Source organism: Lissotriton helveticus, chromosome 6, assembly GCF_964261635.1.
Source record: "Lissotriton helveticus chromosome 6, aLisHel1.1, whole genome shotgun sequence".
Classification (NCBI taxonomy): Eukaryota; Metazoa; Chordata; class Amphibia; order Caudata; family Salamandridae; genus Lissotriton; species Lissotriton helveticus.
The window spans coordinates 1,058,399,246-1,058,471,334 of record NC_136067.1 but is presented as its reverse complement, the minus strand read 5'-3'; the positions used below and the strand labels follow the sequence as shown (position 1 = coordinate 1,058,471,334).

At 44.4% G+C, this 72,089-nt stretch overlaps 1 protein-coding gene across 1 annotated transcript; it reads left to right on the top strand.

Moving 5' to 3' along the window:
• The first annotated feature begins 15,872 nt into the window (after window positions 1–15,872).
• On the top strand, window positions 15,873–50,899 carry LOC144762612 (uncharacterized). The gene is made up of 3 exons (XM_078647839.1): window positions 15,873–17,019; window positions 17,771–18,700; window positions 50,877–50,899. The coding sequence occupies exons 1-3, from the start codon at window positions 16,710–16,712 to the stop codon at window positions 50,897–50,899; spliced, it is 1,263 nt and encodes a 420-aa protein (XP_078503965.1). The 5' UTR covers window positions 15,873–16,709.
• The last annotated feature ends 21,190 nt before the right edge of the window (window positions 50,900–72,089 follow it).

The following is a 72,089-nucleotide window of genomic DNA, read 5'->3' as shown; positions in this document are numbered from 1 at the left end:
CCTACCCCCACTTTATAAAATGCCTGGATTTAACAGTGACAGAGGAGGAAGTTCTAAGCAATTTTTCCACAATTCTAGCCATCATCAAGGGCCTCCTTACAGCAAAGCCAAAAGCAGAAACTTCAATTAAGAAAGGCTGGTTTAACCATAGCTGTACCTTGGCACACTCTAAGCTAAAAGTGGCCTTGAATAACGATGCTAGAGATCCACAGTTAATTGCCAGACTTAGAAAAGAATACCTGTCTGTGCGGAACCAGAGAAAGGCCGAACTAAAACAGGCTTTGTGGGACGAATTACATAAAAGTGCCCAAGATAAAAATAGCGAGGCGTTTTGGAGAATAGTAAAGTCCCCATTCCTAGCTGATGATAACCTTCCTAAAATCGAAGTGGCCATAGAAGAAGGAGCTTGGGTATCCCATTTCTCAAAAATCTTTCAGAAAGAATTACATATAGGAAGCGAAGATGTAACCCACCCAGCCGCCGTATACCCTATTTCCATAGAATTTGACATCTCTGAGGTCCTTCTGGCCCTAAAACTAAGCAAAAATGGAAACGCTCCGGGGCCCGACGGAGTCCCGGTGGACATCTTTAAATATAACGTGGACCTCTGGGCCCCCATACTTACCTGGGCATGTACGGCAGCCGCAAAAGAAGGGCTGCTGGGGTCTTAGACCAAGTCCATCATGATCCCAATTTTTAAAAAGGGAGACCGCCAGGAGCCTACTTGCTATCGCCCTATTTCACTGCTGGACTCGCTGGGCAAGGTAGCAGGCAGGGTCATCCTTGAGCGACTCCATCAGTGGGTAGAGGAAAGGGGCGCTCTGTCTGATCTACGATTCGGCTTCCGGGAAGGTTTTGGCACAGTAGAACAGGCCCTAAATTTATCCCTGATCCTGGGTAAATATATTCACGCAAAACAGGACAAGCTCTACATGGTGTATTTGGACCTGTCTGCAGCTTTTGATTGCGTGTCCCATTCAAAGCTCTGGTCAGTATTGTCACAAATGGGAGTGGATCCCCCACTTTTAGATTTTTTGAGGGAATTATATTCCAAGGCTTCCGCGAGAGTCCGCTTCGTTTGAAGGGCGAGTTGTCTGCACCCTTTAGAGTAGAGCGTGGAGTTAGGCAAGGATGTGTCCTGGCTCCCTTTTTATTCTCCTTGTATACAAACAGTTTGGAGGTAGAGCTTTTAAGGGGGGCCCAGGACCTCCCGCAAGCAAAGCAACGCCTGATTCCCGCCTATGCAGACGACGCCGTCATACTGGCACGTACTCCGTGTGAACTACAGAAGGCGTTGACTAGGTATGCAGATTTCATGGGCAGTCTTGACCTCCACATTAATATTAAGAAGACCTTTGTAATGGTGGCAGGCAAAGGGAGAAAACGGCCCAAGGATATATTCCTTAATAAGCAAAAACTTGCAGTGACGACCCAGTATCCTTATCTTGGTAATACAATAGACGAAAAACTGAATTGGAAAGCGGCAGTCAAGGCTAGAGAGCACTGTTTTAAGAGGGCAATAGCTGCCCTGATGTCCTTTTCACAAAAATTGGGCAAACGGTCGCCTGTGGAACTACTGAAAATCTACAATGCTAAGTGTCAGACAACAGCACTGTACGGGGCTGGCGTCTGGGGGCATGTGGATGTTAGTGCTCTACAGGTGGCAGAAAACTCATTTTTAAGATTCCTCCTTGCAGCACCGAGACGGATTTCTACATACGCATGCCATATTGAACTAGGTTTACCACATATAGAGGGCCTGGCAAAAATCCAACCACTGCTACTGTGGCGGCGTATTTGGACCTCCGATAAAAACATGTTAACCAAAGGGATTGTGGCAGATTCAATGGCACTAGACCACTAGGTAACAATTAGATGGCTTATCTATATTAGAAATTTTCTCACTGACCTAGGCTTAGAGAGATATTATATCACACCAGCTAAGATCAGTGAGATATCTAAGTAGGATCTGAAAGCAATGGCTCTGAGCCATTTAGATGGACTAAGGCTTGTCAGCGAAATAGGGAAAGCCTCCGTCCACCATGCAATTATGGTTCAGACTACCGTCACAATCCAGCCTTATCTAACGCTCGAAATTGGTATTTTCGACCGATTTCTACTAACCAGATTCAGATTAAACCTTTTTCATCGGTTAGTAGCCTTTCCCACGAGGAATACTTGGGAGCCAATTTTAGGTCTATGTCCCTGCGATGATAAATCAGTCCAGACTTCTATACACACCGTACTGTTTTGCAAGTTTTACCATGCTCATCGCAAACTGTGGCTGTTATCATTGCTAAAATCGTGGGGTTTTAGACAGTGCCGCCCTGCCATGTTGCGTCTTCAGTTTTTAGAGTCTGAATTTACCTGTTACCATGTTGTAAATTTTCTGAAATGTATTTTTAAGCATAGAAAAAACTTGTGAGGAATATGCCCAAAACATAGAATAATGAATTTAATGAAATATGAAGCGATTCATTTTTAACCACTCTTGTCTAGTTTTACTGTATAACTGATCGTTTTTTTATTTCTGTAATAACATGGATAACATTGCTTTTATGGATTTTTATTACGAAACACCGAATAAAGAAATGTAATAATAATAATACAAAATATGCACATCCTAATACCAGTAGCGGGAACGCTGACAGCTAGTCAGGTGGTCTCATTCCAGACCGGATTGCAATCAAAATGAGGCCCTTAGAGACAAACGAAAAAGGGGAAATAAATCTCTATGCCTCCACCACCCTAGTACTGTAAAACTGTATAACAATGGTTATCAAAATATACTAGGCCTTTTTTATTCCTTTCTTCCAACGTTGGACATGCGCTGCATCCCTATGTTCTAGGGCCCCGGGAGCCCCCAAAAAAGCCAAGTCATTGAAAAGAAATAAGTTGTGTCTCCCCAACCATGAATTAATCAAACATAAATATCTTTTTTGATTTTCCTTAATAATGCAAAATCTGGTGCAGACAAATGATGAGTATCCAAATTCAAATTGACAAAGTAGTTAACGAACACCAGGAAGTCTGGAGGACAGAAAAAGGAAGTTACTACTCTATGTGCAATAGTATCTATTGCACTTTATTGGCAAAACACATGGAGGCCATATGCTAAAATTCCCCGGTCTGAGCCTTCTGGCTACAAATCCACTTGAAAATGATTTTTACTAAATATTACTGTACTGGAGATAAACAGATACACGCATCAATTCTTTTTCTGTGAGTAGCACTCACCCAGCTTCACATGTACTGCAAAACATTTCTACTCAAACTGAGGGCCTTATTTGGAGTTTGGCAGGTAGGATACTCTGTCACAAACGTGGCCGATATCCCACCCACCAAATTTCATGTGCATTACAGCCTATGGTACCTGTATTTTGATGGATGGGATATTTCCCACGTTCCTGATGGAGTAGTCTGCCCGCCAAACTGTAAATAAGGCAATTCGTCTTGCAAAAGCAGGAAAAAGCAGAAAATTATGTGTGACATGCGTACCCTAATAATCAGGCTCAGTCAAAGTCCTGTTTGGTGACACAGGACTTTGACTGAGCAAAGTGGCAAAGTGGTAGATGACTAATGTGGGGAAGAAATCTGAGAATTCATGACTTAAGTCCTTGTTCTGTCTGGGTAGCCTATATATGATATGCAAGGTGGAGGACCATGCTGCAGAAAGTGGAAAGTGTTACTTTTTCTCATTGTCAACAATGACATTTTTAGAAACTTTTTGATGGAAACTTTTTGGGGAGAATTCTGAGGGGACATTTGCTTTAATGGAAGGTTTAAAAACCTAAATGGTGATATATCTATTTCACTGGAGATGCATAAGCCAGCAAAGCAATAAGGAACTCTCAGCAGTCCTCTTGTGCAACAAGCATTCAAGGTCTGTTAGCACAACAGCGATAGAATATTCAACACACATTTTTGAGAATCACCTCGCAGACTGTGGGACACTGAGTAGCCTGTTCATATTTGGGCTACATCATTACAACGTTGGGCAGTACTCTAGAAAATCTGACCAACATCCACAATTTGTATCAGATGCACACCTTCATAATTGACACATACATGATGCCTACTTTAGCTGATACTGAAGTATTGGATGTTTCATGAGATCACCTTCATAACTGTAAATGCTCTAGACCTAATTCACAAACCCTTTCTAAATGTAGTTTTGTCTTCTGTCTATTTCAGGTGTGAGTTGCACATCAATTTTTATGTCTGATTCACAAAGCAGTTTCCTTGGGTAGTTTCTAGGAATAAAGCAGGCTTTCTCATGGAAACCATGAGTAAGCCTGTCTTACTCCTGGAAATGTGTATGCAAACCACACCTATGCATGGAACACGACACACCTATTCTTAGGAAAATCTTTGTGAATTTGTCCCTATGACGTTTTAGACAATGTTAAATATTTCATAAACACAGTATGGACCAGTCTATAGGTGGTTTGGTTTACTTACTCTTATCACATACTCAATGGCCTATCAGCCTCATTGTTTAAAAGTTCATAATTTCCTACTGCAAGTATGTGCACAGCCTGATCGAAGAGGTGTGGCGCCGTGGCCAGGGCGACTGACGCTGGAATCTGGGGATCAGGGTTCGATCCCCCGCTCCGGCGGCAGGTTAGCCCAGCACCATGTGACTCTGGGCAATAGCTTGCTTAATCTTCCCGACGGCCCCCAGCGCCTAGAGACCCTTACGGGTGATTGTGCGCTTTACAAATGTGGATTATTATTTATTTATTATCGTATTGTACTCATCACATAAATTGAGCACCGAAAATGCTAATTTAAGACAGGTCTCTGCCACAATTGTGTGTTGACTGGATTATGTATGTATTTATCTAATTATCTATGTATGTATCTCTGCATGTGGTACTTGACCTAGCTAAAAGCCAGTGGAGTGCCATACAAGGTGAAAGACAAGAATACATCCAACGAGTTATGGAAGAGGTAGATGGATCTGGGAGCAGAAGTGTACTGTTACTGCATTGTGATGTAACATAATGCGCATTTGTAAAGCGCACATTCACAAGGGTATCTTGGTGCTGAACAACCAATATTTATTGTTACCCAACTCAATGGTACTCATTTAATCGACCTCAGAAGGATGAAAGGCTGAGTGGACCTGTGACCATGAGGTTGAACGCAGGCCTCTACAGTGGATGCATTAGTCCACTAAGCCACGGGATTTAGCATGTAGTGTTTTTTAAAGTGCTGTGTCTTCAACTCTTACCGGAATTGGAGCACCATTGGGATGGTCTTGATGGATATGGGCTATTGTTACAGATCCTGGTTGAATAGATTTAAAAGTACTGGTGCCTTATTTTCTTCTTTTCTACAGTTCTTAGTCTTTCGTCTGATAGTTTCCTGGTTGTGTGTAGTGCAAGTACCACCAGAGAAGGTGCGCTTGTCGGCAAGATAAGCGGGGATAGTAATCATGAGGGCTTTGTAAATGATGTAGCTGATTTTGAAGATGGTTCAGGCTAGCAAGGGGAGCCAATCAAGTCCCATCAGCATGGGGTTGGTGTAATCATATTTATTTAGGCACTGAATGAGACATACTGTAGCATGTCGGCTTTTCTTAACAGAGGCAATTGTGGAGCCTGAGAGGCAATAGAACAGGGCATCATCACAATTCAGGTGAGAGTATACGGGCTTGAACAGTAGTGTTTAACTCATGTTCTGTAAGAAACTGTTGCACTCCAACACTGTGTTCATTGAGGGTGGTGTTGGTGTCCAGGGTGAATCCAAGTGACATGGCATTTGGTGAATGTTAGGGTTCTGTACTGTCAATGTTCATGTCATTGAGTAAGGTTTATGCTATTTATTGAATGTTGTTCCTAGCAAATACCAGGAGTTCTGTCTGTCTAGAGTTCAGCTCCAGTTAGGCACTGGACTTTAACACTGGGAGAGGTGCAGGCAGTGTTTGAGGTGTTGGTTGTCTCGAGCAGATTAGGTTTTCAAGTAAAGCTGTGACTCGTCAGCATATTTGTGAATTTTGATGATGTTATCTGTACGTAGAGCCCCAAGGGTCTCCATGTAGATGTTGAAAATTACAGAGAGGCAGTATGGAACACATGAGAGAATCCGTAAGATAGAGATCTTTTGGAACCTGGAGGTGCCCAAGTGAATAAAATGATGTTGGTCGGAAAGGTAGGAGGAGAACAAGTGAAGAAAACTGCCAGAGAATCCAATTTGAGATTTTACAATGGAGATGGTATGGTCAGCTCAGTTGAAGGCTGCTCAGAGTTCCCGTGATGGGAGGAAGGGGCCACCTTCTTCTTCTGTCATCAGGAGGGTGTTATCAATGATTTCTAATGTAGTGCCTTCCATGCTGCAGTGTTATCTGAACACAGATTGATAGTTGTATAGTTAGCATTGATTCTATCTTGAAGCTGAATGTAGACTGTTATTCCATGATCTTCCAGATGAAGGGTGGGAGACTAATAGATCCGTGAATGGCAAGGCCATCAGCATCATGTGCAGGTTTTGTTAGCAGTGATGGGATCTGGCTTGTCGTTAGAGCTCTGTATAGATGCCTGGAGTGAGGGAGTTGTTGACGGTGGCGACTAGGGATGAGAGAGCTTCCCTGGGGAGAAAGACAAGGATAAGACATTGCCCTGAAAGGAAGTAGCTTTGAGGCACCTGAGTAGGCTGGAAGGATCTGCAAGGGATGCGTCATTGAAGGATTACCACTGCAGGAGTCTATGAGTCTGTACAAAGGGGCAGGTGTAAGAGGAAAAGCAGACTTGATGCTGTGGAGGTGCTCTCAGATCCTATGCATTTTTTCACTAAGGAAGCAATTGATGAAATTGCACTTGTCTGTGAAACGTGTGCCTGGAGGGTGAAGCAGGGGGTTGATAGAGTATTTGATTGTCTTGAAGAGCTTATTGATTCTGCTGGTGGCTTCATTGACAGTGTTAGTACAATACTTTGCTCTGGATAATGTAATGTTGTGTGGAGGAACTTAAACATCACGAGGCCATGAGGAATTCTTTTTTTTACATTTTCTTTCATGCCTCTAAATAGTGTTCATTGTTAACAAGGTCTTTAGAGTACTGGGATGTGGAAGGATTTGGTTTGCACTTGCAGTTTTACTTGAAACATGGTTGTTTACATAGTTTCTCCAAAGAAAGCTGACATTATTTAGAAATAAGCTGGCATCAGACTTGGAGTTGTCAGAGACAGAGAGATGAGTTCATGATCAAATCATGTCAAAATGGTAGATGACTAATGTGGGGAAGAAATCTGAGAATTCATGAATTAAGTCCTTGTTCTGTCTGGGTAGCCTGTATATGAGATGCAAGGTGGTGGACCATGCTGCAGAAAGTGGAAAGTGTTAGTATTTCTATGGGTTTGAATGTTACTTTCTTGCCTAAAGTGTGGGACAATGAGGCCTTGTAGAAAAGAAGAAGCCATTCTTGCTTCTTATGTGTGCTGCTCACACATTAGAAGTTGTAGCCTGTGGAAAGAAGGGAATCTAGGATGTACAAATATGTGGGGGTGAACAGAGTTTCTTTGATAAAGAAGGCATTAAGCCAGTGATAGGTGAGGAGGTCTGTGATCTTTTCTGTAGTTTGAGGGTGTGCAGTAGCTAGTGGAATCTGTATAAGGCTAAGTTTATGGGTAGTGTTGTAGGATTCAGCGGACCTGTGGTTCTGGGCCAAGATCTTTCCTTGACTTAACAGGGCCAAACAGGCAATGCAATTGCTTGTATATACCCTTTGCTGGGGATGCATTGGTGGTGGGACCCACTGTGGATTTTAGGTAGAGAGACAGCAGAAAGTGATGCTACTTCCTGTACAGATGGATGATGGGGGCTACTGGGAGAGCAATAATGTTGCTTCCTGGGAAGATGGATGATGATGAATAAAGTCTACTTGCCTGGCTTCTTCTGTTAAAAATGACTTTAGCAGGAAAGCAGTGGTGTCACTTCCTGTACAGATGGATCCTGGGAAATACAATGATGCCTTTGCCTATGGAGATGGAGGATGGGTAAAAAAGTCAACTTGCAGGTCTACTACTTTTATAGCTGGTTTTGGGGGGGAAACAGTGACATTACTGTCTGTATTGATGGATGCTGGAAATTGCAGTACTGTCACTTTCTGTGGAGATCAATGATGGGAAATAAAGTCTGTTCGCCTGGCTTCTTTTATAGATGTTTTTTGTGGGGGAAACCAATGATGTCACTTTCTGTGGATATGTATAATGGGGGATGACGTCTGTTTGCCCCTGTTTCGTCCTGTAAAGCTGGTTTTGTCAGGAAACAGGGTGCGTCGTTTCCTGTGGAGATGGATAATAGGGAAACAATGGTGACATAAATAGCTGAAAAGCTGAGGGAAGTGGAATCTTGTCTTAGACAGTACTAAGGGCCCCATTAGGATAGCGGGCGGAAAACCACCCCGCCCGCCATGGATGCGGGAAACAACCGCCCGCCATGGAGGCGGTGCTACCGGCAGACAAATTAGGATCGACCGCCACTAGAGACCGACCGCGGCGGTAGCGGTGAAAATGAAACCGCCCGACGTGTGCGGTGATGACAAAACTCCGACCGCGGCGGTCGGAAAAGCAGCTGGAAATACAACACCGCCCACAGGGAAAGCGGAGACACCGCACAGGAAATTACGATATCCCCGAGGGTGGCGCGGGCGGACCGGCAGGCACCGACCGCCGCGGTCGAAGGCAGGATTGCATGGGAGAAATGACGGACAAGCACCAGCAAAGTCACCGCAGCGGACGAACACGAAATCCATCGCGGTCGATGTCAAAGCACCGCAGCGATGCAAAATACTGCATAAACAAAGTAGCCCAGCCACAAATACATACAACACACACACACAGATACAGAAATGGCAAAGATATACACAATACTACATAACCACACCCACTACACACCTGACAACCACTATCCAATTGGGCACACCCACACAGCTGAGTACAAATCCACACCCTCCACTCACCACAATCCTTTGCATCTTCCCAGAACAGAAGGCCACACACCACATCTGAGAGAGGCAAAATCGCACACAACACCCACCACCACCATCAACACCACCATCACACCATCACAATCAAACCCCCAGCACAGAACATACCTCATCACCACACCCTTGCACCCACACACCCCTGCACCCACAAACACCTCAACACCCCCACACCATGACCTCACAAAAAATGCCCAAATTCACAGAGAGTGAGTTGACAGTCATGGTCAACGAGATTGTGAGAGTAGAACCACAACTATTTGGGAACCTAGTCCAACAGACACCATTAGCCACCAGGACACAAATGTGGGAAAGGATTGTCCAAAGGGTGAATGCAGTTGGGGCCACCCCAAGATCCAAGAAGGAGATCATGAAGCGGTGGCATGATCTCAAGAGGGTTGTCAAGGAGAAGAGGAGCAAGAACTGGACTCTGGCAAACGTGACTGGCAGTGGCCCTCCCGTCCCACTGAAGACATTCACACCATGGGAGGAGAAGGTGCTTGCTATCCTGCTACCTGAGAGTTACACAGGAGTAGCCGGGGGAGCGGAGGCTGGTAAGTACAGACAACCACATTGACTTCTACCTCCTTGCAATACCCAACCACCAATACACTGTCCATCCCTAAACAAGATGTAGCCAGCCATTCTGCTGAGGAGGCCTGTATGGGGCCGGAATGTCAGTACAACAACTCCCACCATAGCCCCTGTCCCACAGCCCAGCATCATGGAGGCCTGCCCCACCCAGGAGCAAGTGTCAGCCATTGCACTGTGTAACAAACAAACTTACAGGTAGGTAGCCATCTTCACTTGGAGGGTGTTTGTGGGGGTGAGGCCTGTACCACTACTCCCAGCATGCCCCCTGTCCCACAGCCCAGCAGCATGGAGGCCACCCCCACCCAGGAGCAAGTGTCAGCCATTGCACAGTTTAACAAACAAACTTACAGGTAGGTAGCCATCTTCACTTGGAGGGTGTTTGTGGGGGTGAGGCCTGTACCACTACTCCCAGCATGCCCCCTGTCCCACAGCCCAGCAGCATGGAGGCTACCCCCACCCAGGAGCAAGTGTCAGCCATTGCACAGTTTAACAAACAAACTTACAGGTAGGTAGCCATCTTCACTTGGAGGGTGTTTGTGGGGGTGAGGCCTGTACCACTACTCCCAGCATGCCCCCTGTCCCACAGCCCAGCAGCATGGAGGCCACCCCCACCCAGGAGCAAGTGTCAGCCATTGCACAGTTTAACAAACAAACTTACAGGTAGGTAGCCATCTTCACTTGGAGGGTGTTTGTGGGGGTGAGGCCTGTACCACTACTCCCAGCATGCCCCCTGTCCCACAGCCCAGCAGCATGGAGGCTACCCCCACCCAGGAGCAAGTGTCAGCCATTGCACAGTTTAACAAACAAACTTACAGGTAGGTAGCCATCTTCACTTGGAGGGTGTTTGTGGGGGTGAGGCCTGTACCACTACTCCCAGCATGCCCCCTGTCCCACAGCCCAGCAGCATGGAGGCTACCCCCACCCAGGAGCAAGTGTCAGCCATTGCACAGTTTAACAAACAAACTTACAGGTAGGTAGCCATCTTCACTTGGAGGGTGTTTGTGGGGGTGAGGCCTGTACCACTACTCCCAGCATGCCCCCTGTCCCACAGCCCAGCAGCATGGAGGCCACCCCCACCCAGGAGCAAGTGTCAGCCATTGCACAGTTTAACAAACAAACTTACAGGTAGGTAGCCATCTTCACTTGGAGGGTGTTTGTGGGGGTGAGGCCTGTACCACTACTCCCAGCATGCCTCCTGTCCCACAGCCCAGCAGCATGGAGGCTACCCCCACCCAGGAGCAAGTGTCAGCCATTGCACAGTTTAACAAACAAACTTACAGGTAGGTAGCCATCTTCACTTGGAGGGTGTTTGTGGGGGTGAGGCCTGTACCACTACTCCCAGCATGCCCCCTGTCCCACAGCCCAGCAGCATGGAGGCTACCCCCACCCAGGAGCAAGTGTCAGCCATTATACCCTGCACGCTCACCTTACAGGTATGTAACTACCGTTTATCTTCATGAAGTGTGTGTGTATTAATCTATTTACTATTGTACAAAATGCATAGACAATCAACCTTTAGGACACCATGATCTAACTATCCACTATGTAATGTAACACGATGTTGCCATGATTTGTACAACTGATGACAGCACAATGCACTAGTGTACAGACAGCTGATGATACACAGATGACACAAACACTGACCACTCCCCATCTACTCCACAGGTGATGAAGAACTCACTGCTGGGGACAACACCAACGACCCGCAGAGCCAGTCTCCACCTCCGGCACATGGACTCACAGATGCAGACTCCCAGGACAGTATGGATGATGAGCTCCAGGCCGGCCCATCCGGTGTTCCACACACCCAGAGGTCCCAGGCCCCCATCCTCCCCACCACCACCTCTGCTGCAACGACAAGGCAGCAGACCCCTGCTGTCACAGCCTCTGCCTCCACCGCAACCACCACCGCAGCCACTGCCACCAACACCACCACGACCACCAGTACCACCTGCAGCACCCTCCCTGTCCCTAGGGATGACCAGCCCACACCAACAACTGTGGAGGGCAGGGAGCCAGTGCGTGGCGCACCAGTGGCGAGGGAAGAGGTTCGTGGCAGCAGAGCAGGTGGGAGGGCCAGGGCCAACACCAGACCTCGGGCGGAGTGGACACCATCCCTGGACCACTTCACCAGAGTTGTGGATGCCTATCAAGAGGTCCAGGGACAAAGTGGCCGGTCGGACGAATTTTTCAGGGAGCTCATCCTGCTGATGAGGTCCATCAATAACCACATGGGACAGATGGTGGACCTCATGGGCCAGCAAGTGGCGTTGCAGAGGGACAGGCCTGTGTCCCAACCATCACCGCCATCCCCTCCTGTTGTGCAGCAGGATGACAGTCCACCATCCTCCCCTGCGCCAACAGAGAGGGGCGAGTCCTCTGACGCCGCTGGCCATTCAGCAGGCCCCCCACCGCCAAAAAGATCTAGGGGGCGTCCAAAGAAGAGCCTGGGAGTCTCTGGAAGCCAAGCACCTGCCACACGCCAGTCACGGAGCCAGCCTTGAAGACAACACTCTCCCCAACTGCATTGACTCTTTTGGACTATCTTTCCCCACATTGCCTTGGCAATGGCACCTGTCTGTTGGACTGGGTCACCACATTCATGTGGTGTCTACTCTTGCATCTCAGCGACCATGACTGTCAACTCACTGCTCATTCCCCACCTTCCTGTAAATATTCACGCACAATTCACATGTCCACCCCGTAAATAAAATACCTTACAATCCAGATTTTGTGTAGTGAATTCTTTAGTGCATAATTTACAATGATGATTATGTCCATGATATGTAAACATGATGTACAGTATGCAGGGCAGGAACATGCTGGAGAACCTAGGGAGACACAACAGAACTACAGTCACTGGTCTCATCGTGGCAACACACACAGATCACTGATCCACAAATATCCTAATTATCACAGGTACCCTACACAGTGTCTATCTGAAATGCTGTAATGCCGTCCATAATACATCTCCGGACGTAACGTCCATTCCAACAATCCCATACATAGGTGACAGAACATGTGGCTATTGGGAACATCTGCGCATAACCATTCACAACATAAGCTAAGACACTAGACTATGTAGACGTTGTAACTCGTCACACACCTTCAAGTGAAGTAGCGTTGGATTAGCTGCTGCCGTTGGTCAACTCCTTCCTCCTCTCCACTCTCCTCATCACTGGATTCAGGTCCCTGAGCAGGTTGTGGCCTTGGTTCCTCACCGTCATCCAGGAGCAGGGGGACCCCCTTGTGGATGGCCAGGTTGTGTAGCATACAGCATGCCACAACGATCTTGCACACCTTCCCAGGCGAGTATGCAAGTGCGCCTCCAGTCCTGTCAAGGCACCGGAACCTTGCCTTCAGCAGCCCAAAAGTACGTTCAATTACCCGTCGTGTCCTGCCATGGGCCTCATTGTAGCGGATCTCTGCAGGTGTCTGGGGATTACGGAGTGGGCTCAACAGCCATGGCCTACTGGGATAAGCCGAGTCCCCTGTGAATAAAAAATACACATTGCAATGTTGTACGGCCACAGTAAAGGCAGTGACACACAGCACGCGATAGCAGTTGTGTAACTCACCCACAATCCAGGCACGTTCGGGATGCAGATTCTCCATCATCCGTGGCACCATGCTGTTCCTCATGATGAAAGAGTCATGTGCCGAACCGGGATACTTAGCACACACATGTGAAATTGTCATGTCTGCAAGGCACACCACCTGCACATTCATGGAGTGGTAGTGTTTCCGGTTTCGAAAAATGTGCTCCGTCGCCTGCGGTGCCACCAGAGCCACATGGGTGCAATCTATCGCACCGACTACATGTGGGATGTGCCCAAGTGGATAGAAGTCCCCCTTAACGGCAGCCAATTCACGTCCCCGGGGGAAATGGATGTAGCGATTCCGATAGATCATCATGGCCTCGAGTACATCCCTCAGCACCATGCTGAACATGGGCTGCGACATTCCCCCAGCGTTAGCCACGGTCTCCTGGAAGGAACCAGTCGCAAAGAAGTGTAGTGCTGCCATTACCTTGTGGGCGGGTGTGAATGCCGTAGGATAGTGACGGCGAGGCTGCAGGTGGGGCTCCAATAGATCACACAAGATCTTCAATGTCGGTCTGTCCAACCGGAATTTCCTGATGATTGCCTCATTCTCCATGTCCTCAAGCACAATCACCTGACGTAGGAGATTTGGCCTCCTCCTAGTTTAGGATTAAAAACAATAGGTCAATGACAAGCATCATGAGATGGCCATAGCACAAAACATCAATAATGTAATGGGTAAAAAACAATGGCCAGAAAGCTGCATGGCACATCTGGTTACATGGCTGCCCAATAGCTACACACAGAGGGCAGGCCTCTCCAGTGACAATACCCAAGTGACAATAATGTGGATACAATGATTAAACGAGTGACATGCGCAGACATGGAGCTACAAGAGCCACAAATCTAATGTGACTTAACATGTCTGTCATACCCATCTGCCGTACCTGCCAGACCTCAATGCATCATGTACATTGTGGAAGCATTCATCAACACAATGATCACAATAGCAGGGACACTTCTGGTTGTGTGCATGATCAGTTCTGAATGCACAAGTCAGGTACGATACAATGCAGTGCCACCAGCCTGGTCAAGGTCTGCACTGACCAACAACACATTAAACCTCACTACATCTATGTAGAGCACCTGACGTCTGACAATTATCAGCACCCATCAAAAGCCTTACTAAAATGGCACAAACACATGCTAAAGTGGCTCAGACTGAACGTGCGTCCTCCTGTGGATGCAATGGCTCTGTGGCATCGTGTGTACAATGATGTGCCCTACACCATGTAGCTGCATGGCACTTATACATTGTCCATGATTGACATACACAGCAATGTGTACGAAAATGCCAGAACCTAGCGCCAGTCCCTGGCGGTGTGACCCCAGCACCACCATCTACCCAGCCAAGGTAGCCATTGGCACATGGACTGGTGTCCATGCCGCTGGCTAGGCTCCGCCGCATCAGTCGCGGTACCTACCGCCGGTCCCCGGCGGTGTGACCCCAGCACCACCATCTACCCAGCCATGGTACCCATTGGCACATGGACTGGTGTCCATGCCGCTGGCTAGGCTCCGCCGCATCAGTCGCGGTACCTACCGCCGGTCCCCGGCGGTGTGACCCCAGCACCACCATCTACCCAGCCATGGTACCCATTGGCACATGGACTGGTGTCCATGCCGCTGGCTAGGCTCCGCCGCATCAGTCGCGGTACCTACCGCCGGTCCCCGGCGGTGTGACCCCAGCACCACCATCTACCCAGCCATGGTACCCATTGGCACATGGACTGGTGTCCATGCCGCTGGCTAGGCTCCGCCGCATCAGTCGCGGTACCTACCGCCGGTCCCCGGCGGAGCGTCACCGCCATGGTGCATTGCATACAGCCAATGGCATGGGTGTTCAATGTGGCATGATGCAGATTTGAATAATGCGGAAGCGGCGCGCCGCCGCCGCGGAGCCGGTCATTGGATGCTTTTGAATGATGCACCATCGCGGTAGCGCACCCCGGACACCCGCGGTGCGTCACCGCCATGGTGCATTGCATACAGCCAATGGCATGGGTGTTCAATGTGGCATGATGCAGATTTGAATAATGCGGAAGCGGCGCGCCGCCGCCGCGGAGCCGGTCATTGGATGCTTTTGAATAAGGCTGACCCAGACAACCAATTGTAGCACCTTATCAGCTTCCTAACGACCCCATGGGCCTATAAATCTGTGGGAGTGAGCCACACATTCCCACTGCTCACAGAGCCTGCTGCCTGGGACCCTCTCCTGCTGCTGCCTGGGACCCTCTCCTGCTGCTGTCTGGGACCCTCTCCTGCTGCACACAGAGCCTGCTGCCTGGGACCCTCTCCTGCTGCTGCCTGGGACCCTCTCCTGCTGCACACAGAGCCTGCTGCCTGGGACCCTCTCCTGCTGCACACAGAGCCTGCTGCCTGGGACCCTCTCCTGCTGCTGCCTGGGACCCTCTCCTGCTGCACACAGAGCCTGCTGCCTGGGACCCTCTCCTGCTGCACACAGAGCCTGCTGCCTGGGACCCTCTCCTGCTGCTGCCTGGGACCCTCTCCTGCTGCACACAGAGCCTGCTGCCTGGGACCCTCTCCTGCTGCACACAGAGCCTGCTGCCTGGGACCCTCTCCTGCTGCTGCCTGGGACCCTCTCCTGCTGCACACAGAGCCTGCTGCCTGGGACCCTCTCCTGCTGCACACAGAGCCTGCTGCCTGGGACCCTCTCCTGCTGCTGCCTGGGACCCTCTCCTGCTGCACACAGAGCCTGCTGCCTGGGACACCTCACAACTCACTTCCGCCACAGGTCTGCCATATCCACAGGGATGTCAAGAACAGATAAGATCCGTGCCAGTCCATTCACGAGTGAGGAGCTGGATGTCCTTGTGAACGAGGTGCTGGCACAGTACCCACGGCTGTTTGGTGGCCCCAATGTCGTGGTAAGTCACCATGTAGGGAGCAGTAGGGCAGGGTGGTGTCAGACGTGTATTCATGATGCAGCTGTATGTTATTTTGGATGTGTGGTGCTGACAAACACTGACAGACAAGATGTTTGCAGGTGGTGGGAGTGTGTGTTTTGCATTATGACTCTGTCCTAGGCCAATACTTGTATGTGTGAGTGGGATGTGCTACTTTTTGGGGCAGACATGACCAACGGTTGTTTGCCTTGTAGCTGGTTGGACAGTGTCCGCTTGTGATGTAATTTCAGGGTGCCCCTGTAGTCATAGTCAGTGTGCCCCACAGAGTAGGTTCAGTGGCTGCCCTTCCAAAGTTTGTCCATCAGCCAACTTACATGCTACAGTTGCTGCACACTGATTAGTGGATATGCCACATCAATGCCCTGTACAATTTATGATTTACACAGTGCTGTCGATGCATTTGTGTTGAATCATCATTCTTCAGTGTGATAATCATGGAGACTACGAAGCTCAATGTGTGCATGCATTCACTAATGTTTATGCCATGCAGAGTGGCCTTGTGAGGGTACCCCCAGTTCTGGAGGGAGGGGGGTCACTGTGCGTCCAGATTCAGTGTCTGGCTGCTGTACTGATAGATGCTGACATATGACAATGTGTAAATGTTCATTAGTCCTTCTTTACTCTCATACCTGCAGCTCAAAGTACACCAACGTAAGGCTGTCTGGAGGGCCATAGCAGCAAAGGTGCGAGCCCTGGGGGTATCAAACAGACGACACACACACTGTCACAAGAGGTGGGACGACATCAGCCGGCTGGCTAAGCAAGTGGCAGAGATGAAGTTGGGGATGGTACCACGCACAGGGCGTGTGGCACGCCGCACCATGACTCCGCTGATGGCACGCATACTGGCAGTGACCTATCCAGACCTGGATGCACGTCTGAAGGGGCTTCAGCAGCAAGACAGCGATGGTGAGTATCCGGGGAGGGAGAGTTTGTCTGGGAGTGGATGCATGTGTAGAGTGCCTGTGTCTGCGGTGACACATGTGATGTGCGTGTGCTGCCATGCTGTGATATGTGATGTGAGTGGCAACTGTGATGTGTGTCTGTATGAGGCATTGGCCCACCATGGCCTTACTCTGCAGCTCCTGGCTGCAGTTTTCAGTCCTTGACATATATTTTGTTGTCCACATGGTCACTCTTCTTTGTGATGGTGGGTGTAGTCCCTATTATGCTGTACAGCTGTGTCCACTTAATGAGTGTTACAGCATGTCAGTCTACTTTGCATGCACCTGCATGGTAGTGGCCCACACATCTGACAACAATGTGAACCCACATTGGCACATGGTGATTGTAATGGCCTATTTGACAATGTGGCATGTGTAGACAAAACAGGTGTGTGTATTCCCCTCTGGATCCCTTTAGGCTCTGGAAGTGGTGATGTTAGTTGTGGCTACATCATGTCCGTGGGGCAGGTCCATATGGGCTAGGGGAACACCATCCATGGGCAGGGTGTAGTGCTGTGTGTCATCGACATTGGTCCACTCCTGCCTGTTTGTCCGCATGACAGGCACAGTTGTGGTGTAACTGGTGTGTAGCAGCACAATGATTTGAGGGTGTGGTGGTTACCATGTAGCTATAGGCCTCTCATGTGCTGCATTGCTCTGATATCGTGTGACCAGACTATGACACTTATACAACCATGTTTCTGTCACTAATGCAGATTCGGAAGACACCACGGCGGAACATGATCCTGAAAGTGGTGGGGAGACCAGCACGACAGCGGCAGCAGAGCAGGGTGAGACGGAGCAAAGTGACACTGACCACACCAGCGCTACTGAGGGTGACAGGAGTATGCATGAGGAATCTGTGGCTGAGACACAGAGTACCACTTCATCTGATGGCAGGGGGGATGAGTCCCTGTTAGCAGCCACAGGGGATGGGGACTCTGCTGCTGCATCTGACTACCAACGGCCACTGCCCAGCCTCCCATCCACTTCCTCTGGGGCTGGCCGTATCCGTGTCACTAAGAGGGGACGTGTGACATTCACACATGGCACCGCAGCACCTGCACCTGTCCCCCCTGCTGCCCTCAGTGCAGAGTGCGTAGAGCTCCTGCGGCAACTTTGCGTGGGCCAGACCGCCCTGCTGAATGCCTTCAGTGCCCACGATTACAAAATAGGGCAGGTTCTGGCATTCATGGAGGGCATACACTCTGACGTGGGTGGCCTACATCGTACACTCCTGTCATTGTCAGGTACAGTGACGTCAGCCCTCCAACATGCCCCCTTTGCAGCTCAGGTGCCTGTGACGTCCACCCAGTCAGTGGCCACATCAGATGACAGTGAGCACTTGGGACATACATCAAGTAAACGTTACAACACTAGGAGCACAGCTCAGACCCAAAGCAAACAATCCCGTCCACAGACTCCATCCCCAAAGAAGGGCAGGGACCCCCCAATATGCACAGACAAGGTGAAGTCACAGAAGAGCAAGGCCAGAAGAACATTGTGTCAGACATCAGGCTCACATGCTGCTGAGCCATCACCAGATATTGACTCTGCTATGCCCACAGAGGATGTGTGGGATGTCATGACTACACCTGGGGTGAACACAGGGACACACCCACCTACCACATCAACCCAAGAACAAAGTACATCGAGGCAGGTGGAGGGAAGCCCTGTTGTGACCAGCCCAGTCATTGTGGCAAAGAAGGGCAGTGTAGTGGCCATCCCTGGCAAGAAGGGACAGGAGGGCAGTGTAGTGGCCATCCCTGGCAAGAAGGGACAGGAGGGCAGTGTAGTGGCCATCCCTGGCAAGAAGGGACAGGAGGGCAGTGTAGTGGCCATCCCTGGCAAGAAGGGACAGGAGGGCAGTGTAGTGGCCATCCCTGGCAAGAAGGGACAGGAGGGCAGTGTAGTGGCCATCCCTGGCAAGAAGGGACAGGAGGGCAGTGTAGTGGCCATCCCTGGCAAGAAGGGACAGGAGGGCAGTGTAGTGGCCATCCCTGGCAAGAAGGGACAGGAGGGCAGTGTAGTGGCCATCCCTGGGGTAAGTGGGAAGGTGGTCACTGTGGGGGGTACACCTTCCAGAGAGGCTAAAGTGGTCCGGAGGCGTAGCCAGCACAAGCGTACTGCAGGATCAAGCACTTCTCCAGAGGGAGTGGCAGTCTCTGCCCCTGAAGTGGAACAGTTGGGGGGTGTGCAGGTGGTGTCAACGCCACTTCCCATCAACCCCATGACAGGGAAGCAAATTCATATTCCAAAGAAGTGGAAGGGCACCCCTCCAACCTCTCCCACCCACACTGTGTCAAGGGCGTGCATGACTCCACCTCCACGTGCCACGGTGCCACCTGGTCCGCACAGCCCTCCACCTTGCAGGCCCTCTGTTATAGCCACACCACATGTCCCTCTGTCACACCAGTCAAGTCGACCTGCAGTCCCTGACACACAGCCAGGTTCCACTCCACATGACAGCCAGGAGTGAGTTGTCAACACCCTCAGACGCCTGTGCCACACATAGGTGTGCTACAGTACACCATTGTTAGCGATGTGGGTGTGTTCCTGGGCCTGTTGCTCTGATGTGCTCTCCCCTGCCAGGGACTCTGGGCCTGTTGCTCTGATGTGCTCTCCCCTGCCAAGGACTCTGGGCCTGTTGCTCTGATGTGCTGTACCCTGCCCTGCCAAGGACACTGGGCCTGTTGCTCTGATGTGCTCTCCCCTGCCAAGGACTCTGGGCCTGTTGCTCTGATGTGCTGTACCCTGCCCTGCCAAGGACACTGGGCCTGTTGCTCTGATGTGCTCTCCCCTGCCAGGGACTCTGGGCCTGTTGCTCTGATGTGCTGTACCCTGCCCTGCCAAGGACACTGGGCCTGTTGCTCTGATGTGCTCTCCCCTGCCAGGGACTCTGGGCCTGTTGCTCTGATGTGCTCTCCCCTGCCAAGGACTCTGGGCCTGTTGCTCTGATGTGCTGTACCCTGCCCTGCCAAGTACACTGGGCCTGTTGCTCTGATGTGCTCTCCCCTGCCAAGGACACTGGGCCTGTTGCTCTGATGTGCTCTCCCCTGCCAAGGACACTGGGCCTGTTGCTCTGATGTGCTCTCCCCTGCCAAGGACACTGGGCCTGTTGCTCTGATGTGCTCTCCCCTGCCAGGGACTCTGGGCCTGTTGCTCTGATGTGCTCTCCCCTGCCAAGGACTCTGGGCCTGTTGCTCTGATGTGCTGTACCCTGCCCTGCCAAGGACACTGGGCCTGTTGCTCTGATGTGCTCTCCCCTGCCAGGGACTCTGGGCCTGTTGCTCTGATGTGCTCTCCCCTGCCAAGGACTCTGGGCCTGTTGCTCTGATGTGCTGTACCCTGCCCTGCCAAGTACACTGGGCCTGTTGCTCTGATGTGCTCTCCCCTGCCAGGGACTCTGGGCCTGTTGCTCTGATGTGCTCTCCCCTGCCAAGGACTCTGGGCCTGTTGCTCTGATGTGCTGTACCCTGCCCTGCCAAGGACACTGGGCCTGTTGCTCTGATGTGCTCTCCCCTGCCAGGGACTCTGGGCCTGTTGCTCTGATGTGCTGTACCCTGCCCTGCCAAGGACACTGGGCCTGTTGCTCTGATGTGCTCTCCCCTGCCAAGGACTCTGGGCCTGTTGCTCTGATGTGCTGTACCCTGCCCTGCCAAGGACACTGGGCCTGTTGCTCTGATGTGCTCTCCCCTGCCAGGGACTCTGGGCCTGTTGCTCTGATGTGCTGTACCCTGCCCTGCCAAGGACACTGGGCCTGTTGCTCTGATGTGCTCTCCCCTGCCAGGGACTCTGGGCCTGTTGCTCTGATGTGCTGTACCCTGCCCTGCCAAGGACACTGGGCCTGTTGCTCTGATGTGCTCTCCCCTGCCAAGGACTCTGGGCCTGTTGCTCTGATGTGCTGTACCCTGCCCTGCCAAGGACACTGGGCCTGTTGCTCTGATGTGCTCTCCCCTGCCAAGGACACTGGGCCTGTTGCTCTGATGTGCTCTCCCCTGCCAAGGACACTGGGCCTGTTGCTCTGATGTGCTCTCCCCTGCCAAGGACACTGGGCCTGTTGCTCTGATGTGCTCTCCCCTGCCAAGGACACTGGGCCTGTTGCTCTGATGTGCTCTCCCCTGCCAGGGACTCTGGGCCTGTTGCTCTGATGTGCTCTCCCCTGCCAGGGACTCTGGGCCTGTTGCTCTGATGTGCTCTCCCCTGCCAAGGACTCTGGGCCTGTTGCTCTGATGTGCTCTCCCCTGCCAGGGACTCTGGGCCTGTTGCTCTGATGTGCTGTACCCTGCCCTGCCAAGGACTTTGCACTTCCCGATTGTGATTCACCAGTGCATAGTCTATGGCATTTGCACATGATTTTGAGAGTTGCTGTTGTCTACTTATGTTGTGTAGCTACATCTGTGCAATATGTGAATAAATACAGTACATTATGGTGTGTTTTCTCTCTCTCCTTACTGATTAAAGTCATTTTCTTGTTTGACTGAGTTCCATGGTCTATTTTGTACATCACCATTGCAAGGTTCTATGTGGCCATATGATTTTTAGACAGGGGGACAGGTTCTTCAGTCCATTGTGGCCCTGCTGATGTTGTACTCTGTGATGGTTATTTGGCAGGCCATGCAGTTTTCGTGTGGGTGAATTGCTATTGCTGCATACACTGTTCACAGGTCACCTTGGGGGACACTGGCAGCACAGGGTGTGCAGCTGTGCTGTGGTGTAGTAGATGTTTATGATGTGATGAGGTGTGTGTTTCCCTTTCTGTGTGCCCTGGCGTGTATGTGTATGGTCGTCTTGTGTTGGCCCTTGGTCCTGGTGGCATGGCTTACATGGCATGTGTGTGGCAGAGGTGTGCAGTGTGAAGGGTGTTAGTTTGTAGTGTATGTATGTGTGCCCCTGTATGGTGTGAGACACACATGTGTCAGGCAGGAGTTGTATGCCTGTTGTATGTTTTGTCTTGCCCTGTGTGGATGTTTGTATACAATTGTGTGGGCTGTGGGGAGTGCACTGGTGTTGTGTGTCCGTTGTCAGGCAATCCTGCTGTGCCTTTGTCCCTGGTTGTGTGTCGCAGTGTGTGTGTATTGTGCTTGTTGTTACAGTGCTTGTTGATGTGCAAGGGGGTGCACGGGATTGGCACCTGGCCTGTGACTACTTCGGGTGGTGTGCAGTGTTGGTCGGGGTGGTGTGTCGCTGTGATGTTTGGAATGTGTCCATGCCTTGGTGTTGCCCTGCCTTCTGCATTGTGCGCATGTGTTGACCGCGGCGGTGACGTGTCCGTGACCGTGACGTTGCTGCAGGTTGGCCGACGTTGTGTGTTCCGGATGCCGTGGGGTGCCTTGTTCTGAGGTGGGTGATGTGTGGGTGCCCATGTGGATGTGTTGTGCCCCCCAGCAGGATGCCAGTGTGGTGCTTGGGACCTGTGTCGGCATGTGTGTTGTGTGGTGTATATGTGTAGTGACGTACCTGCGGCGGCGTCCGCGGCGGCCCATCTGGCGATAGTGTTGCAGCAGGTACATGACCGGATGCATGTGGAGGGCTGGGTCCATGGGGTTCATGTCGGATCTCGGCGTGCGTGCTCCGCTGTAGACTTTCCGCCTGCTAGAGCTGTGCGGTGTCTCCGGTGCGGTGCGTCAGCTTGTTTGGCCCATCCTAATTTGTCGAGCGGGGCGGACGTCATCGACCGCGGCGGAGGGTCTCGATTGGCTGCAGCCGCCGCGGTGGCGGGCGCACCTTGATGGCGGAGCGAGGCGCTCCGCGGCGGACGGGAAATGACCTGTGTTTACATATCCTAATGTGGCGGACGTGATTTCCACTGCTAGCGGGCGGAAAAAGCTGTTTTTCCGCCCCGCCATCGTTTCGGTAGTGCCACCGCCCGACATCCTAATGGACCCCTAAATGTCTGTTTGCCAAAGGAAATCTATGGTAAACATAACAGGATAAAACACAACAACCCAGACCACAACATAACATCCAATGTGTAACACAACAATAAAACAATACAAGAAAGTGCACAAAACACAACTGTAAGTGCAAGGACAACACATCACTACCACAGCAAACTGCAGAACTGCTCTTGTCGCACTACACCACCTGCACAAATTGGTTTTCATAATACAGTGATTAAAGGCGTTTGCAACAAGCACTGCCTTACCTACCATTGTTGACATGTAATAGCACCAGTCAAAAATATGTCTGGCCCTATGTGTACAGTGAAACCTCACAGCCAGGTGTAAAAGAGCTGCTATAGGAAAACATGTTAAGCGGGTGGAGTGATATATAAAGGATACAGAGAAAAATGTGTCAAGAGAATCTGAAGGTTTAGGAAACACTGAAGTACAAGTTCAAATGTACAGTGCCTGCATGAGCTGAAAAAAAGTAAAAACCGGTATGTAAAAGAGTAGGTGATGAGAACAAGTTAAGACAAATGTAAGGGATATGTGATGCTGGGCAAGTAGGATTGGACAGTATAAATGCATAAAATATAAGAAGTGTACTTACCACCTGTAGCAATGATATTTGCTTTAACACCATAGGCAAATGTGTTAATTCCTTTTGGAAGAGAAATCTTCCTGACTGGTCTGCAAAAAGCATAATGAAAACATCAACTCAAAAACCATGTAAACTACACAAACACAATCTACATTAAACTATATGTTCATTATAGTCACAAGTGGTTTCCCAAATGTTGGTGCTCTTAAAAGTAAAAAGTAAAAGGTTCAACAGATTAAGTGGTGGCTAGTGGAATAAGACCCATATTCAGAATTGGGTGAAGTGTATTTACTGCAGGTTTTTAGCAGCAATACCAATTAAGCTGATTAGAGTTCTAACTGGGGTGAAAATCCAGTAAATCAACATACTCAACATGATTTTGCCACCTCTGGCATTATTGTAAAACTGGCTTCAGAAAATTACAGTCAAAATCAAGAACCTTTTACCACGTTATAGAGAATGCTAGGAGACAAGTGGAAATACCACAGAATTGTTCCACCTGCTCACAATAGGTGGTGTATTACATCACACCTCAAAAATGGCTAAAAGCACACGTTAGCAAATAAAATACGCCAACTGGAAATGTCTCAAGTATACATGAATATCTTACTTACCTTCAGCAATGCTCTTTCTGGTGGAACCTCTACCTATCCGCATATTCCTCACCGTTGGAATTTCCCCAGATACCAGACTGATTCTAAATGATTTTTTAGCACAACCCTGGTGCACTAGTAGGTTGTGTCATGTAGCTCAGCATTGGCTCTGCTCTGTCCAGGAAGTGATGAGTGAAGTCACATATAGGCACCACCCAATCGCTGGTATGTCAGTTTCTTTCTGAACACCATCCACATCCTCAGACGTGGATCCTAAAAATAAATTAGCTGTGCCAGTAAGCAGATCTCTACGTTTGGAAATTTTTAGATGCAAAACATTCTATTCCACAAAATGGGGAGGTAGGAAGATGGTGAGGAATCGGCACTTAAATAGAATATCCACTAGAAAGCGTGTTACAGCGTTACAGAATGTAACTTGTTCTTCTGATGAATATTTCTAACTGCAGATTCCTCACCTTTAGAAAAGATACCAAAGCAATATCTACTCCGAGTGATGGGTCTGTGGAATGACTAAGACTAAACAGTCTTGCAAGACTGAACAGCTAAAATGCCCTTCTTGACATACCTGGCTGTCAAGGAATTGGTGCTTTGTGAATGTGTGCACTGATGCCCACGTTGCAGCCTGACAAATTTCTAGGACAGGCGCTCCACTTACTAATGCAACAATAGCAGCCTAGGTCCTGGTGAAATGGGCCCTCAACCCTTCTGGAAGCCAATTCTTAGACACCGAATAGTAGATGTTCATGCAAAGGACTATCTGTCTGGACAATGTCAGTTGTTCCACAGCTTTGCCTTACGGTGCCCCAGAGAAACCAACAAAGATCTGACTGTTCAATGGTTTTTGATAAAATCAATATCAAAGCTATAGAAAATTTATTTGGATCCAAACAATGGAGACTCTTCTCTTCGTTCAAGGGGTGAGGTGGGGCACAGAACATCGGAAGAGTGATGGACTGCCTGATGTGAAATGAAGTCACAATGTTCAGCAGAAAGGCCACTATAGTCCTCAGCACCAGCTTCTCTAGGAAGAAGAAGGTGTGAGGTGGTTAGACTAATAGAGCTTGAAGTTCACTCATGCAATGAGGTGGCATGATTGCAATGAGAAAGACTGTCTTCAGGATCAGGGGAAGTAGGGAGCTGCTGTTTAGTGGCAACTCAGAAGGGTACACTTAAGGAAATGAAAGACCAAATTAGGGTTCCAAAGTGGCATCACCAAAAGTTTAGGAGGAAACATGTAGACTACATCTTTGAGAAAATTAATCACAACATGTGATTTTAACCAGGACAGTTGGATTCGATATACACACAATGATTGAAAGTGCTGACAGATAACCTTTAACTGTGCTCACTGAAAGTCTGTGTGGGCCTTAGACAGACCAAACAGTAACAAATCCAATAGTTTAACATGCAACTGGTCAGTGTTGCACGGGCCTCGCCAAGCCACAGATTTGTCCCTGCATTCACCGTGAATTGATTTTGTGGAAGGATGCCTCGTCCCCAGGATAAAATCCACTGCTTCTGGAAGTGGATCGAATGAAGTCAACTGCTGCATTAATCATCATACATTGACTAGTACATTGTGCATGCCTGGGTGCAAGATCCTGCCCTGCTGATGTGACCAAAGATGCTTCTGGAGTTACAGCCTGGTAGGAATGCCAGATGGCCATGCTCAGGAGTTCTGAGTACCACAATCTCCTGGCCCAATATGGAGCACATAGGATGATTTGGACTACAGTAATTCCTGATGTCTTCAGAACTCGGGGCAAAAAAGGAAGTGACAGGAAGGCATAAAAGGTATTGTGTTCCACTCTAGGCAGACTGCGTCTCCAATAGGGAGCCTTTTTGGTAACTTAAATGTGCAAAATTGTTGTCGCTGTGCATTTCTGGCATTGGCAAATAGATCTAACTATGGCTCTCCCCATTGCTGAAAGATACCCTACTCTGTTGTTAGTGAAGATCTTAACCACATTGGTGCTAAGGCAATTCCCGCTGGGTGCTGAAGAACTTCATTTCCCATTGTTCATGACAAGGTCAGCTCGTCATAAGCACAGCTCCAGTGCACTGCATGACGAGCTGGCCTTGTCATTAGCATCGAAGGGGTTAACCAGCCTTCCCTTGATGGATGGCAAATGGCACGCAACTCCAGTATACTGATCTGGAGGCACATCTCTGAGGTGACTTTCCCAACTCTGCAGTGAAACACCTGTCACCACTGTAGGCTCTGGGTAGGAAAGGGAGAGGCGCCTGCAATGACCCAGCTGCAGGCGAGCAGCCACCACTGCATATCTGCTGCAGTATCCTCTGAAACCTGGATAGTGTACAAGTTGCCTTGGTACTAGGACCACTGAGTTTCCAGATCCCACTGCAGAGTCAGCATGCCCCACTACCACCTGGCATGGACAACAAGCAGGATGTAGTAGGCCACGAGTCCAAAAAGTCTGGTAGCCATCCCCACTGAGTCCCGTAATTGAGGCTGAAACATCAGGATCATAGCCAGAATGCCCTGGACTCGTTGCTCTCAAGGAAAGGCTCGAAAAAGAACTATATCTGGTGAAAGGGAGCTTCACTGAAGGAGTCTAGTGTGACTTTGGTGAATATCGTCATCATCTGGAGGTGGTCCATGACTGATTGTGGGAAGAATTCCTTCAACAACCAGATGTCACGGTAGGGAACCATGGGTACCCCATCACTCTGAAGGCACACTGTGATCACTGCCATCATCTTTGTGAATACCAAGGTGAACTTGTGGGCTAAACAGGAGCATGGCAAATCAAAAACACTCATGGTCCACCTTGACTGCAGGTATTCCTGTGTCCCTGCAGGAGAGAAATATGAAAATAGGCCTCCTGCACATCTTACACCAGCATCCAGTGTTCTGGATCCAGGGCAGATAAAACCTGGTCCTGAATGAGCATCTTGAACCTGTCCTTCTGCAAGAATAAATTGAAGATCTAAAATAGGGGAAAGCCCTCAAATATTTTTCGACACTAGGGAGTAGCACCCAGTTCTGATCTGAATAGAAAGCAAGTATAGACCTATCCAGTAGGCATTGCGAATGAAGTTCCTCAATGCTTAATATGATTTCTGACAGTCAACAGGATATTATCTTTAGAAATACTGCATGTGTAACTAATTATTTTGTCAATAATATTATAAATCTGCCAACCACAGTGTGTCATCTATAGTGCCCAAAACCACAGAGTAGAAATACATATTTTCCTAACTTGTATGTTGATATGCCATACTGGTTTCAGTTGGTGACTTATGCTATCCAATAAAGACATGGTCCATGACTCAACACAATAACTTTCTACAATTGAGAGTTCATCCTTACAACATGGCACATAGAAGGATCAGAGCCTTAGTTATAGGCACTTTATCGATGCATACATCAAAGTGGTGGTGCACTGCCATATGGACCTAGGAAGGTTTTTCAAAATACGATGGTTTGCTGTGTCCAGCACGAATCTATGACATAATATCGAAACACACATTATCGTAGTACAAAATTATCGACACAAAAATATCGACATCAAATATATCGTCATCCTATACTTATTTAATCACATACACAAATATCGAAATTAAAATATCGCAATACATAAACATCAATATCAATTATATCGACCCCATATATATCGCAATATTTAAATATCGATAATTAAAATTTATAAACAGTACGTTAAAAATATCGAGAGTAAAAATATCGACTACAATAATATCGTTATTTAAGCAATATCGAACAATTTTATTATTATTCTATAACACTTGTAAACATTAAAAAATACTATTAGCACTACAATTCACATTTTACAACAATTTAAAAATACATAAATTTTCACATTTAAAAATAAATGATTTACACATGTATAAATTATTTATTTAACATATTTTATAAAGGTATGTATGCTCAACATTAATTAGCGTTTACCATATATGGTAATTAATTACACCAACAGTTTTTCAAAATTACAAACCAACCAATCAAAACAGTACAAACATAAACTCACCAATAGCTAACTAATTACTAAGTCCAAAACACTATATAAACAATTACATCCAACAAACAAATTACCTGAGAAAAGTAGAAGACAGAAAAGAATACTGTGGATACATTTGACGACGCCTACAAGAAAACTAAGATTCAACCTACCATTAAGAGGATTGAAAGTAAGTAACAAAAAGTAACTTAATTAAAGGAACTGCTAAAATTACACATGTAGTAAAAAGGACAAATTACTCATACATATGTATTGTATATTATCTCCTACCACTACAGAAAACTTCACTACTAAAGAACTGAAAAAACTAAGAAGAAAACTACGAAACTACTAACAAAGTAATTTTTTTTTTTTCTCGAACAACATTAAATTATTTAAGCTTTAACCTTAAAACAGCAAACAGACCTGCTTCCAAAAATATGTTAATAAATATGGATTTTAATGATTATTATTTTTTTTTACAGATAAAGACATCAAAGAAAATACAGGCCACAACTGAAAATTGAACAGATTACCTTACACCTACAACAGCATTAAAACTCTGCATAACAAGCAACTAATACAAAGTAAGTAAATTAAATGATGTGACAAACAGTAACTCCTAAAGAATAAAAAATTGCTAACATATAGTAATAATTTATGCATATATCCTTCTTTTTTTCTAGCACCACTACAACATCCACTAACAACAAATATCAAAGAACAGAATTCAACAAACAAAGATACAACTACCAAAGTAAGTATATCCAAACACTTTTCTAAAAGATAAAATAAGTAAAAGCTTTAACTTATAGCAAAACATGTAAAAGCTACCCAAAAAAATATAACTAAACAATTAACACAAATAATTATTTTTTTCAAGGAAAAAAAGACCAGAAAATACAGACCACAAGGAAAAGAGTAAAGAACATCAAAATCACAGACTAAACTTCAACGAAAGGTAAGCATGCACAATATAAATATTTATAATTCCCACTTAAAATACATATAACTATAACTATAATAACTATACCATATATTTCTAATAGATTTACAAAGGAGAAAATGACAGAAGGAGCTGAATTTGTTACCAGTCAAAAAGGGAAACTATTACTCTGCTACATGGGTTATACTTATACCCAAGAGAAACAATTTGGGATGAAAGTAAATTGGAAATGTTGCAAATATTACTCTAACAAATGTTATGGAAGAGCAACAACTAGAGAAGCAACTGTCCTTTACACCAGGGAACACAACCACCCTCCAAATATAACAGAAATAGAAGTCAGAACAGCATTAGAAAACATTAAAGAAGCTAGTACATGTTCCCAAAAACCTACAAGCCTAATTTTAAAAGAACAAATTCCACAAATCCCAAAAACAGCCACTACCAATTTCTCTCAAAAGAACAATATCGCGTACCAAAAAAGCAACTACTACTACCACTCCACCTCCTAAAACATATAGTGATATAAATTTAACTCATGACCAAACTATAACTTTAAACAAAATACCTTTTATAATTTACGACAATAAAAACAATGAGAAAAGAATAATAATCTTTGGTACTGCTATAAATTTAATAAAACTCCAACAATGCCAATTTTGGATGATGGACGGTACTTTTAACATCTGTCCCAGACCTTTCTACCAACTTTACACAATACATGGCTTATATCAAAACTGTAACATACCTCTACTATATGCACTGCTTCCAAATAAAACTAATTCAACATATATGGATGTATTAAACATTATCAAACAAAAAACAAATGACTATTCCCCATAAAAAATTATACTGGATTTTGAACAAGCAATGCTCTCAGCTATTTTAAAAATACACCCCCATACCTGTATCCAAGGCTGCTATTATCATTTTAATCAGTGTCTTTGGAGGCATTTACAAAAAACTACTCTAAGCATAGAATATGCAACAAGCTCATCTTTTGCATATCAAATAAAAAAACTGATAGCACTAGCTTACGTCCCTGAAACAGATGTGGCTGAACACTACAACCTTTTAATAGACAGCCAATTTTACAAACAAAATGAAGCAAAGTTAACTCCTCTCTTAGACTACTTTGAGGACACTTGGATAGGTAGACTCCATAGATCTGGCCACAGGAGAAATCCTAAATTCTTAATACCCTGGTGGAATGTTTGCAGAAGCACCTTAAATGGAGAATCTAAAACAAACAACGCAGTTGAAGGTTGGCACAATGCCTTCCTCCAATCAACAGGCCGAACTAAACCAACATTAGAAAAATTCATTACATGCCTCCAAAAAGAGCAAAGTTATCAGGAATTCAGAATGGAGCAATCCATTACTGAACTAACTCCAAAAACATCCAAACAAACAAAACAAATGCACAAATACCTAGAGCAACAAGTAAAGCTGTACCCTAGCACAACAGGCATGGAATACCTCAATATAATAGCCAAAACACTACTGTAAACTACTCTAAGCCACAAACAATCTAAATAGAAAAATGTTCTAATACAATAATATTACATTCATATAATTTATCTCGAAAAAAATTAATGTATGTAATATATATTATATAATTAAATATATATACACACATTAATTATGTTTGAAATAAATAAAACTAAACAATATTCATTAAAACAATACCCACCCACAATTAATATAATGTAAAAAAACTTACCAAAGATATTCCAAATGATGTAGAATCCATTTCCACCAAAATAATCCAGTTTCGAATACCAGTTACCCCCAAAAAAATGAAAAAATACAACTGTCCCAAAATAGATAAATCCATTCCACGAAGCTCTTTCGAAATACCATAAAAAACCCGAAAAATGTAAAAATGTAGAAAAAACGCTCCAGGAAAGCCGAAAAATTTGAAGAAGTGTCTACAAACTATTAGTTAATAAAACTAACCAACACTTCTCCCCCCAAAAAAACGCTTCCTTCGGACATCAGGAACTCCTGCAAGTGAAAGACATAAAAGAAATATTCCCACCCACATAAAATAACACATACACTCCTACTAAAAGTAATAGCAACATAATATTTCGAATAATAAACTTAAACATCGAAACACTAACTCTACACACAAGGCAATACAACACTAAAAAGTACGTTAAATGTACATCCGCAAACACAACACATCATAATCGCCAATACAACACATTTACTTCTAACAACACTAAATACGACCAAACTACTCTCAAAATTAATTCAAAACACAGTTAAAACATATTAAATAAACCTTACCTTCAGAGACGTGAAGTGTTTCCCAAACCGCTAACTGAACTTCCTCAAAATGACACAAAACGACCTAAAGCGGTTACAAAATAAAGGACCCAAAACTAAAGAAAATGATAGACATTACACACTTATTATTTAATGCAAGCAAAGTATTTGTTAATTTAATAAACCAATGAATACTATGAAAAAATAGTAATTTTTTATTTGTATTAAATTACTTAGAAAAATGTACACAATTTGTAAAATTATAAAAATAAATATGATAAAATACATAGGGCCCCATTAGGATGGCGGGCGGACTTTGCCCGCCCGCCATCCTCACGGTACTTGGGACCGGCCGCCATGAGGGCGGGGGTCCCGTTGGCAGCATTAGGATGCGCCCGCCACAGTGGCGGGCGCATCCTGTATTCCCATCATTGTGGCGGGCGGTGCACTCTGCACCGCCCGCCACAATGCTGAAAAAGCATTGCAGCATTTGCATGACGAAAGCGGCAGGCACCGCGCGGTGCCTGCCGCTTTCATTATGCAAATGCAGGGGGGTACCATAGGTACCCCCCTGTGTGCACCCCCCTACTGTGCTGCACTCTGGGGGCCCGTAGGGGGCCCCCAGAGTGAAGTCCGCCTGCCTTTCCGTGGCGGCATTGCCGCCACGGAAAGGCATTGTCGGATGCCTATTCTAATATGGCTGGCGGTGTCTGATAGACACCGCCACCATGTTATCACTTATCCGCCCCGGCCGCCAGGCGACCGGGGCGGAAAACAGGCGGGCGGTGTTTCTGACCGCTGCGGTCCCCTCCGCCATCCTAATCAGGCGGAGGGGAAATCGAGAGTGGTTGTCGGGCGGATTGCCTCCGCCAGGGTGGCGGTGGCCACCGCCACCCTGGCGGAGGCAATCCGCCCGACATCCTAATGGAGCCCATAATATTTATTATTATAATTGTAAAAATGTTGAAATGGTGTAAAAAAATTAACAAAATGTTTAACAAAATGTATAAAAATAAATATATTCTACAATATTTTTTCCAATAAAAATGTTTGTTACAAAATGTAATATTAATATATTTATATTAATATAAATACAAAACTATTGTTTACTAACAACATGTTTTTGAATATATACATTGTATATGTATTTTTCAAACAGTATATTTTATTTTGATGTATGACGTTACAACTCATACGTTTAGAACGCATACAATTACAAAGAAAATTTTACAACGCAAAAACTATTACAACGCATGTATTTACAACGCATGTTTTTACAACACAGATACCTTAACAATGCATACCATTACAACGTACATATTGGTAAGCATATAATAATTTTTTTAATTAAAATTAAGAGAAAATAATATAATTTAATTAAATGTAATATAATTTAATGTAATTTAATATCATTTAATACATTTTAATTAAATTTTTAATAATTAAAAATAATAATATTTAATTTAATTTAATGTAATGTAATTTAATTTAATTTAATTAATTTAAAATTAAATATATTTTAACCCTGTACCCCAAAAACCCAAAACTGACCCTGAATCCAAAAAATACCCTTTTACCCAAAAACCCAAAACTGACCCTGAACCCTAAAAATACCCCTTTACCCAAAAACCCAAAACTGACCCTGAACCCAAAAAATACCCCTTTACCCAAAAACTGAAAACTGACCCTGCACCCAAAAAATACCCCTTTATCCAAAAACTGAAAACTGACCCTGAACCCTAAAAATACCCCTTTACCCAAAAACCCAAAACTGACCCTGAACCCTAAAAATACCCCTTTACCCAAAAACCCAAAACTGACCCTGAACCCTAAAAATACCCCTTTACCCAAAAACAGAAAACTGACCCTGAACCCTAAAAATACCCCTTTACCCAAAAACTGAAAACTGACCCTGAACCCTAAAAATACCCCTTTACCCAAAAACCCAAAACTGACCCTGAAACCTAAAAATACCCTTTTACCCAAAAACTGAAAACTGACCCTGAACCCTAAAAATACCCCTTTACCCAAAAACTGAAAACTGACCCACAACCCTAAAATTACCCCTTTACCCAAAAACTGAAAACTGACCCTGAACCCTAAATATACCCTTTTACCCAAAAACTGAAAACTGACCCTGAACACTAAAAATACCCCTTTACCCAAAAACTGAAAACTGACCCAGAACCCTAAAAATACCCCTTTACCCAAAAACTGAAAACTGACCCTGAACCCTAAATATACCCTTTAACCCAAAAACTGAAAACTGACCCTGAACCCTAAATACACCCCTTTACCCAAAAACTGAAAACTGAGCATGAACCCTAAAAATACCCCTTTACCCAAAAACTGAAAACTGACCCTGAACCCTAAAAATACCCCTTTACCCAAAAACTGAAAACTGACCCTGAACCCTAAATATATCTGTTTACCCAAAAACTGAAAACTGACCCTGAACCCTAAATATACCCCTTTACCCAAAAACTGAAAACAGACCATGAACCCTAAATATCCCCCTTTAGCCAAATACTGAAAACTGACCCTCAACCCTAAAAATACCTTTTTACCCAAAAACTGAAAACTGACCCTGAACCCTAAAAATACCCCTTTACCCCAAAAATTACTACTGACCCTGAACCCTAAAAATACCCCTTTACCCCAAAACTGACCCTGGACCCTTAAAAATATCCCTTAAAAACAAACCAAACATATAAAATTTTAAATATAATTATATACTTACCAATACTTACATTGTAATGGTATGCGTTGTAAAGGTACCTGCGTTGTAAAAAAATGCGTTGTAAATACATGCGTTGTAATAGTTTTAGCGTTGGAAATTTCTTTGTAATGGTAGTGCGTTGTAAAAGTTGCGTTGTAATTGTTGTTTCCCATTTAATTTACTTATAACAATACTTATGTTTATTAAATATGTACTCTTTCAATTAAGTAATATTACCAATATTGTTTGAAATGTTTAATAAAATTTACACAAATTCCACTAATATTTTAATAAATATAAATGTAAAAAATAGATGTTATACAAATGTTTATTGTTGTTCTTTCTCATGTTAATAAAACATTTAATTTGTTCAAAAAAACACTACAGTATTTTATATTTTAATTCAATAAAATATTTATTGAATGACATTTCAATCTACATAACTTTACTATTCCCACTCCAGTCTATATTAATTTGGTGTAGGTGCTGGACACTAATTAAATATAATTTACTATTCCCACTCAAGTCACCATTAATTTGGGGTAGGTGCTGGACACGAATTAAATATAATTTAATTTTCTCACTCCAGTCTACATTAATTAGAGATAGATGGTGGAGACTAATTATATATAATTTACTATTCCTACTCCATTCTACATTAATTAGGAATACTTTAGCACACTATTTACATATACTTTTAAATTGCCACTCCAAGGAACATAAAATGCATGGATATATATGTTTATTTTAATAAAAATCCATACCTTAAACACTATATACAATAATGAAGTTTAAAAAATAATCATTTCTAATTAATAATTTTTATTTTCACAATTCAAATGTAGTATAATATACAAAACTGTACAGCAATATAAATAGTAAACCATTTTACTCACTCCATACACTCAACAAACAAATATACTTATTCCGAATGTGTAAATATAAAAAAAATGTAAAAAAATAAATAATATTATTTATATAAAAAAATTTGTTAAACATATTTTAAAATAGAACAATCTAGTAAAATGTAAATTTAAAAATTTCGCAATTTATTAGAAAATTTTTGCGAAATTTGAAATTTTAATTTTGTATTTAATGTACATATTGGTTTTATAAATGTTTTGACATTTTTTAACAAAAAATAAAAAAAACAATTTATGTAAATTATAAAAAAAAAAATTTTTTAATTTTTACATTTTCCCAAAAAATTTTAAATTTAAAAGACTTTTTTAATGTATAATTATTGAACATTTTTAATATTTTTCTCTTATTTAAATATATTTATTTAAAAATATTTTGTATATTATATTATTTTTAAATAATTATTATAAAATAAAATCTATATCAAATATCAAATTTATAAAAATATATATTTGAAAACATAATTTTAAAATTTTGAAATATTTAAAAAAAAAAAAAAATGTATAATTTTTAAATGTTTTTTTAAATTTAATATATTTTTTAATTTAAATCAAAAAAATCTTTATATTTATTTTTAAAACACTCCCCACCCTTATCTACTATAAACCCAACATCCCGCTCCTAAATTTATATATCAATTGATTAATTTTTATATAAAATTTAGATTTGAATTTTTTTAATTTATATATTCTCTAATTAAAATAAAATATCTGCTATTTAATATTTATAATATATACATTTTTAATACACTCCCCACCCTTATCCCCTATTAACCCAACATCCCGCTCCTAAATTTATATATGTTTTATTTATTTTTTTTAATTATATTTTATAGGTACACATTACTATTAAATAATAGTAAATATTACTAAATATTACTCAACAATAACACATATTACTACATAATTATTACTATATATTTTATTTCGATATTTTTACTATTTATCGATATTTCTTTACAACGATATTTTTACTTAGATATTTTTGTTATCGATATTTCAACAAACATACTTATTACGATATTTTTGACATCGATATTTGTGATTCCGATATTTTTCATCATCGATATTTTAACTTCGATATTATGTCACTTCGATATTAAAAGTTCGATATTATGTCTCAGTACCGTCCAGCACAACATTGCACAGAATCAACATATGCCTATCTGTGGACATAATGAGAAGGCCAATCCGGACCCGTCTGATGTTGAGTAACAGCTGGTAGGGCAAAAGAACCAGCAGGGTAAGCATGATAAAGCAGCCACCCTAAGAGAGAATTTCGTCAACAATTAATTCCTACTTTCATTTAAAAATATTTAATCACCTTTAGTATTAAATGCACTGAACATTAGCAGTTCCATAGTGTTGTATTGTAATGAAAGTACATCACAAAAACGCCACTGAACTAAATATTGAACTAAAACAATACTAACCCATCCATGACTAAGACACTGATCCTAAACCCACCCTCTTGGAAGACTATAAGGCGCACTAATTCCCTAGAAGGAAATTCGAATTCGGATTTTTGACCTATATTAACTCATCCTTGACTGACACCCTAACCCCAACTGACCCTAAATCCACCCTATTCTAACATAATGACTATACGACTAACCACTACCCTAGAAAGGAAATTTAATAATTAACCTTTGCTAAGCAATCTTCGACTGACACCCATACCCACACTTAAAAAAGAAAAGAAAACGTCAAACCCATGGTGTACTCGATCCTTAGCCTTCTTAGCAGGAGGCTTTTTCAGCTGAGTGAGCTGATCATTACATGCAGACCTTCTACGTGAACTGAGTGAGGATACTAGTTGTGAATCCTGGCAATGTGGAAAGAGGGCATAGTTTGCAAAGAGGTGGTTCTGCTCTTTTCTATCTCGTGAGAAGGGAGTTGTGGAATGGGCATCAAATATATGTCCTATCAGAACTGCACAAGTCTGTCTGACTGGATTGATATTATATGGTCAAACTGACCCTGAGCAAACTGATGTAATATATCCTGGAATACCTCATGGCCTTGACTTATTTTCTAGGTTGGTTACCCTTACTGCAGCAGTCACACAACCTGCATTTGTAAAACTAATTGGCGTCATTGTACGCTAATATCATGTCTCAATTGTATGCAGTGACGTAGTGCCTACCTAGCAGCAACACCAGCTCCTACAATAAGTGACTTCTGTTTGAGAATGCTCCCAGTACAGGGGTAGAGGCTTCTGTGTCATCAATCAGACTTTGACGTCCAGTCTGTTGCCCATCTATCCTCTTCAAAATGCTCTCCAACTACCAGGTCATAGTATCAATGGAGAGCACTGACTCAGAGTGGGCTGTAGAATGAGTGGCTAGCTCACCTCTGAATCAGTGCCCAATGTCTCAAGTTGCGCAGAAGCCTGCAGTGACAAATTTTCTGCCTCCTGGATCTCCTCCATTCCCTCTGTGACAGGCTGACTAGGCTCATCCAGTGACAATGTAGTTGTTTGTGTGGTCACAGATGTAACGGTACAAGACGGTGGGATTAGGGTCAGTGTAACACAAAAATAGTGTGCAGTATTATGACAAATGTTACATCTGATGTTTGGCGACTGCCCACCTTGATGATGGGCAGAAATAATCCAACCAGGAGGATGTTCCATGTGTTGGGGAGAAATATGTATATTGCCTGTCTTCTCGGTGGTGGAGTCGCCAAACATCAACCACCCCTAGGGCCTCAGACCTTACCGGGTGGGAAGGCATAGGAACTGCCGAGCGGGAAGTTGTGTAATAATGTGTGTCCATCACAGCACTAAAGTCATCTCTCACTATTGTGAATCCTCAGGAGCTTCAGACACTTCCAGGGTAGAATTTAGCAGGTGAGGGAGAGCGTATATGTCGAGGAGCGACCAAGCTCTCTACTCCAGTGTATTCGGGAACATGATGAAGTGACACAGGGGAACTGAATGGACAGTCAGTAGAATTATTTTTTGTAGCAGGATGGCCACACCCCTGTATCCCCTGATGTATCCCTCGTGTGGTATATTCAGGAATAGCCATGTCTTCCTAGGAAGAAAATTTGCTTACCTAGCAGGTGGGTTTCTTGAAACATTAGGACTGGCAGGTGAACTCTTTTGGTATAGGACAGGACCACCCCACTTGTTCTTGTCATTGACCCAATTGCTGTTCCAAGTAATTATGTTGAGGCCCCTGCTGTCGAAGAACAAGGACATCTCTTTGTAGATGACTTTCAGACGTGTCGCAAATTGCAACATATATTGAATTTGTATGGCCCTAAGGTTCTCCATGACCGCCAGGAAAGAGCAATGCTACTGGTGTACTTTTAGCATAAATTAGTGCAAGCTTATGGCTGAGACACCTCACAATGTAGTGTACCTAGCTTACAGGTCTACGGAAGGATCACATCTCTGTCCATGAAAGTAAAAGTTATTGTAATGATCGTTCACAATGGGGCCCCAGTAGCAGGCTGGGGTCCAGCAATCTGTGGGCTTGTTCCACTATGAAGCAAAAGTATAACTCCCCCACAGGTAGCCATGATCGGCTCTACATTGTGATGAAGTTGGCGGACGAGGGCCTTCCTTCCCCTCTGGAATCCCTACAATCCAGATGTTGTTCCTCCTTGATCTCTCTTCCTTGTCCTGTGCCCTGGCCTACAGTTGTCCCATTCTGCGTTGAAGAGTCGCTATTGTGGCTTGAAAGGCTCTGGTGAAGACTACTATCTCTGAGAGTCGCCCTTCTACCCCAGTTACCCTATCAACCGTATTGCAGAGATTTTGACACAGTGATAATAAATCTACACTTAATTCTCCAATCTTGCCCTCCAATGAGGTTCTCAAGTCTTGTATGGCTTGTATGATCGAGGTCATCCAGTCTGGTGGGGGGGTCGGCGGCCCCAGGTGGCCCCATCAGCACACTCCTATTTGTCAGACAAGCAGCCAGTTTGGTGAATCTCTCTATCTTGCTTCGCGAGGGGTCTTCTGCCCTGTATTTAGCAATAATTGCCCAATATAGTGTCTGGTGTGACTTTGGAGATGGAAGTCTCTGCAACTGGGTGCCAATGCATCCAAAATCATGTCGAAGCAGATCTGGAAGGGTTTGGGTTTCCTTTTCACACTGCTGCATAGCAGTGACAAGTGGGTTTTAGGGGGAGCTGGTCACTCTTACTGTGCTCAGTGAGGTCTGTGGGAAATGCTCCTCAACAATGGCAAACCCTCAAGGGGGCACTCCTCACCTGGCAGATAGCAGTTGTTCACGCTCATCTGCCAGATGCCCCTGCTGTTCTAGGTCCAAGCCTGGTTATGTAGTCTGCAAGAGGGTCATTCTCAACCACTGGGGGTTGACCTGGTGCTTTCTCTGTGTTCACTTGCTGGGGTCTTGTATGGGTTTCTGTCTCCTAAGGTGGTGCTCTTCAAAGGGCCCAGAAACCAGATACTGGAAGACAGTGCATTAGAAGGCCGTCCCATCAGTGAATGGATAATGGTGCTTGTCTACATCCTGCCTGGATTGTCCTTGTCCTTGTCCAGTCTATTCTCTATGTGTGTGGGCTTGCCCTGATTCAGCGACTCTAGGGCTCTAACAAGCGTTAAAAACAGTCTCCATCCACAGCTCTGCCCACAGCCCCTCTCACCATATGAACCCAGCCCTCTTTAGGCCTTGCCATTCACCCAGGCACCCAAGTCAAATGTCTTGGAAATCTGTGGGTCCTTGTCTCATGGGGGGTAGTAGAAGGCTGTTCCTTGTGCATCTAGAGGCACCTCACCCCAGGGGAGTAGGAAAGGTGATCCTACCTCACCCAAGAGCCGGGAGCTCCTTCACCCAGGACCAGGCATTTTACATTATGTCAAAGAACAAAGACTTTTCTGTGTACATGACTTTCAGATGTGCCGTAAATTGCAGTATATATTGAATTTCAATGGGCGTAGCTTTCCCCTTCACCACCTGGAAGGAGCACTGCTGCTGCTGTACTCGTGGCAGCCGTGATCGATTGGGCACCTGCGAAGCAAGTAAATAACTCCCACATGGGGAGTCATGATCGGATCCATGTTGTGTAGCTGTACAAGAGACCTCCTTTTCCTCTGGGATCCCTGCAATATGGATGTTGTTCCTCCTAGATCTACCTTCCATGTCCTCTCCCCTGGACTCCAATTTTCCCACTCTGCGTTGAAGAGTCGCTACCATGGCTTGAAAGGTGCATGTGGAGTCTTCTTTCTTAGAGTCAACTTTTCCGTCTCAGTCACCCAATCAACCATGTTGAAGAGATCTTCTTGTTACAGTCATTATAAATCTACAATTTATTCTCCAATCGTACCATCCAATGAGGTACTTGAGTCCTGTAAGGTCTCGAGGATGAAGGCCATCAGGTCTGGGTGGGGGCCGCGGCCCCATGCCCCCCCCGAGCTGCTCCCTTGTTTGTCTGACATGGCACCTGGTGTGAGGATTCCGTCCATCTTGCCTTGTGAGGGACCTGCTATCCTGTCTTTGCCATTAATTGCCAAATATGGTGGCAACCCATGACCTTAGAGGAGTTGGTGGTCCCTGTGCTGGTGGCAGGGGCAAGTTTCCACAATCCTTCTGGGGCAGACCTGGGAGGGCATGGGTGTCCTCCCCCTCTGCTGTGTAGCAGGTGGAGGTGGGTTGTAATGTGAATCTGGTCACTCTTGCTGTGCCCGGTGAGGTCTGTGGAAAGATTTCCCCCTCAACTATGGCTAACCCTCTAGGGGACACTCCTCACTTGGCTTATCACTACACCACCAGTTGGCAGTTGTTCAGGCTTACCTGCCAGGCATCTCCAGTGTTCTAGTCCCAAGCCTGCCTATATGTCCTGCAAGGGGGTCATCCCTAACCACTGGGTGCTTACCTGGTGCTCTCTCGGTGAGTCTCCTTGCTTGACTCCTGTATGGGTTTCCATCTCCAGCGCCAGTGCTCCTGAATGATGGTGCTTGCCTCGCTCCTGCCCAGATTTTATTCATCCTGTCTCGTCTCCCGGGGCACGCCCAGGGTCAGCAAATCTAGGGAACTGGCAATCGCTAATACACGGTCCCCATCCTCCGCTCTGCACGTGCCTCCTTTTGTCTCATGGACCAAGCCCCCTTCAGGCTTTGCCATTCGACCTGGCCCCCTGGTCCACTGTCAGTGGCTCTGTGAGTGCACCCTATGGGGGATAGTAGCAGGCTGCTCCTCGTGCTTGTTGCAGCAAAGGGTCCGGGATGCCTGGGGGACTCAGTTGGTGCAGGGGGGTTGGCATTTACCAAGATGAAGGCCCCACCCCTCACCCATCTTGCCACTCTCTGGCACCATAGGCCCGGCTGCCCAGGCCCATCAGCATGCATGGGCTCCTCCAGGGGTGGCTCCTTGAGGAAGTTGTTGTTTCCCTGGGGAGAGATAGCCAGCTACTCTGCAGTCTTATCAACCACCTGCAGTAAGATTTCTTTTTGTTTTTCTCAGCCAAAACACAGGACTGTGCGGAGCTCGAAGCAGAGTGAAGGTTTAAGCATCTGTCATCTTAGTTGGTTGCCAGACCTAGGGGGTTATTACCTTAGCAGACGGACTGGAGTCGTGATGGTGACCGGGACCATCCGCAATACATGTGGCGGTTCTGCACGACAAAATTAGGATGCGACCGCCACAATGGCGGTTGCATCTTGAATTTTAACATTGCGGTGAGTGCTGCTGACTGCAGCACCCACCACGATGTTCAAAATGCATGTTTTGCATTTAACTGCACTACGTGGCAGGCGACACCCAGTGCCTGCCACTTGCTGCAGTGAAATGTAGGGGGGTACCATGGGTACCCCCAGTGCACAAACACCTCCCCCAACACATTGGGGGCCCGCAACGGGCCCCCAACACCAATCACTGCCAGCCTTGAATGGAAGTTTACCCAAAACGGAAAGGCTGATGGAAGACAGCATCCTAATTTGGTGGACGGTGCCTTCTAGGCACAGCCACCATTTTATGGTTGCAGACCGCTCCGTCAGACAATCGGAACAATTGTTTGTGGCGGATGGTCTTTGCGTCTGCCACCGTCGCAGTCTGGATCCCCCCACCATCGTAATGGGGCAGGGGAAAATCGCGGTCCGATGGCGGAAGGTCCCCCACAGCCAGCACCCCCCTAGTTTGTCATTTTTAGTGTGTACTTAAATTTGCTAAATGTAAGTAGAAATGTTTAATTCAAGTAGTTGTTGGGTTTGTCCGGGATTAGGGTAAGAAGTACTTAAAATGTAAGTTTTAGTTTTAATTGTTTTAATTTTTTAAAAACTCGTTTTTATATATTAATTATTTACATGATTAATTGTTATTTTCATTATTTGTTGTGTTCCAGTTGTTCTTTGGTTATTCAGATTGTTTAGTTATTAATTGTTTCCATTTCTAATATTTGGTCATTGATTTAATACTAACAATGTTTCATGTTTGTAATTTCTGTATTCCTTTCCAATTGTTGTATTTCAGGTAACAACATAACATGTAGGTCAAAGGTCAAAATTCAGCTTTATTCGATTTTGGTTAAAATCATAAAGCACATAAAAAAATACATTCAATTAAAATTAAACTAAAGATGTTAAAATCAGTTAAAAATTTCCATCGCATTCATATTTCATGAAGTATATTGGAAGAACATGTCATGTATCGCAACATACAGGATTTCTCCGCCATTTCATAGTGTGTAGGGGGATCATTTTACTATATAAAAAATAAAAGTGGAAATTTAAAAAAAAGGGTAATAACCACATTCAGAAAAACAACACATATCATAGAGTTTTCCTCCAAGCAAGGACAATCCTTAGGTAAGAGGTGACTGATTTCATTACTAAAGGTGATTCTAGTGTTTTCAATCTAGAGAAAGCGGCAAGGCACCCTCTAATGCCCCAGGTCTTTAGGATTGGTATCAAAAACATTTTCCTGGGGATAACGTAGAATTTACAAAAGAGGATACAATTAATATTTGTCTGGGATGACAATACATCACAGGGGCATTTCTCTAGGTGAGGAGACCAATCATTACATATAGGAAATGTCACTAAACGAAAGAAAGTGTCCATGCGCATCCTGGTCAGCAACATCCTCGAATATGGGCTGGGCTCTAACAGTACATAGGGTTGTATCCCAACATCGGTGATCAGCAGCTGATAGGCCATAGCAGATTGCTTCTGTTTTTCCTTATGCCACCTTTTCTTGGCTAGGCGTTCCATGATATTTCTTTTAAGAGTTTTTTTCGAGATTTTCTCTAGACAGGTTGGATTGTCAAAATATTCTTTATGACCCAGCTCTTCAGACATGTCCTTGATATAGTAGAGCCATTTGATTTTTGTTACCCCGTCTAGAGATAAGCAGTCATGCACAACTTCTCTGTTTAACGATGTTTCAGTGGTCACCCAAATTTTGTGCCATAGAAGAAGTGGGGACGATTTGATGATGTCTTCTATGTAATTGAGACCCACTTCCCCATGTGAAAAGAAGGTGGACATTGAATTTGGTGCTGCAAGTAGATAGCGGATGAATTTATTTTCAGTATGTTGGATCTGATCTAATCTGGTCATTCCCCATAGACCAGCCCCAAAAGTACCAATGGGAACACACTTAGCTTTATAAATCTGTGTAAGCTCGCGCACTGGTCTCCCACCTAATTTTCTAGAGAAATTAATCAGGGCACCGTTTGCCCTACTAAGGGCCAATCTTCTTGTACAGACAGCCTCTTTCCAGGAGCCTCTACTATCAAATGTAACTCCTAAATAGGAGAACCAGCTAGTGTTTTCAATCCTTTTGGTTCCCAGATAAATGGCTCTGCTTGTTTTCTTCCTGGTACTACAGGTCATTGAGTACGTTTTTGCCACATTTACTATTAGGCCGCGGGCACTCATGTATTCAGAAAATTCAGTGACTGCCCTCTGTAGGCCGACAACGTTGCGAGACATTAAGGCAGCATCGTCTGCATAGAGGAGGATGGGAATGGACTTGCCCCCCACGGCCGGGTAGTTAAACTGAAACTTCCTAAGGTGATGGCCCACCGAGTTGATATATAGTGTAAATAAAAAGGGTACAAGTATGCACCCTTGCCTCACCCCTCTTTTGATGTTGAATTTGTCTGAGCACAAGCCCCCTGCCCTATAGCGTACTCTAGCACCTGCGTATCTGTACAACTCCCTAATAAATGTCAGGATCCGCTGGTCCACACCCATGTCAAAAAGAATGCTCCATAGTATCGCATGATCAACACAATCGAAAGCAGAGCTCAGGTCCACAAATGTTATGTACAGGCTTTCCTTCTTGGCCTCAGTGTATTTTGCAGTTAAGAGTGCCAGGTTCAGCCCTTGTTCGATTGTGCCCTTCCCAGAACAGAAGCCATATTGCAAGTCCGTGATAATATCCCTTTCCTCAGCCCAGTCTTGAAGTCTGTTAAGGATAATCCTTCCCGCCACCTTCATAAGGGCATCCAAGAGGGAGATAGGACGGTAGCAAGCGGGATATTTCTATCTCCCTTTTTGAAAATGGGTATTACCACTGCCTCTGACCAGGTTGGAATGAAGCCAACTCTATTTGCGTGGTTTAGGACATTTGTAATCAGCGGGGACCAGAGTGGTAGCACAGATTTATACAAGTCGATTGGGACCCCATCCGGTCCCGGGGCTTTCCCTGCAGGACTTTCCTCGATTGCCTTAACAACTTCTTCATGATCAAATGTAATCTCCAGGGGGAAAGTGTCTGCTCCATCCATCTCTAGCTCTAACAACGATTGATTAGTGCTAGAAATGGTCAGCCCGGGTTGGTTATTATATAGATTAGAGAAGTTCTCAACCCAAGAGTCACCAGGTATAGCCATATCAATGGAGTCCTTTTCGGTGTCCTTTAGAAACGGGGCATTGACCGCTCTCCAGATCGCTATGTTGTTCTTTGCTAAGCACGCGTCATGGAGATTTTTCCATTGTGCCACTTTTAACTCTTTTTTTCTTCTTTCGATGGCTACCCGGTAAGCTCTCCTATTGTATCTTACACGTTCAATGGATCTAGGATCTTCCTGTAAGGCGGATTTCAAATTACGATGTGCCGTACTACAGTTTTTATCAAACCAGCCCTTATGTTTCTTAGTCTGGGTTTTGTAGTGCCTGGTCAGATCTTTTTTTATCTAATATGTGATCTTGCCAAATGCGTCAAGTACTTGCCAGTTTCCCACAGTTGTTGAAAGGCAGATAAGTAATTGGTCATACACTTACTTTCGTAACTAGTTTTTGAGTAAACAGGTTAGGATTTACCTTAGCCCATTTAATGGTGTAGCCATTTGTACTAGCTAAACTAATGGGAGTAAGATATGAAGTTTTAGTGGTTGTTTCCCGGCCTGCTATATTCAGTCGAAAGGAGATAGGATAATGGTCACTCATGGCAACATTAAGTGTCTCCCAGGATGCCACAAGTGATTGGTATCTGGACGATAGAAAAGTGAAGTTGATTAGCGTATTGGCCCCTCTACCAAAAAAAGTCGGCTTAAAGCTCTCTTCTGGTGAGCAGCATTCATTAATAAAACACAGGTCAAACTCATATATTAGATCGTTGAGCGAATCCCCTAACTTGGAGTGGACGAAATGTGTTAGAAATTCATCTCTCTTACCCATCAGAGGGCACATACCTGTGACGTTTGAAGTGCAGAGGGAGCAATTAAAGTCGCCCATCCATAATAGTAGTAGGTCCCCCCGCTTGAGTTTTCTAACTCTCTAAGAGAGTTTCTGATGTTTATGATAAGTTCTTCCCAGGTGGAGGAGTGAGCATTGTTGTAAAAATTAATAATTACCCCTCTATGCCGACCAGGCCAGCTCACTGACAAAATCTGGTAGCAGTCTGCTGATGTGAAGTTATAAACTGTTAAGTCTGAGGAGGTTGCTATATAAGTGCATAAACCCCCTTTATTTCTTCCACGGTAGGTAGCAATGGCCGGAGTGTTAAAGGTTTGGTAGCCCAATAGGTTAAGCTCTTTCACCGACCAAGTTTCTTGGTAGCACAAAATTTTGTATTGTTTTACCAGGTCTAACCAATCAGTTAGGTCCATTTTATCCTTTAACCCTGCCAGGTTCCAGGACAAGATCCGGTAACCTGTCTCGGTTTGGTTGTTGTAAGTGAGGGAATTCCCTATGTCCAGAGAGGGATCAAGTACTACTGCTGCCTCAATTGCAGATATAATAACGCCAGGTGCGGCTAGGGTGTGGGCCACCTCCGATTCTTTTGACTCACTTGGACGGCAATCCACTCCCTCCATTCCCCCGAGTGTGGCAAACCTATTAAATGTGGTAAGATTGAAGGTGGAACCTTGGATACTCTGATTGGGCTGATAGAGGGGTCTGAAATTCGTCCCTATTAGGGCACGAGGGTAGAAATAACTTAAGTCCCTGGTGGATATATCGCCCCCGAATCCCTCCGGGAATCGATCTCTGATATAATTAGTTGCCCTGCGGTCTTTGAAATTAATGATAATACAGTCCCCCTGTATATCTTTTGGACTTCTTCCTACCCAGCCTAAGCGTCTTACAAGCAGGATCTCACCATTGATTTCGGGAGGTAGGGGCCTGTTTGTGCAAAGCCGGTGTATAACCGTATTTTTCAGGTCCCGATGGGCTTCAAATTTTCCTGGTGACAATTCCGGTACCCCGGTTAGTACGATTACATAAGGGGCTTCCTCTGGCGGAAGGTTAATATGCTGATCGAGTCATGGTGGGTTATACCCTATGTGAGATATTTCCGGATTTTTTGGGTGTTCATGACCTTGTATACTTTTTAACCCTCTATTATCAGTTACCACCTTTTTCGTTGAAGCTCGGGTAATAGTCACAGGCTGGGTAGAAGGGGGGGTATTACTATCGGTAAGCAATGGTTCGGGGTTTTGAACAGGTGGTGGTAGTTTGATCATTTCTGGCGTTGGGTCGACAGATGAGTGTTTGTTGTTGTTAGCTACTGTTGTAAGCAGTTCTAGATTTGCTAGATTTACCTCATGGAGAGATCCCAGTTGCTCCGCCAGCCTTTTGACCCTTTCAACAAGTGGTATAACCAGCGATTTAATCAGTTTCTCTAAGACACTCATTAAATCTTGAGTATGGAATGTTTTGTTACATAAGTTACACTGCTCACATTTGCTTTCTACTGGAGCTTTATTGTTGGGAGGGTTTGTAACTAATTTAACTAGCTTGATTGAACTACCCTTGTGTCTGTTTCCCCCAGCATTCCTTTTCAATGATGGCCCAGCTCCCGAGGTGTTAGTTAATGTATGTATGTATTTCCCCATTGACTACTAGACTTAACTGTTCCTGTGAGGAAGTATCAGATTGTGAACAGGAACTAGTATCCACCTGATTAGTTATCCTCCCTCGTGTTGATGTTTATGACCTATCTTGAAGCAGTAATGGGATGCCAATATCAGAGGAATAATCTGAAGACAATGCCCGAGCAGGAGGAGAGTTTACTATCTGGATATGGCCCAGGGAGGAGCGCTTCTTCTGCAATTCCGGGATAAGCGCCGCTCGGTAAGTGCAATTTCGCGCTCTAAGACCGCCGCCGCCCTCGTGATGAATTGGTCTAATGTACCCTGTACGGACCCACCCACAAGAGACTTCCTGGCCAGTATTGGCAGAGTGGCCATGTTGGATATTATGAGTAAATGAACACGTGGTGGTATACCCTAACAGCAGTAAGGCTAAATTAAGAGTGAAGGAAAAAATAGGGAAGTATAATAAAGTGGTAAATCCTACACATAAGTCCAGTAAGTCCAAGAGTTTATGGGAGATCAACCAAGGGGGGTGGCCCAGCCCAGCATCGGCCAGCCCGGGACCGCCACAGAAGGCCCACCCTTTGCCCGGGCTTAGCCCGTCGTGACCCGCGCACGACCTCGCGGGGCGAGGGACCAGGCGTGCTCTTATGCGCCTCCTGGCGCGCGATGATCACTCGTCCTGCCCCAAAGGATCGTGGTACTTGCTGTCCTCAGCGGAGCCAAGCCCGGCCGGACAACAAACTGGAGCAGGGATGTCGACTGAGGGTGGAGGGGCGGAGCCAAGCCCGGCCGTGGTAAAAAGGGTAGGAGATTCAGAAGAGCCCAGCAGCAAAAGTCAACAGGTAAGGAGGGCTCTTTTTCGAAGCGTTTCACATTGGGCTCAGCACCAGGCGTGCTCTTATGCTCCTCCTGGCGCGCGATGATCACTCGTCCTGCCCCAAAGGATCGTGGTACTTGCTGTCCTCAGCGGAGCCAAGCCCGGCAGGACAACAAACTGGAGCAGGGATGTCGACCGAGGGTGGAGGGGCGGAGCGAAGACCGGCCGTGGTAAAAAGGGTAGGAGATTCAGAAGAGCCCAGCAGCAAAAGTCAACAGGTAAGGAGGGCTCTTTTTCAAAGCGTTTCACATTGGGCTCAGCACCAGGTGTGCTCTTATGCGCCTCCTGGCGCACGATGATCACTCGTCCTGCCCCAAAGGATCGTGGTACTTGCTGTCCTCAGCGGAGCCAAGCCCGGTCGGACAACAAACTGGAGCAGGGATGTCGACAGAGGGTGGAGGGGTGGAGCCAAGCCTGGCCGCGGTAAAAAGGGTTGGAGATTCAGAAGAGCCCAGCAGCAAAAGTCAACAGGTAAGGAGGGCTCTTTTTCTAAGCGTTTCACGTTCACATAACATGTATGTTTGTAAAGCGCACATTTGCCCATAGGCATATTTGCACTGAATAACAGTTGTTTATTGATAACTAACTCAATAGTACTCACTTTATTGACCTGGATGAAAGGCGGAGTGGGCCCACCAGGATTTGAACCTGTGACTAGAAGGTCAGGCTTCTGCAGAGGACACATTCATCCAATAAGCCACAAGACCCAGGAAAAAGGGAGGGAAGTGTATTTAATTTAAATATTTACCCTTTTTAAAATTGTATTTGTAATATAATATTTGTATTTGCAGAGTTGAATGTATTTAGGTTCTCTTTAATTAATGTATTTAATTGTAAATATGTTTATATAATGTTATGCCATTTTATACTGAAATGTTTAAAACAAATTAGGAGTTGGATAGTAAATCTGACCACTCTAAAGTCCACCACTTTCCCAATTTTGCTTATGTTGAGCAGGGAAAAGTACATCTATCCATGCCTGGGCGTAGTTCGCTGAGTTTTGCTACGTAGAACTTCACGAAGTTACAAAAAAACTCTGTGTAGGTCCGTGAGTGGCGGTGTGCAGTGAGTACTGCAGTTTGTGCTGGTATTCCTGCCGCCCAGGTAGAAATTCTACCCGAGCGGCAGCTCAATTGCGAGCGGGGGAAAAACTCTGCTGCACATCGCGAATCAGAGGTTTCTGCACTCCGTGAGCTCCGCGGAGTGCAGAAAACTCCACAAACTCCGCGAATGGGGCGAAGTTCACCGCTCGGGCCTACATCACACCTCCCTAAGGTTCAACATTATTTTTGTAAGATTTTGTTCAAGTTGTTGTGGGAATAGTAAATTTGACCCCACTAAAGTCAAATACATTCCTTCCTGTTAATTACACTGGAATTGGAATAGCAAATTAGACTCTTTCAAAGTCCTGTACTTTCCCTTCTATTGTTTAGTTAGCATTGCAAAAACTCTTTTATTTTTTAAACATTGTTTAAGTATTTATAAAAATTAATAATATGTGTATATGTGTGCAATTTGTTATTTTATTATAATATTTTTTGTCATTTGTGTTTAAATTGTTTACATAGTGTTTTATTTTTTTAAGTATGTATATGCATTTTTGCATTTCACAATATTTATTTCAAATGATGATATGTATTTTTCTATTATATTATTATTTTAAATGTAATATTTTAAATAACTTTAATATAATGCTATATAAATAGATATTTCATTGCAGTTACCTTTTTGACAACATTATGGTCGACAATACTTTGTATCAATATTTTTTGATTATCAATATTTTTGTTGTGGTATTTTTGTACTGCAATATTTTTGTTACTGACACTTTCTCATACAACCACAAGCTACAACTTAATTCAGTGTGAGTATTGTGACAACGGACTTTGGCCCGGGACCCGACAAATATGGGAAAATAGTTGACAAGGACATTTTTATTATGGCACAAGCGCCTGGTGTCAATATATAGCACGTTGGGGCATACCTAGGTTTGGAGGTGGTTGCATCTGCTGTTCCAGTAGTGGCGGCCAAAGTGGTAATAGTTCTGAATGTGGCAGGTGACCCAAGTGAAGAGGGGGAGGTGCCAGTGGATGGTGTTGCAGGTGTGGAGGATATTATGCCTGATGGTTTTACTCTCTTCCTTGATTGTCTCTATGGTGGGAGGGCATGGCTAGTGGAAGGGTGTTCCTCCTCCATGGGCAATGTTACATGAAACAGGAATTTGCATATATATGAGATCCTCACTTGTCCCCAATCACCTTGTACAACATTAATATATATGATTTTGGGATTGGATTGTCCACTGTATCGTATTGAAGCGTGTTCCCCAACACTGAGTGCCAACTGCTTGTATGTCTGGTATTCTGACTTTTATTTTGGTTGTAAGCCATGTATGATGATAGGTTGTGCATGAGTGAGCCTAAGTAATGGCAGTCAATGGTATCCATTTTGGATGCCCCTGCCCTTGCATAGCACAAGATGGATACTGAGGACTGTGCTTCCAGACAGTGGAAATCTATTTCATGCATTCGTATTGCTGAATTAAGGAAATCCAAGGAGGAGGAAGGAGAAAGGTCTACATGCAGAAATTCCATGAGGTTTTGTATCATTCTTCTTCAGCATTGCCATTTGGCGTTTAGTAAGTGTGTGGGGTGGAACTGCCTCTCTCTTGTCAGAGGTAAGGAACCTCTCTGTCTATGATCACTCCTTCGGTTAGATTGCTGATAGCCAGGTGCACAAACCTCACACTTCTTTGTGTCTCTGTTTTAGGTGCACAAGTAGGCGACAGGTAGGAGACAGCCTTAGTGCAACATGTTGTGAGAAGCATCACTGTAAACAAAGCCTGTGTCTGGAGTGCAGCCTGAAAGGATATGTAAAACAAGAACCACCCAATACCAGTTGTACGGTTTAAAATGGAGGATCCACATTTCCAGTCAGGAAGTTGTGTATAAAAGTAGGACCCACATCACCCATTTTGTTCCAGTTCCAAGTCTTTAATGAGTCTGGTCACAAGCACTTGGCGCACACCCAGGCCGTGTGTCTGGCTGACAGCCAGTCTACCATAGGGGAGGGAACATAACTTGAGGTGCTTGAGGATTGGATCTGCCTTAAATCACCCAGAAGCTTGCCTGTCTGTTGAGAGAAGGAAGAAGTCTTCCTGGCCTTGTAGGTAGACTCTACTGTGCCCCCCACACGGGTCTCTGTTCCCACGTTCTGTCAGGAACTGCAATGCCATGATCATTGTAGGTAGGCCTAGTCATGGATGAAACTGTGGAATATATTTAGCCGAGGACAAGAGTTGCAACTGCGGAAGTCCTGTGAGCTTAGATAAGGGCTTCAACTACTTGACTAACCTGAACGAGGGCTCCAATTGTGTGATTGCCATGGGCTCAGATGTGGACTATACCTGCCTCGATCAATGTAGGCCCAAAACAGGCTGCACCTACTTCTGGTTCTATCAGTAGCGTAACAAATGCTGCTGCATTGCTGGGGACCTCAACTACAGGGGGCTCCCTCAGCACAGTACTCCGGCCTGGGAGCTCCTGATTTAGGGAGCTTTGGCCCCTTCATGTGCCTTGCAGGGGGGGCCCCCTCAAGTTTTGTTATGCCAGAGGGTCCTATTGGGATGGCAGCTGACATGACCACCTTCTACTGTACTTGAACTGCATCTGTCCTCAGCTTAGGCGAGGCTGCTTTATCCCCTGCTCTGTAGACCACCACAGGTCTACAGACAGGCTTCCTTTCCTGTGACTATTTTGTAAAGATGTGGTCATTTTGGGTCTGTAAACACTGCAGCCCTGATTCCTAAGGAGCCTCCGTACTCGAGGCGTAGATTCTGAAATCTTGGCGAATTCTCTGCACTTGTGGCAGAATCCTTGCATTAGGAAACTGCAATGTGGAGATCCTGCTATGACTGCGGAGCCACCACCCGAGTGCAGAGACTCTTTGTGTACAGTGTTTCTGTGAACAATTGGTGAACCGTTTTCGAACCCAGTACAGCACACATCGTTTAATGCTGCTTTTCAGGGTTAATTCAATACTGCAGCTCCTGAAGAAAAATCGTAATGCCAGGTATAACATTTGGAAATATCAACAGGTTTGGGTCTTTCCAGACTAGAATTTTACACGTCCATTTACCATGTAACTCATCATCATCATCAACATCATATATCTTTATTCGGTCATTTAAAGAAAAACCATCAAAGTATACAAGGTATAAAACATAAATATATCTACAATTAAAATAGCATTAAACCATTGCAATCACAGATACAAATGACATCTCAAATCAATTTAAGAACATGAGTACATATACCATCAATCTAATCATGCTTAGGAAAGGGAGCAAATATGACCACCAAGCATATGAGAAGTAAGCCATATATAATTCAACTAAGTATATAAAATACATATATATGTCAAGAGAAAATAAAATGACAGGAGTTAAAATGGTGTCGTAACTAACAGAGAAATGTTTTCAAATCAACCAGAAGGATAACAGGAAACGACTGAGGGAAACTCATAATGATGATCTTGGGCCTTCGTCAGGGCTGCTCAGGTACCCTTACAGTCACGCATGCACTTCTCAAGTGTATGCTAGATAAGAGTAGGTCTTACCTATCAGTCTATTGTCTTCACTTGACCCTAAAAACAGTATGGAAATCGTGGTATGCAGTTGATACATTGTATTTTTACCATTTTTAATTAATGTTGAGCAATATCAATGCTATAACAATGGTCTCCTCTGTCAACATGACTGAGAATGTAACCTGCATTGCACATGCAAGCACCTATGGTGATGTACACATGATACCACAGGACGCTCAAAACTAAGTGTAAAACGAAGCAGTGAATCATGCATGTTTCATCCAGTCACTTACCCTACATTGTTTGGGTGTTATGCCACGCAGACACACCAAGGAACAGCCTCTCCTGTAGTCACACACTTGTGTGAGAGAAGAGGTATAAGTCACAATCAATCACAGTTAAAGAATACAACGAAGTTTAGGACATAACCCGATTGTTGTTCCATACATATCAATGCAAGTTCTATATAACTACTGAGTATAATGTAAGTGTTCATTTAATGTCAGAGACACAAGTCAAGTTTATTGTCACCATTTTATGTCATGTTGATTTCCTTCTATGTCAAAAATTATTTATGGTTGTGTGTCATATAATTGATTGCCTACTCCTGGTGTTTTTCGTTGACCACTCTATAGAGGGCAACATGCCTCTCTTGTCATCTAAGCATACATATTAACATCTTGATGCATGTTGGTATGTATAGCCATGTTGATAAGCAGGGTCTTTCATTGTGGCTTTCAAGCCTTTTCCTCTGAATCATTGTGCAAGTGCTCACTCGTACTTCAGCTGAAACGATATCCCACAGAGATGAGTGCTTCTATACACACTACGTCATTCATTATTAATGATATAAGGTTATAGGTGTACCATGCTGGTCAATCTTCATGGCCATTTAACTAAACAAACCACTCTCCTTCAAAGGAAAATGTACTCTCAGCAACGCATGACAGTCACTCTGGGTAATACTCTGTGTATTATCTCCAATAATCAAAATAAACATAGCGTCACTGGATGCAACAATGCTCCGTTATATGTCAGATAGTGTCATAATTATTAAACCCCACTCACACTCCATCATTCAAAATGAACGCAGTGTCTCAAAGGATGCTATGCGTTTTTCATCAGGGTCTTATCTGGAAATTTTAGTTTCTTCACCAGGCAAAAACTCTGGGTGAAACAAAACAGATCTGTGGTGTTACCACAGATCTCATAATTTCTGTAGGGTTTACACCTACCATTACCGGTCCCATCATAATCAAGAGGACAATTGTAATGAGGACCTGAGTCCAAAGCAAGTGAAGGCTATAACACATTAAAATAAGACACTAAAATCCCCGGGCCCAGACACAGTGGCAGTTGACAATTTTAAACGTCACATGCCATTTTGGGTCCCCGATTGACAAATCTGTTCTGGGCCATTCCCCTTCTGGGATTATCTAACTCTTGGAAGTGTTCCACCGTTGTCCCTGTCTATAAGAAGGACAACAGTGTAAACCCTGCATGTTGCAGCCCGATCTCTCTTCTGGACTCTTCTGTTAAGATCCTGGGCAGTGTGTTTCTCCAGAAGTTAGAGGAGTAGACCGATATCAGAGGGTTCCTGGCAGAGGTACAATATGGTTTCTGCCAAGGGGTGGGCATGGTCAAACAGTCACTCAACCTGCTCCAGATCACGGGGAAATACGTAAAGGCCAGGGGTGGTGCTCTGCACCTGGCCTTTATGGACTTGTCTAGGGCTTTTTACCTTGTGGACAGGGGTAGGTTGTGGACTGTGATTACCGACTCCAGAGTTGACAGACATAATCAAACTTTAAAAATGCCTCCATTGGGATACTTTGGCATAGGTTCCGTTTAGCTCATCGGGGGACTGCACTTCTACTTTTAAGGTTATCAAGGGGGTGAGACCGGGGTGCATTTTGGGCCCTTTTTTTATTTATTTTACATTAATTCCCTGGAGGTGTTTTTACGATCAAACTTTAAAGATTTGCCTAAAATTGGAGACAGGTTTGTTCCAGTGTTATTGTATGCGGACAACACCTTGCTGTTGTCTCATACTGCAAATGGGTTGCAGCTATTATCGAACACTTTTAATGCTTTCATGACTAACTTAGGTTAATCATTCCAAATATTTTATCATGACTTGTGGATCCAGGAATACTCATGCAGATTTATAATGGACGAGATTCATATTGCGAACATTTTAATTATTTGGGGATCTTAATGGATGTCATTTTTAACTGGGACATGTTATTGACTTGAAGAGTGCTCATAATGGGTAATGTGGTTGATGCAATTTTCATGACTTCCAGAAAGCTCAAATACAAACCAATAAGAGACTTAGGCCCACATGCATCAACAATGCCATTTGCGATTCCTTATTAGCTAAAAATAAGGATTCGCTAATAAGGAATAGCAGAAGGCTATCAATGAAGAAATTGCTAAAAAAATTGCGATTTCTAAATATTCCTTAATTGCGACTCGCAAATTGCGAGTCACAATTAAGGAATACCTCCCCATTCATTCCTATGGGCCTCGAGGCCCATAGGAATGAATGGTAAGACATTCTCAATTTGCGATTCGCAATTAGCGAATCTCAAATTGAGAATGCAATTTCAAGGGTGCAGGGGTGTCCAAAGGACACCCTGTTGCACCCCTGAAATTGATCTGTGCACATAGGTTGTGCACACACACGCCCTTAGGGCACGTGTGTGCGCAGCATGAAACTTAAATGCACAAAAGTGCATTTTTCAAAGTTTTTGCAAATTACCATGAAGTTGAACTTCATGGTAGTTTGCTCCCCCTATTTGCGAAATCGCAGATTTTTTAACTTTCATGCATTGCATTTAAGGAATTGCAAAATGCGATTCCTTAATTGCAATCGCAATTTGAGAACTCGCAATTAATTGCAAATTCTCAAATTGCGAGGGCCTTGACCCTTGATGCATCGCTAAAGCAAATTTTGCGATCGCAAGCGGACGATTTTTGCGAATCGCACCGTTTGCGATCGCAAAAGGCTTTGATGCATGTGCCTGTTAATTACTTCAAAAACAGCCAAGTGTCTTAATTTGGCCAACTACGGGCGGGCGTGTAAGGGTATACAAATTCTACCCATCTACAAACAGTAGAAAATACATTTATTTCCTGATTATTAGCAGTTCATATGTGTAGCTCTAAATATCTCACTCATGTTGAGGTAAATGTGTCATATATTGAGGACACAATTAAATTAAACCCACTTCTACTTTGTTCTTTCTGATGTTATTCCCATAGATCATGCCCAAAACATCCCTTGGTTGGCCTATGTTAGAAAATCCTTTATAAAATTGGGTGAGCTACACATTTTAATTCACCAAATGAAATTGATAGAAATTCAAAAGCCTTGATTCTATCTCTTTTTTTGGCAACAGTAAATTAAATCACTCCAAAAAATTCTCACATATGGAAACGGTAAACTACCACATGAAGATTCCCCTCCCGGCTGGATCCGGATCTTATCTGGATTGGATTCCTAACCCTGAGCCCCATTTTTATTTAACACATTTTAAGTTAAACCATGTCCATTTTTTTTTAGCTCAAACCTCCCACGGTAGTTGGTTCCCATCACTATTGTCCTGCCCCTTTAATGGTACTAGCCAGCAATCACGTTTACATTTTATGTTTCTGTGTACTTTGTATTCGTTCCCCAGGAAAATATTTTATGCCTGATTTCATGTTCTATTTGATTGTTGTTCCGCCAAACAGAGACTAAACTTTAACAGGGTCTATTTTCTGAATTAGTTTGCCATGCCATCATCAGTTATATTTGTGCTGCCATTAAAATCAGGGAAGATATGCGACATTGAGCTGTGTCAGCCAGAAGTCTTTTAAATGTTTCTACTGTATATTTTATCAGGTTACGTATGTATTTTGTGTTGTGCATCTTTTATGGCCTCGCAGCTGAAAAAAGTATTTACTTGACTTGAGACACTAAAACAATTGATAATCATGTGTCTTTCTTTTTTTATGATGAGTAGTTTTTATTGAAGTTTTGACTAAGTGAAAGGATGGAGTATGTACCGGAAAGGGAAGATGGTTGGGGAAAGACAAAATTTACCTTCATTTTGGTTGCTACTTATTCTAGGTCAAGCACACTGGATACACTTTAAAAAGAGAAGTAAAAGAAAGAGTTACATAATGATTCGATTGGCCAATTGTATTCAAAGTGAAATGATAATAGAGTGAAATGAGGATTTCTTTCCCATAAGGATACAAAGTGAATAAGGTTGGCTGGATGGTGTACAAATATTAGGGACAAGGCATGTAAAAGAGAATAAACGACAAAATATCACATTTCCCTGAATAGCAGCATTGACACTGTTGTAGTGAGAATGTCTGCTACAGGGGTGTATTTACTTGTGATTACAAATATGCACAACTTCATGTGCAATTTCAAGCTCTTTCACCAAATCACTTTTACCCTGTCTTTCTTAAGATAGGAGTGACATGCTGGTTAGACACGGAAATCTACTTAAAATGTTGCAATACAAATAATTGGAGTTTCAAGTGCACAAATAAATGATTTTAGCAGCTTTAGCTTTCGACTAATTTCGCATGACCCTGTTTCTGAAAAGTTAGTCCATGATTCAATATTGTGTGAAAGTCTGTGGGGCTGGATTAAATGAAAGTGGATAACAAATTCACAACTTGTTCTGAACAGAGGATCCAAAAATGTGTTCGACTGGGGCCGCAGAAATCCTTATAATGGCACTACCTCATCCTCCTTGTACTTATGCCAGTGTCACTTTTCGAGACAATTTTTTTTGGACCCTGACCTTTTCCATTAAATAGCAAAAGCAGTAGGCAAGCCAGAAAACGTATAGGCGGAGTCGAGCCAGGCATGAGCCTGGCCAGTAGCATTTCTTTGGCTCCAAGAGCCAGAGTACCGTTGGCGCCTGAGGCCACACCCTGCAGTTTACACAGGTATATGGCGCATTATATAAACAAAATACTGCATTTAGATAGAAACCCCAAATAAAGAAAGGATATCAAAAATGTAATTTATTTCTTCACATAAAAAATGCTTTTCTCAAAAGACCTTTTTTTTATCAAATTTTGTGACACTTCTTTAAAAAAATCCAGGTTTGTTTGATCTCTTCTTGGCCGAACAAAGGAGACATTCGGCTCAGGCCATCAATTGCTTTCCCAGCCATTGTTAATAGCCTGCAAATAAGCTACGGTCTAGTGAAACAGGGTGATTTCAATTAGCTTATGCAGTTTAGAGTAGCATGGAAGCTGGGAGTAAAATGCACGTTTTCAGTGCCCAGATCATGATGATTTAGCCACCAGTGTCCACAACCCCTTACAAAAGGACTCTATTGTTACCCTGTTGTAGCACGTGAACACTCAAAGCAAAAATCCACGTCATGGTCATAACTTTGAACTCACCAACTACTTGCATCTAAACTACACCCATTCTCTCACTTCCAACTACCTTCTGAAATGTGCCCTTCTCATTATAATAGGGTGCCATCTCACTGCATGTCATTACTGACACAGTTTTTTAGTTAGTTCTAAGCTTGTCTGTGACATGCTAATCAATTATGGCTCTTACAGTCTTGGTCCTCTTCCTTTCAACTAATTACATTGTAACATCTGATAGCAATGATTTGAAGATGTACAGCCAGGATTGGAAAGGATATCTGTTATAATATGGTGCTTGAGGAGACATCCTATATACCACAAGTAACCACTCGGCTCAGCCACCTTTCTTTCATAGCATACCCTTTTAAGATGGTCTATTTTCCTGCTCTCCCCCCACACCAGAGAACTTCACACCACACCTTGTCTGTTACTGACCTTCTGTAAATGCAAATCTGTTAAGTTGCCCCAAGTCATGTATGGCACATTCAGTCAGATTTGTCTTGATAGCGAGCAGCACTTTGCATGTTGAGTGTCTTGTATTATGGAAAAAAGTCCCAGAATGCCAAGGAATGTTTCCCAAAAGCTTAACTGTCTGACAAAGGGCCGGTTGACAGGAATGTAAATGGTCTGCCTACCTACACGGACTAGCTGGAAAGGAACTCCTGAAATGTTTCCATTATCCAGCCTCTTCGACTGCTTAACAGGTTATTCATTCTTTAGAATTGGATTGTATTATATATTTATATAGCATTTTATGTCCCTAAGTCTACAAAGCGCTCTCATTCAATTCAGGTTATTGGTACCCTTTCTGAATGCATGGTTGGTATGGTGTGCACTAATGTTTGACATATGTAGGTGTTGGGGAAGGTACATAAGGTTCTTCCTTCTCAACTCCTTCTTTTTCCACCCATTTTTCACATCCCACTCAGCCTTCTCAGACCTCACTGGCTGTCTTGAAATTGACCTACACTAGGGATGACTATTCCAAACAACCAGAGAGTGACACAGGATCTTCCAACCGGAGTGACGCTGGATCAGTCTATTCAGACCAAGATGAATGGTCCAATTATAGCTCCAACAAGAGTTGGAAGGGCAGACAGCAACAACGACCAAGGAGAGGTGGCTTTAACCAGGGGTACCCTCCACCAATGTTCTCATGGCCAGGACCATTCAACTAACATCCATTCCAAGGCCCACCACAATACTACGGAATGCCGTACTAGCAACTTAATCAGAACCAGCAACATTTTTTGGGGACGGGAGGGAGAATAGGCAGACGAGGGAGATACACAAACAGAAGAGTTCAATGATAAGAAGATGCACGGATGAACACAAGAAGTCAAATAAAAGACCAACAGGCAGGCCCCAGCACCAAGTAGATCTGGTAGTGAATCTAATGGATGAGACCTTGACCACAGACAAAATGGATGTGCTTAATAAATGCCTTGGGTTTGTGCCAACCACGCACATAGACGAATTCAAAACCCGCTGTGAACTCAGTGAGTTCTTTCAGAAAATACGTGTGAAAACCTTCTTTGAAGGCAAACCTGAACATGAAAGAGACACAGGCTACACAACGCTACGGGAAAAGTCCACCTTTTGCCCCCTCGCATCCACGTTGCCCCCAGAGGTGCTGACGTTTGAGGATGCAGTGAACAAAGAAATCAAATTACTCCAACCAAACTACAACATCTATAACAATCTTAGCCAGGTCCAAAGAAAAGCGTTGGACACCCTGTCCAAACGGAAAAATCTCGTCATCAAACCCTCTGACAATGGGTGGAGCAATTGTTATTCGAGTGGACAACGCATACAGATCAGCATGCATGGACCTATTGTCTGACGGTAGTAACTACAGAAAGATAGAAAGAGACCCCCATGGCACGCCTCCAGAAGACGATCAGACATCACTAGCAAAGCGCTAGAAAGGGAATAGATTAATAAGAACGAAAGAGATTTCCTCAACAATGGTGAACCCAGAGCATATGTGTTCTATAACATCCCAAAAATACATAAAGGAAGGATCCCACCCCCAAGTAGATTGATTGTGGCTGGCATAGGGTCGGTCCTTGAACCACTCTCACAGCACACTGATTTCTTTTTACGCCCCCTGGTACCGAAGATCAATTCTTACGTGAGAGATACAAAACATCTCCTTAACATATTGACTAAGATTGAATACGATCCTACTAAGGAGATAATGATCTGTCTTGACGGGGAAGCTCTGTATACGAGCATACCACAAGAGGCGAGCCTTTAGGCCATACAGACTTTACTGAGGAGACAGGAGTGGCCATGGATGGCACCGGTTGGATTGATTGTGGACCTTATGCGAATCTCCCTCACTGAAAACATTTTCAAATTCAAGGACCAACTGTATCTGCAGGTCCATGGGACTTGCACAGCAGTACTTTTGCCCCCAGTATTGCCTTCCTGTATATGGGACATCTAGAGGACGAATACATATGGTCCAATGACCCTTTCTGTAACAACATACGACAATGGCTCAGGTATATTGATGAAATCTTTGTCATCTGGCATGGAGATCATGCCAGTATCATCAAATTTATGACAGGGATCAATAATGTCAATCCCTACCTGAGATTTACGAGCACCAGTAACAACAGGAGTGTTCTCCTTTTTGGACATTAACATTATAGCCAAGTATGGTAAATAAGAGAGGAAACTGAACAAGAAACCTACAGACCTGAATAGTTTGTTACACATCAACTACCCACATCCTCGCTCTCATAGGACAATACCTAAGGATACAGAGCAATTGTTCGAACCCGGAGGACTACAATGCAGAAGCCAAAAACCTCACCATGAGATTGGAGGAGAAGGGTTACCCCAGAAGGTCATCGAGCAAGCTAAGAAAAGATCACGCAATACACCACGTGAAGCCTTGTTACAAACCAACACCAGGAAAGAGACCAAAGCACTTATATGTGTTACCACACTCAGCTCATCATCCAATACCATAAAGAAAATCATCAACAGAAATGGGCACATTCTCACATCCAACAAACCTACTTTTGAGAAACCCATGTTCTCTTTCAGGAGAAATCTGAGCATCAGGAATACACTGGTGCACACTGATAAGTTGTAACACACACGTGAGAGTCAACTTACCTTGTGGAATCAACCACCTGTGAAGTGTCACTTCCCTTTTGGAAGTTGTGTAGCATGTCCCTTCACAAAGCACACTACCAGCATTAACCTTGAGCTCACGTCGGACTGGGTGCAAAGAGATCACACTAACTGCAAAATGTCTAACAAAGTGTATATGATCAAATGCCCATGTGACTCTGGATATGTCAGGATGACAACCAGAAAAATCAAGCTACGGATTGGTGAACACAGAAGCACCATTGGAAGGAAAATTTCAGCGACCAAACTGACGGCCTATTATGTTGAAATGAATCACAACAAACAAAGTTATACAATGGACCATAATTGAAAAAGTCAAAGAGGACCCCAATCTCACTAAGAGACTCTTGGAGAAAGAACATTGATGATTCTATAGGATGGGCACGGATAAACAAGGATTGAATGACTCAATACCTTGAAACATGCTGAATAGAAACTGAATCAATACATAGAATCATGGGAGCGATCTCTCATTCTCTCTCTCTCATATCTGTCCCTCTTTTATATCACCTTAGTAACACTAATACACTAATTGGGTATACCCTCGAATTACACTAGATCACTGTCTGTGATCACCAATAGATATCCATGTAACCCCTTCGCAGCTAGGCCTTTACTACCACCACCCCCCCCCCCGTATTAAGCCTTTTTTTGGCTATTTGGGGAAGTTCGCGCTTAGCCCCCTGTACCTTTTTGACCACATAAGGTATCCACGCAAATTTTGCGTCCCTTTTTCCAACACCATGGGGATTCTAAAGGCTCCTAGGTTTTGTGGATTCCCCTGGAGGGGACCCAGAAATGAGCCAAAATACAGGTAGATTTTGTTTTTGGTGTAAAAACAGGAAAAAAGGGCTACAGATGAAAGCGTTTGTTTTTTTCCCTGCAAATGATATCAAAAAGGGGTGGTGGTGCTGAAATCACCATCTTCCCAGATATTAGGGACAAGCAAACTTTTTTCAGAAAACCAAAAAGGTTTCTACAGTTTTGCCATTTTTCTGGGACATAGCCTATTTTTGCTATTTTCTGGGCTTTCAACCTCTTTCAAGTTAATGGTAGAAATGGGTATAAAAGCAATAATGGATCCTGGAAAGCTATACATTTCAGAAAAGTAGACAAGGTTTTGAATTCAGCTAGGGGTCATTTGTGTAGATCCTTCAAGGTTTCTTCATAGAAACTAACCGTTGAATATAGGAAAAACTGAAAATTAGTTGGAAAAAAACCAGCCATTTGTGTTAAAGTTTTCACCTGTAACTTCTTCTCAATATGACAGCTGTTTGAAAGCAATATACTAATACATCTGATGGACCTTTCTGGTTGTGGGGATATATAGGACTTGTAGGTTCACCAAGAACCCGATGAAGCCAGAGCCAATAACTGAGCATCATCTTGCAATGGTTTTTATTATGTACCCGGTAAATAGCAATTAATTTGGGAAAACATATACATGGGAACATCGGTATGAAAGACACCAATGTATTTCTGAAATTGGAACAAAATATTGAATTTAGAAACAGTAGATATTTGCACATTTCTGAATTTGTGAGTACCCATACTAGCATGAGAATTGTAGGTCATTTTTCAAAATGACTTCTTTTTTACACATTGTCTTTCATTTGGAAGGCAGAAACGCATTGAAAGTCAATAGGCAATAACAGTTGCTCTACAATTCTGTATTACCCTAAGTCTCCTGATAAAAATGGTACCTCACTTGTGTGGGTAGGTCTAGTGCCCGCGACAGGAAACGGCTCAAAACGCAACATGGACACACTTTATTTTTACAGTAAAAACTGACCCTTTTTTTGTAAAGTGCCTAGCTGTAGATTTTGAGCCATAGCTATGCCAGTACCCAGGGAAACCTAGCAGACCTATATATTTTTTTGAATTGACACACTGAGGAATCCAGAATGCGGTGACTTGACTGGCTCTCACAAGGTTCTATTACCCAGAATCCCTTGCAAACCTAAATATTTGTAAAATAAAACACATTTTCCTCACATTTCTGTGGTGGAAAGTTCTGGAATCTGTGTGGATCCACAAAATTCCCCCCACCCAGCGTTCCCCAAAGTCTTTAGAGAAAAAAGGTACCTCACTTCTGTGTGTAGACCTGACCCGACAGGAAACAGCCCAAAACGCAATGCGAACACACCACATTTTCACAATGAAAAAGGACACTTTTTTTGCAAAGTGCCTAGCTGTAGATTTTGAACCCTAGCTCTGCTAGCATCTAGGGGAAACCTAGCAAACCTATAAAAGTTTTAAAACTAGACACCCAGGGGAATCCAGAATGGGGTGACTTGACTGGCTCTCACCAGGTTCTGTTACCCAGAATCCCTTAAAAACCTACAAATGTGTAAAAAAAAAAAGTGGTACCTCTCTTGTGTTGGTAGGTCTAGTGCCTGCGACAGGAAACGGCCCAAAACGAAACGTGGACATACCACATTTTCACAGTGAAAGCGGACCTTTTTTTTTTGCCTAGTGCCTAGCTGCAGATTTTAAACCCTAGCTCTGCCGGCACCTAGGGAAACCTAGCAAACCTATACATTTTTGAAAATTAGACACGCAGGGGAATCTAGGATGGGGTGACTTGACCGGCTCTCACCAGGTTGTATCACTCAGAATCCCTTGCAAACCTCAAAGTTTGTCCCAAAAACATATTTTCCTCACATTTCTGTGGTGGAAAGTTCTGGAATCTGTGTGGATCTACAAAATTCCACCCAGCCCTCATTCCCCAGAGTCTTCCGAGAAAAATGGTACCTCACTTGTATGGGTCGGTCAAGTACCCACGACAGACAAGGGCCCAAAACCTATTGAGGCGACTTCAAAATCACCTATCACAAAACAACCTGGTTTTGAAAGGGGGGTCCCATGAGTTTTTGGCCCTGGGCTCTGCGGCCATCTAGGGAATCCTGAAAAACCCACACATTTCTGAAAATTAGACACTCTGGGGAGTCCAGCAAGGTATGGCTTGTGTGGGTCCCCCAACATTTCCCTACAGAGAATCCCCTGCAAACCTCAAATTTAGATGAAAAAATCACTTTTTTCTCAAATTTCTGTGTGGGAATGTTCTGGAATCTGTGTGGATCCACAAATTTCCTTCTACACAGCATTCCCCCAGGTCTCTCAATAAAAATGGTACCTCACTTGCGTGGGTGGGTCAAGAACCTGCGACAGGCAAGGTTCCAAAACCTATTGAGGCAACTTTAAAATGACCTAGCACAAAACAACCTGGTTTTGCACAGGGAGTCCCATGAGTTTTTGGCCCGGGCTCTGCGGCCATCTAGGAAAACCTACAAAACCCACACATGTCTGAAAACTAGACACCCGGGGGAGTCCATCAAGGTATGTCTTGCGTGGGTCCCCCAACATTTCCCTACCCAGAATCCCCTGCAAACCTCACATTTTGGTGAAAAATCAATTTTTCTCACTTGTTTTGTGGGAAAGTTGTAGGATCACTGGGCTACCACCCAGCATTCCCCCAGGTCTCCCGATAAAAATGGTACCTCACTTGTGTGCGTAGGCATAGTGGCTGCAACAGAAAATGGCCCAAATCGTACTGTGGAGACTTCAAAATAACCTATAATAAAACTACCTGGTTTTTGGGGTAGGGGGCACCTGGGGTTTTGGCCCTGGGTTAGCCGCTATCTAGGGAATCCTACTAAACCCACATATTTCTGAAAAGTAGACACCCTGGAGAGTCCAATGAGGTATGACTTGCTTGGATCCTCCAATATTTCCCTACACAGAATTCCCTGCAAACACTCAAATTTAGCTGATGTGGTTCCACAAATGTCCTACCACCCAGCATTCCCCCAGGTCTCCTGATAAAAATGGTAGCTCACTCGCGTGGGTGGGTCAAGTACCCTTGACAGGCAAGGGCCCAAAACATATTGATTAGACATCAAAATGACCTATCACAAAACAACCTGGTTTTGCCAGAAGGGTCACTTGGGTTTTTGGCCCCAGGCATGACGGTCATCTTGGAAAACTACTAAACCCACACATTTCTGATCTACCAATGTTTTCCTACCCAGAATGCCCTGCAAACCTCAAATTAGGTAAAAAAAACAAATTTTCCACATATTTTTGGGGGAATCACTGTGCCGGCACAAATGTCCTACCCCACAGCATTTCCCTCAGTCTCCCGAGTAAAATGATAACTCACTTGTGTGGGCGAGGCAAGGGCCTGTGACTGGGAAGAGCCCAAACATAGGGAATAAGGGTATAGCACAGAGAATTCTAAGCACTACATTTTTTTTAAAATTATTTTTCAGCAATTCTATATTGGACACCCATACAAGTGAGGTATCATTTTACTCGGGACACTAAAGAGAGTACTGTGGGGTAGGATATTTGTGCCACTGATGGAGCAGATTTAATCTGGAGTTAGGCATTACTTTCTTTTTGTGCTTTCAGGCAGACTGCACTTAAATTGACACACACATGTTGGTGCAAGTGAAAACACAAGGCACATGAAAATATGAAAATGAGGCCTAGTCAGTCTGAATTGCTTTTGCTGAATTAACATGTGTTTTTGCAGTGTAGAGAAAACACTTGTGATTTAAGTAGCCTTTTTAGTTGTTAAGAATAACCATAGAATGTGTTATCTCTTCCCAGCTCATTACCTAGTAAGCTACACCCTGTCCCTGTCTTAAGAGACTTTGGCTTGTTGCATATTTAGAAAAAAGAAAAAAAATTGTATATATATATATATAAGAAGTGCCGAAATGCATTCGCCTGTGATCTGTGGAAAATAAATGCCTCCAACAATGTCCCCAGGTGTGGTCTTCGCTCTTTCTTCAGGAGGAGTTGGCAGTGATATTTTATGCGCGTGTCAGAGGCGCATTACGAAGACCCCCGCTTCACCAAAGTGGCCCGGACATTCTGTGACAACGCTTCGGCAAAGTAACCTCCAAGGTATTGGATCTGCCTGGGCCCGCCTCGGTGCACAATGAGAGAAAGAGCGGTTGTGAGGACATTGTCCTGGCAGTGGGTGACATACACGGTGATGATTACCCCCGCGAAGTATTGAACTTGAACACTGGGGTTGAAGCGGTTCTGGGGCACAAGGAGACATTTACTTACCACTACAAGGCAGATTGGCCCCCATCTGCGCAATCCTGCTTCGCCATCCGACCACTGTGTCGAAATTCCGCTCCACCGATTCCTGCATGCAAGGCTTTGCATGCTGGTACTTGCAGTTCTGGACTACTCCCGGACTGTGTTACAGGTGGGGAGAATTACATCTTGGGCGGAGCCTGAGCCACTGGGCTACAGAAAGCAGCAGCACAACTTTGCAGCGCAAGATGGAGGGTTCCCAATCGCTTGTGGCGCTGAGGAAGGCAAAAGAAGTGCCGAAATGCATTCGCCTGTGATCTGTGGAAAATAAATGCCTCCAACAATGTCCCCAGGTGTGGTCTTCGCTCTTTCTTCAGGAGGAGTTGGCAGTGATATTTTATGCGCGTGTCAGAGGCGCATTACGAAGACCCCCGCTTCACCAAAGTGGCCCGGACATTCTGTGACAACGCTTCGGCAAAGTAACCTCCAAGGTATTGGATCTGCCTGGGCCCGCCTCGGTGCACAATGAGAGAAAGAGCGGTTGTGAGGACATTGTCCTGGCAGTGGGTGACATACACGGTGATGATTACCCCCGCGAAGTATTGAACTTGAACACTGGGGTTGAAGCGGTTCTGGGGCACAAGGAGACATTTACTTACCACTACAAGGCAGATTGGACCCCATCTGCGCAATCCTGCTTCGCCATCCGACCACTGTGTCGAAATTCCGCTCCACCGATTCCTGCATGCAAGGCTTTGCATGCTGGTACTTGCAGTTCTGGACTACTCCCGGACTGTGTTACAGGTGGGGAGAATTACATCTTGGGCGGAGCCTGAGCCACTGGGCTACAGAAAGCAGCAGCACAACTTTGCAGCGCAAGATGGAGGGTTCCCAATCGCTTGTGGCGCTGAGGAAGGCAAAAGAAGTGCCGAAATGCATTCGCCTGTGATCTGTGGAAAATAAATGCCTCCAACAATGTCCCCAGGTGTGGTCTTCGCTCTTTCTTCAGGAGGAGTTGGCAGTGATATTTTATGCGCGTGTCAGAGGCGCATTACGAAGACCCCCGCTTCACCAAAGTGGCCCGGACATTCTGTGACAACGCTTCGGCAAAGTAACCTCCAAGGTATTGGATCTGCCTGGGCCCGCCTCGGTGCACAATGAGAGAAAGAGCGGTTGTGAGGACATTGTCCTGGCAGTGGGTGACATACACGGTGATGATTACCCCCGCGAAGTATTGAACTTGAACACTGGGGTTGAAGCGGTTCTGGGGCACAAGGAGACATTTACTTACCACTACAAGGCAGATTGGACCCCATCTGCGCAATCCTGCTTCGCCATCCGACCACTGTGTCGAAATTCCGCTCCACCGATTCCTGCATGCAAGGCTTTGCATGCTGGTACTTGCAGTTCTGGACTACTCCCGGACTGTGTTACAGGTGGGGAGAATTACATCTTGGGCGGAGCCTGAGCCACTGGGCTACAGAAAGCAGCAGCACAACTTTGCAGCGCAAGATGGAGGGTTCCCAATCGCTTGTGGCGCTGAGGAAGGCAAAAGAAGTGCCGAAATGCATTCGCCTGTGATCTGTGGAAAATAAATGCCTCCAACAATGTCCCCAGGTGTGGTCTTCGCTCTTTCTTCAGGAGGAGTTGGCAGTGATATTTTATGCGCGTGTCAGAGGCGCATTACGAAGACCCCCGCTTCACCAAAGTGGCCCGGACATTCTGTGACAACGCTTCGGCAAAGTAACCTCCAAGGTATTGGATCTGCCTGGGCCCGCCTCGGTGCACAATGAGAGAAAGAGCGGTTGTGAGGACATTGTCCTGGCAGTGGGTGACATACACGGTGATGATTACCCCCGCGAAGTATTGAACTTGAACACTGGGGTTGAAGCGGTTCTGGGGCACAAGGAGACATTTACTTACCACTACAAGGCAGATTGGACCCCATCTGCGCAATCCTGCTTCGCCATCCGACCACTGTGTCGAAATTCCGCTCCACCGATTCCTGCATGCAAGGCTTTGCATGCTGGTACTTGCAGTTCTGGACTACTCCCGGACTGTGTTACAGGTGGGGAGAATTACATCTTGGGCGGAGCCTGAGCCACTGGGCTACAGAAAGCAGCAGCACAACTTTGCAGCGCAAGATGGAGGGTTCCCAATCGCTTGTGGCGCTGAGGAAGGCAAAAGAAGTGCCGAAATGCATTCGCCTGTGATCTGTGGAAAATAAATGCCTCCAACAATGTCCCCAGGTGTGGTCTTCGCTCTTTCTTCAGGAGGAGTTGGCAGTGATATTTTATGCGCGTGTCAGAGGCGCATTACGAAGACCCCCGCTTCACCAAAGTGGCCCGGACATTCTGTGACAACGCTTCGGCAAAGTAACCTCCAAGGTATTGGATCTGCCTGGGCCCGCCTCGGTGCACAATGAGAGAAAGAGCGGTTGTGAGGACATTGTCCTGGCAGTGGGTGACATACACGGTGATGATTACCCCCGCGAAGTATTGAACTTGAACACTGGGGTTGAAGCGGTTCTGGGGCACAAGGAGACATTTACTTACCACTACAAGGCAGATTGGACCCCATCTGCGCAATCCTGCTTCGCCATCCGACCACTGTGTCGAAATTCCGCTCCACCGATTCCTGCATGCAAGGCTTTGCATGCTGGTACTTGCAGTTCTGGACTACTCCCGGACTGTGTTACAGGTGGGGAGAATTACATCTTGGGCGGAGCCTGAGCCACTGGGCTACAGAAAGCAGCAGCACAACTTTGCAGCGCAAGATGGAGGGTTCCCAATCGCTTGTGGCGCTGAGGAAGGCAAAAGAAGTGCCGAAATGCATTCGCCTGTGATCTGTGGAAAATAAATGCCTCCAACAATGTCCCCAGGTGTGGTCTTCGCTCTTTCTTCAGGAGGAGTTGGCAGTGATATATATATATATATATATATATATATATATATATATATATATATATATATATATATATATATTACCTACTGGCGGTCGCCAGTAGGTATATATAGTTAGGATTTTTTCTCTATGGGATTTTTGAAAATTCTATGTCGAATAACTTTGGCGTTTGAGGACGGAATTGGCTGAAATTTTCAGAAAAATGGAACATTTTGTTTCCAAGCAACCCCTGGGGGGGTTTCGTCAAGGGGGGGCCGAGAAAAAAGGGGGGTCCCAAAACGCGTTTTTCCCATGCAATTTTCCATAGGGCGGTTGGCCTCACTTTTAGCTCGAACGGCTGGATGGATTTCCACGAAACTTGGCAAAATTGTAGGGACTGGTAGCCCGATGTGCCTTTGCTAGGTCTCAATATATGTGTTCCAGTGGATTTTGAGAAATTAACGTTTAAAAAAATATATATATCTGTAAGCGCGCTCCGGGCAGCGCCCCGGTTCGCGTACCTGACTCGTAACGGAACTTCGCGAAGCGAAGCTGATTGGCTCTCCGGTGTCTGTCAACATTCTAAACAGTCCGGAGCGGCCGCCATCTTGTCTCTCGATAGGATCGAGAGACAAAAGGAGGCCAAAACAAAGGGGTAAATGACCATAAGGGGGCATAGCAGATCCTCCCTGACCCCCTAGGTTTGATGTGGAGGTTTTAAAAGGGCCCCGCGTGGGGAGCGCCCGGTACGCGCACCGGGAAGCGGTCCGGGGAGCGTATTATAAGGAAAAAAGAATGATAGACTTTTTAAATATTGTATGTTTATTGATTGTTCGTTTTGTTGTTTTTTTCGTTTTTTTTTATTTAAGTAGCAATATGTAGGTACCAATGCAGAGTCAAAAAATTAATATACACCGTCTCCTTTGTAGATATCTTGCATGTTGTTTCAGAAGTTATTGTGGAATATGGAATTCATACCATAGTGTGTCAGGAAAGCAGAACAATATGGAGGCAGGAGATGATAAAGAGATGTTAAATACACATTGGAGATAATATAAAGTTGCACAGTATACTATAAGTCTGAATTTACATTATAATCAATTTGGTACTAGTTTATGAATTAGATATAAAAATGATTAAAGACTCGAACAATTTTTGATTATTAAATATAAATTTATTTTTCTGATTCTTTTTCAAAATTTAATAGAACGTCTAACATTTGACTGTCCGAAATGTCTTCTTTTTGACTGAACATAACTTCCAACATTTGACCGTCCTCATATTGAAGTAAGAAATCCACAGATTCTACACATTGTAGAAGTTCATGGTCCCGTGATTCATCCATGAATTCCAAGTCAATGGGTTCAATGATTTCCTCATTGTTCATGTCTAGGACAATTTCAAAGGAAACGTTCTGTTCTCCTTCCATTTTTGTGCTGAAATTTGCATAAAAAATAAATATATCAGTAGAGATAGGGCACTGTTGGGTTTAAGTTCAGACAGGTACTTTTCAGGCGTGAAGTAGTACTATTAAAAAGTGCCTGTGAAAAAGCCTAAGTAAATTCATAATTATACCACAGAAACCTAAATGAATCCATAATTATAATAAACAAGCCTTTCTCAATGTCTAACTCTTACAGAGGGATAGTATATAACTATCTGAAAAAGTTTTCAAATTTATAAAATAACATCTTACCTTTTAAAAACAAGTTTAAGTTGTCAGTGAAAATGCTCTTGCAATGAAGTTCAGGAAGTAGTAGTCAAAATGGCTGTGTTTCTCTCTCTTTCTTTATATATATTCAGGTACATAACCAATCAAATGTCAGGTAAAAAAAGTAGAAAATGAAAGTAACATTTTAATTGGTTGTCAATTCCAACACTTCAGATGTGTTTTGTGAAGTAATTTACCTCAGGGTATTTAGAGAGGTCTACAGGCTAAATGGCTAAATGGAATTCCAACCAAATTTGTGAAAATGGTAGGGATTGGTATGTAGTATGAGCTAATCTATATTTGGTGAAAGTGTCTCCAGTGGTTTTTCTGTGAATTACTTTCCCACCTTTTTTGAGCGAGCGCTTCCCGGTGCGCGCCCCGGTACGCGAACCGGCAGCGTTACGGGAGTCCTCCATTTTGTGTTTCGGTAGAATTGAGATACAAGATGGAGGGCAAATAATGTTCAGAATGGGTAGAAGGGGGCACGGTAGACGTATCCTGACCCCCTAGGTTTTCTGAGGGTGGCTGAGGAGGCCCATATGTGCGGAAAAAAACATTTTTTTTCAAATTTTCGCGCGGTTAGCGTCCGGTGCGCGTACCGGGTAGCGCTCCGGTGAGCGTACTTTGGTGAAAATTAGTGAAAAAAGTTAGAATAAAATAATAATTGTGAGTGATCAGATGTAGGGTAGCTCTGAAAAGAGCTTTTGGGTTCTGTGGCTGATTTAGGTAACTACAAGTAGGTACCAATACATAGTCTTAAATTCAGGAGGAAAATTCTGTTCCCCTCATCTGAGAAGTGAACTCCATCTCCTCTGTAGATATCTTGCATGTAGTAACGCAAGTTATTGTTGTAGATGGAGCCCATTCCATGGTCTCTCATGTAAGCTGAAACAGACTTATTTACATGCTTCCTCGATTTCTCAATTTGTGGACAAAATTGGTTGGACCACCACCATTTCTGTCTTTGGCATATATTTGAATATACCAAGGCAGTTTGAGGAAAAAGTGCCATCAATTGGTCAAAGGTGTCTTTTAAAAGCATTTCAAGACCTACCCCAGTCAAAGTACCCAAGTCATTTCCTCCACAGTGCACAATTAACAGGTCAGGTTTTGGCAAATGCAAAAAGGTTTTCACCAATGGTATCAATTGGTGACATCTTAATCCTCTGTGGCCAATCCAGTTGATTTCCACATTTTGT

Coding starts and splice junctions, on each gene's coding strand:
- LOC144762612 (XM_078647839.1), top strand. CDS start 16,710: ATGTTCATTAGTCCTTCTTTACTCTCATACCTGCAGCTCAAAGTACAC. Junction 17,020..17,770: donor TCAGCAGCAAGACAGCGATG/GTGAGTATCCGG, acceptor TCACTAATGCAG/ATTCGGAAGACACCACGGCG. Junction 18,701..50,876: donor CACATCAACCCAAGAACAAA/GTACATCGAGGC, acceptor TCTCTGTTTTAG/GTGCACAAGTAGGCGACAGG.